The sequence below is a fragment of the Rhinolophus hipposideros genome, assembly GCF_964194185.1.
Source record: "Rhinolophus hipposideros genome assembly, chromosome: 7".
NCBI lineage: Eukaryota > Metazoa > Chordata > Mammalia > Chiroptera > Rhinolophidae > Rhinolophus > Rhinolophus hipposideros.
In genome coordinates this window covers 6,723,405-6,795,493 of record NC_138053.1, presented here as the reverse complement: position 1 = coordinate 6,795,493, position 72,089 = coordinate 6,723,405, and the positions used below count along the sequence as shown (strand labels likewise).

Here is a 72,089-nt window from a genome sequence, read left to right as displayed (position 1 = left end):
TTGGGTTCAATAGGCACCTCATTTCAAGCAACCATGAGTGGTAATTCGATTATCTAAGATGTCTCTTTATGCCAGGGAATACCAGAATCCCATCTACATTGGCAAGGTGCTCAGTACTTAGTTCAAGGTCAAAGACATAACCAAATAAATCTCATAGTCCCACCTATGAAGTTCTATTTCTCTTGCCAGCTGCCTTCTAACTTCTGACAACAGGAAACAATAAGGGGACCTCAGAAGATGGCCGAAGGGGAGAAAGGACTTCCTTTAACTTTTCCAGGGATTGTCTGTATTTCTCAAGCAGCAGCAGACATTTGACTTCTAACTGAAACTGCTTGCAGCATACATATCTCAGGCTGCCCACAGTTCTCTGCGCACAAGTCACAGCCCCGCCCCTTTCCTCAGTCGTCTGGGCACTACCCAAGGGCACCCTCAGGGTTCTGAACACCAACTGCATGGAGATACAACTTAGAGCTCCTAGGTCCTAGTAAATTATAAATTTTCGTTTCTGCTATCCCGACTGGTCCCTGATTGATGTAGTACTGGGTAAATTAATGAATAAAAGAATTCATAATTGACTTACAATATCGAGGACTCCCAGCTGTCACCTTACTCTCAGAATAAGCACCTAAATTATTTATTCAATAATTAAATCATTCAACATTTACTCTCTATGTTAACTTCTTGCCCACTCCATCAAACCAGTCCATCAACCTCTTTCTGCTTCCACTTCTTAGCCCTATAAATTTAAATGAGACTCAGACTCCACAACCCTCTGGTTGAACAAGAAATCCAATAGATTTGGAGTTTTATTAAATTTTTGCAGTAAAGAAAGGAAAAAAGTGCCCAAAATCCTTTCCTGGCTTAACAAATGAACCTCAATGATGTATATCTTTCAGAAAGTATATACATCAGATTAAACATCATTACAAGGGCAACAAATTATTAGATAACCAGAGTGCAGACTTTTTGGGATTATTGGTTTCAGTTCACAGAATATAGTAAAAACGCTGAAGTCTGGGTGTCTTAGAAGACTCACTTGTGTCTAGAAGAGGATTACACATTTGCACTCTCACATCAGACAGGGTACACAACTGATACTTTTGTGAACTTTCTCCAGTTACTGCTTTGTCAGAAATAGCTTTCTGATACTCAGTGATGTCCACATTTCCGCAGCTGTAGGACAAGGGCATATATTTTATACTTTTCTTTCTAAGCCTTTTATTAACATTTTCAAGCCTACTCCCTAGAATTCCATTAGTTGGAACTGAAAAAAACAGAGTTACCTAACGAGCCTAAAACAGAAAACATGGGGCACGCCTGGTGGCTCAGGCGGTGGAGCTCTACGCTCCTAACGCTGAGGGCTGCCGGTTCGATTCCCACATAGGCCAGTGTCAGATGGCTCAGTTGGTTGGAGCGCGTGCTCTCAACCACAAGGTTGCCAGTTTGACTCCCACAAGGGATGGTGGGCTGCGTGCACCCCCTGCAACTATCGGCAGCAACTGGACCTGGAGCTGAGCTACGCCCTCCACAACTAAGATTGAAAGGACAAGTTGACTTGGAAAAGTCCCAGAAGTACACACTGTTCCCCAATAAATTCCTGTTTCCCTTCCCCAATAAAATCTTTTAAAACAAACAAACAAACAAAAACCCAGAAAATATAGAAAGGGAACCACCAAGACAATTTTTAGATAAAATTTACACACAGTAAAGTGCATAACTCGAGTGCACAATTTGAAGAACTGTGGGTGTGTATACACCTACGTGACCACACCAATTAAGATATAGAACATTTCTAAATCCCCATAAAGTTCCCTTGGTGCTCTTACCATAAATTCCCACCACCACCACCTCACAGGCAACCATTGTTATGATTTCTATCATGCTCCAACACATTTTCCAGTTCTTAAACTTCAAATAAATGGACTCATACAGCATGTTCTCTTTTATGTCTGGCTTCTTTTGTTCAACCTAATTCTTTCCAGGTGTGTCCATGTTGTTGAGTATGGTTGTATTTTATTATTTTTATTGCTCATTTGTATTCCATTGTATGAATATACTACACTACAATTTGTTTACACATTCTTCTGTTAATGAACATTTTAGTTGTTCCTGGGTTTTGACTATTACACATTCATACACAAATCATTGAAAGAACATATGTTTTCATTTCTATTGAATAAATACCCAGGAGGGGAATTGCTGGGCCATCTGGTAAGTGTTTGCTTAACTTTATAAGAAACTGCCAAAATGGTTGTACCATTGTTCATTTCCACCAGCAATGTCTGAGAATTCTAGTTTTCTGCATCCTCAACAGCAGTAGGTGTCATCAGTCTTTAATTTTAGCCATTGGCATTTCATTGTGAACTTAATATGCATTTCTCTAGTGACCAATTATTTTGAGCAACTTCTCATTTGCTTATTTTCCTCTCATATATTTTATTTGGTAAAGTATCCATTAAGACATTTGCTATTTCTTATTAGGTTTGCTCTTCATATTACTGAGTTGTAAGAATCCTTCATATATTTTGGGTACAAGTCCTATATCAGATGTGTTGTACAAATATTTTTTTCCCCAGTTTGTGACTTACTTTTCATTTTCTGAGCTATATCTTTTGAAGACCAAAAGTTGTTAATTTTAATGAAGTCCAATTTATTAGTTTTCTTCTTTTACAGTTTGTGCTTTTTGTGTATTAAGAAATATTTGCTTAGCCTAAGGGTCAAAAAGGTTTTTTCTGTTTTCTTCTAGCACACATAGTTTGAGCTTTTAGGTTTAGGCCTGTGATCCTGTGACATTTTGACTTAGCTTTTTATTAGGATGTGAGTTTAGTGACCAGGTTCATTTTTTGGCGTTTGTATAACTACCTGTTGCAGCACTATTTCTTTTTATTATTGTTGTCTTCTTCTCCCCCACCCCCACCCCCACCCCACACTCTGATTCAAGCTGTTGTTCTCAGTCTAGTGTGGAGGACGTAGCTTCCTGACCCATGGTGGTATTTTGAGCCTTGAGCTCCACCCAGCTGAGGCAGCTGGTCGCTGGCCATTGGTTGGCTGGTCTTGGCAGCTCTCACTGGCAGCCCAGCTTGAGGTTGAGCCATTGTTCACAATCTTAGCTGTAGAGAGTGCAGCTCACTGGCCCGTGTGGGAATCAAACTGGCGACCTCGGTGTTAGGAGCACGGCGCTCCAACCACCTGAGCCACCAGGCTGCCCTGTTGTTGTTATTATTGTTGTTATTGTTTAATTGAGATATAACTGACATATAACGTTGTATTAGCTTTAGGTGCACAACGTAATGATTTGATATATGTATACATTGTGAAATTATTAACACAATAAGTTTAGGTAACACCATTTGTTGGAAAAACTATCCTCTTCCTGTTTCTTATAGTTTGAAGCTATGTTATTAAGTGCGTACACATTTCGGATTGCTGTGTTCTTGATGAACTGACCCTTTTATCATCATGAAATGTTCATCTTTATCTTTGATAATAATGTAACCATTCCACCTTTCTTATGGCTAGTGGTTGCATGGTATATCTTTGTCATCCTTTTCAACTTATCTGTGTCTTTATATTTAAATTCCATCTCTTGAAAACAGCATATGATTTAGTCCTGTTTTGTTGTTCATTCTCACTCTATCTTTAATAATGTTTTGTCCACTTACATTTAATAAATTATTAATGTTGCAATTATTGCTTTTATTTTCTAATCGCCTATCTTCTTGTTCCTGTGTTTACTTTTTCTGCCTTCTTTTGGATTGAGTTCTTTGTTTCTGAGAATTTTATTTTATCTCCATCTTTGGCTTTTTATTAATAGTTATACCTCTTTGTAAGTTTTATTGATTGCTCTAGATATTACAAAACTAACCCTTAACTCAGTTTACCTTGCATTAATGTTTACCACTTCACACATAATATAAGAAAGTCACAAAAATGTAATTTTATTTACCTTTCTCCATCCTTTGTGCTATTATTGTAATGTTTTATTTTTAGAAATGCTATAAACCTCACAATGTGTTGTTAGTATTCTTTGCTTTAAACTACCAATTTTCTTAAGTAAATTAAGAAAAAACAGTCTTTATTTTCACCTACTTAGTTACAATTTGTGGTGTTCTTCATTTCTTCCTTTAGCTATGAATTTCCATCTGGTATCATTTCCCTGCTGAATGACAAATATCCTATTATAATTTTACAGTGCATGTCTGCTAGAGACAATTTTTCTCTACTTTTGTTTGTTGAAAAAGTATTTTACTTTCACTTTTGAAGGTCATTTTCACTGGGTATAGAATTCTAGGCTGACAGATTATATTTTCAGCCTTTACACATGTCTTTCTATTGTCTTCTGGCTTTGAGAATTTCTGATTAGGTTTTAGCCATTATTCTTATTGTTCCCTCGTATGTTGAATTTTTTACTCTGTCTCCTTTTAAAATTTTCTCTTTTTCATTTACCCCCCTTTGTCCCGGGGCAGGCCGCAGCAGCTCACGCCAACCTCTGGCTGTTCGTGGCAGCCCAGCGAGAGAGAGAGAGAGAGAGAGAGAGAGAGAGAGAGAGAGAGAGAGAGAGAGAGAGAGAGAGACATTGTTCACAATCCTAGCTGTAGGGGGTGCAGTTTACTGACCCATGTGGGGATTGAAGCGGTGACCTTGGTGTTGAGAGCTCAGTGCTCCAATCAACCACCTGAGCCACTGGGCCAGCCCTAAAATTTTCTCTTTACCTTGGGCTTTCAGAAGCTTGTCTCTGGTTTGCTTAAGTGTGATTTTCTTTGTATTTAACCAGTTCATGGGCTTCATGAAGTTTTTTGAATTTATGGATTAATGCGTTTCATCAAAGCTGGAAAAATTTGGTTTCACTGCCAGCATGGCCTAGTAAGCACCTAACAAACCTGACCTTCTCAGAGATAACAACTGTAAATACTAGACAATATTTGTAAATGTCATGAAAGCAGTGAAGTGTGAGCAAAGCAGGTAGATCCTGAAAGGGGGTTGAAAATTAGAATAAGGGACTGGCACAGTGTGAGTGTCCCATTTTTATAGCTTTTAGCTTAAGGTCAAGACACAGACAGTGTCATATAGTAAGTGCTCTGTCCAAACTAAAATTAATATTTCTGGCTTGAAGAACTAGAGAACAGTATTTAGGACAACCACGACTGATGGAAAATAAAGGGGAATCATGAAAAGAGAGCCAGGTGAGCCCCTGATTCTGGCACAAATCTGCCCAAGTCTCTTGCTGACTCCTACAATATGTATTCAAGGGCATATTCATGGCAGCTAAAAGAACTGAACTGAGATTTGAGCTGCTGCCCAAAAGACAGAGTTTGAGTTTAGGTCCACAAAATCAATTGCCTGCTTAAAAAAGAAAAAAAAAAGGTCAACATAGAGTTATATAAAGGAATCTAAAATCTCTCCAACATAATATTCACGAGATCTAGGATAAAATCCAAAATCCTCAATGTACAACAAACAGGAAAATGTGACCAATCATCTCAAGAGAAAAGAAAGTCATCCAAGGCCAATCCTAAAATGATCCAAATGTTGAAATTAACACTGTAGTATTTTATTTTTTATTTTATTTTTTTTTTAGTATTTTATTTTAGAGTATCTATTATAATTATGCCAATGGAGTGAAGGAAAATATTTTCACAGTGAATTAAAAGATAGAAAATCTTGGCAGAGAAATAGAAACTGAAAAAAGAAATGGAGGGGCGGACGGGTGGCTCAGTTGGTTAGAGCGCAAGCTCTGGGCAACAGGGCTGCCGGTTCGATTCCACATGGGCCAGCGAGCTGCGCCCTCCCCAACTAGAATGAAGTCAACATGAGCTGCCACTTGGCTCCCGGGTGCCCAGATGGCTCAGTTGGTTGGAGCGCGTCCTCTCAACCACAAGGTTGCTGGTTCGACTCCTCGACTCCCACAAGGGATGGTGCTGAGCTACGCCCTCCACAACTAAGATTGAAAGGACAACAACTTGACTTGGAAAAGTCCTGGAAGTACACACTGTTCCCCAATAAAGTCCTGTTCCCCTTCCCCAATAAAAATCTTTTTAAACAAAAAACAAATGGAAATTCTAGAACTCTGTTCTAGAATTTTTTGTTTTGTCTTCTCTTGAGTATGGGTCACTTTTCTCTTCTTCTCTGAATGCATTTCTCAAACTTTTTGATTTGTTTTGGATATTATGTATAACAGAAAAGTGGGGACTAACATATACATGTTTGTTTTGTTCACATTTTTTTCAAAGGAAGCAACCGCTTTCCTCCATCAGGAGGTTAGGGTGGAGGAATGATCATTGCAATTCCACCAAGAATATATTTGACCTAGGGATGATCTGCAGCTCTAATTAGATTGAGTTCACCTCTGGTTTCAGATGAGGTTAAGAAGATCGCTCTGGGCTAAACCCAAACTCTAACGTCCAGTGCCATCTTAGACTAGCTGATCTTAGATCGTCAGGATTTCAACTCAGGAGTTGTAGTTTAGCCTTGATTAGTTTTGTTTCACTTTTGTATTGATTCTGGTAGTGTCCTAGAATCTAAGCACCAGGAGACTGTGCAAACCCTCTGCTTTGTAGCCTCAACTCCATCACCACATACTCAGCAAAATTCCCAGAGGAAATGGGGACTGTAGGATTGTCAGGTTGCTCAAACATTTGTTTTTAAGAAAATAGAATCATTAGAACATAACACCTTTTTAAGAACAAGTTTACCTTACATATATTGTACAAGCCAATGTTTTTTTCAAATATAAATATTTACACATGTTTTGTTTAGTTGAAATGTTATTTTGGTTGTAAAACCAATCTCCTGTTTCAAAAAAAAAACAAAACACCAAGTACTTAATGTATTTGAACTGCTTTTACAAATGGACTAACAAGTCTTAAGTTAGTCATGTGTATAATATTTTATACACATATTTTTTATTAAAATACAGTTCACATGCCATAAAGTTCATCTTTTTAGAGGCAATCCAATGGTTTCTAATATATTTACAAGGTTGTGCACCCATCACCACTATCTAATTACAGAACATTTTCATCACCCCTAAAAGAAACTCCATACACACTGGGAGACACTCCTCATTCCTCCCTCTCCACAGCCTCTGAAAAACCACGAATTTAATCCCTGTCTCTATGGAGTTTCCTATTCTGGACATTCCACATAATTGGAATCATGCAATATGTAGCCTTTTGTGCCTGGCTTCTTTAACTGAGTATAATGTTTTCAAGGTTCACCCACGTTGTAGCATGTGTCAGTACTTCACTCCTTTTGTGGCTGAATAATATTCCATTGTAGATATATACATATACATTTTGTTTAAGCATTCATGAATAATGGGCATTTGGATTGTTTCCACCTTTTGGCTATTATGAATAATACTGCTATGAACATTTGTTACCAGTTTTTGTTTGAACATGTTTCCAATTCTCTTGGGTATATACCTTAGAGTGGAATTGCTAGGTCACATGGTGATTTTATGTTTAACTTTTTGAGGAACTGCCAACTGTTTTCCAAAGTGGCTGAGCCATTTTAAATACCCATCAGCAACGTATGAGGCACTTAATTTCTTCATATCTTCATAAATACTTGTCATTGTCCATCTTTTTTATTATAATCTTAGTTAGTGTGAAGTGCTATCTTATTATAGTTTTAATTTGCATTTCTTTAATGGCTAATGATGTTGAACATCTTTTCATGTGTTTATTGGCCATCTGTATATTTTCTCTGGAGAAACATATATTCAGAACCTTTGCTCATTTTTTAATTGGGCTATTGGTCTTTTATTGTTGAGTTGTAAGTTATTTATATTTTCTATATATTAAATCCTTGTCAGATATATGATTTGTAAGTATTTCCTTCCATTCTGAAAGTTGTCTTTTTACTTTCTTGATGATTTCCTTTGAAGCACAAGTTTTTAATTCTGATGAAGTTCAATTTGTCCATTATTTTTCCTTTGCTGCTTATGCTTTAGGTGTCATCTAAGAAGTTGTTGCCTCATCCAAGGACAGAAAGATTTACACCCATACTTTCTTTAGAGTTTTATAGTTTCAGCTCTTACACTTAAGTCTATGATTCATGTTGAGGTAATTTTTATATATGACATGAGATGCGAACCCAGCTTCATTCCGGTTGTCCCAGCACCATTTGTTAAAGACGATTTTTTCCCCATTGAATGATTTTGGCATCCTTGTCAAAAATCAATTGACCATAATGTATGATTTCTGAACTTTTCGTTCAATTCTAATAATTAATATGTTTATCTTTATGCCTGTACAGTCTTCATTACTGTAGCCTTGAGGCAACCTTTGAAATAGGAAAGTGTGAGCCCTTCAAGTTTGTTATTCTTTTTGAAGATTGTTTTGACTGTTCTGGGTCCCTTGAATTTCCATGAATTTTAGAAGCTGCTTGTTCATTTCCAGGGATAGAGGGGGCAATGCCAATGCCAGCTGGGCTTTGCATCTGAAGGTCAATTGAGGAGTATTGGAGTACTGACATCTTAACAGTACTGAGTCTTGCAATCCATGACCATGACTTTCCATTTATTTAGGTCTTCTTTAATTTCTTTCAATAACGTTTTGTTGTTTTCAGTGTATAAATCTTGTACTTCTTTTCTTAAATGTATTCCTAAGTAGTTTATTCTTTTAATGCAATTGTGTTCTTAATTTCTTTCTGGATTGTTTATGAATACAAATACAATTGATTTTTGTATATTAATCTTGTATCCTGGCTGAATTCTTATTAGCTCTACTAATTTTTTGTGGATTTCTTGGGATTTTCTGTATACAAGATTATGCCATCTGCAAATAGAGATAGTTGTACTTTTCTGTTCCAGTCTGGATACCTTTATCTGCTTTTCTTCCCTGTTTGGCCTGCCTAGCGCCTCCCATACAATGATGAATAGAGGGGTAAGAGCAGACACCCTTGTCTTGTTTCTGATCTTTCGGTGTGATGTTAGGTTGTGGGGTTTTCCCATCATGTTGAGGAAGTTCCCTTCTATTCCTAGTTCATTAAGTGTTTTTATCCTGAAAAGGTGCTGAATTTTGTCAAATGTTTTTTCTGCATCTAGTGAAATAATCATGTGTGTTTTGTAGACAATATTTTAAGTAGAAAAAACACTACTTTTCAGATAGTTTAGTATACCAGTTCTGTGGTTTACATGCATATATTAACTTGCTCTTTTATAGGAAACCTGACAAGTTGGTCACTTACATTAAGCATTATAAAATACAGGCAAAAACTAATTGCCTTTTGGCAAAGTACTCTGTATGCAACAACTGCCAATATCAGAAATACTATTTGGTGGTTGTAATCATATGTCCTGAAATAAGAAACAAAATTCACTTACTGTATTGTTTTTCAGATGGCACCTGGCCTTCAATAATCAGAAATAAGGGTTTCCCATTAATAAAAACCACTGCAGTGTATTTTGTGGTTAAGTCAATTGTTTTTCTCTTTGTGGCACCATGTTTTTAAAGGTATTAAGTACTGGAATTTATGCTGGAGTTGATTTATAAGTCAAATAATGCACAAATTTCCTTTTAGAAAGAATGTTTTGTGGTCACAATTACTTCGAACCATAATTACATTCCAATAATCTGACATATCTTGCTTTAGCAATTATAGAAGTGTGATTTTGGACACATGGCAATTTTATAAGTTAGGCAAATGTAAAATGCTAAAAGATGTGAACTTTTCCTCTGTTTAAGTTTAGAGTGCTGCAAAATGTCGGTAATAGTTTTCAGTTAACATAATAAGCCTATAATACAGCATTCTAAATCATAAAGACTAGGAAATACAAATCTAAAAAAGGTAATTACTTTGCCAAATGGCAAAATTTTGGCAAATCAATACAGTACTTTGTAATAAAATAAAACTATGTTGTATTTGTTGGAATCATATATCATTTTAATGATAATTTCCACTGTAAAAAAAATACCATGTAAGTGCAAAATCAAATTACTAAGTTTTTCCCCAGAGTTTATAGCAGAGCTAGTTGTTTTATACAAATTAATATGGCTTTGAAAATTATATAATTTCCTTCTTTTAGAGTGCTTGCCTTCTTGTAAACTGGAGTTAACAGAGCAGAATGATCATGTGTACATAAAATGCTCCCTGTTTCCTTCTGAGGTTGGCTCCAAACCACTCATGAAAAGCTTTAAACTTCTACTTTAAGAAGCTCAAACATGCCAGTAACAAATTAATTTTTCAAATGTTTGTAAGGCTTCCATAGATAGGGGAACCCTCAATAATAATCACATAAATCGTTACATATATAGTACTTTCTCTGTGTGTGAGCCAAAATGCCCTATTCCAATCCAAATACCATTAGTTTATTTTTCTTGTTTTGCTGTACTGGCTGGCACCACCTCTACAGTATTGAACAGAAGTGGTAATAAGTGGGCAAGCTTTTTTTCCCCTAATTTTAGAAGCATGCTTTCAATATTTCTCTTTTGAAAATTATATTTGTTATAGGTTTTCAGTAAATACTCTGTATCAAGTTAACGTAGTTCCCTTCTATTAATTAATTGCCAAGCATTCATTGCATGCATAGATTTTGAAAAGTATGGAACATTTCCTTTCCATCTATTGAGATGCTCATATGGTTTTCACTTTTAAAACTGATACAGTGATGGGTTACACTGATTTTTCTAATGTTAAAAATCTTGCATTCTTCGAACAAATCCAATTTTGCTATAATGTATTAATTTTTGTATATACTGTTAGATTCTATTGGCTAAGTTTTTTAAATGATACTTACACCCATAATTCAGAGGAAGATGGTCCTCTAATTTTCCATTCTTCTGTTGTTCTTGCCTGGTTTTGGCATTAAGTTTATACGAACCTCATAGAATTTGTGAATCCTGTTCCTTTTGTATTGTTTTTCTAGAGTATGTATTACACTCTTTCAATCCCTTGAAGGTTTAGAAATGGAAGCCATCTGTAAAGCTGTTGTGAATGTTCTCATCTTAGGAAGATTTAAAATACTATTCAACTTCCTTGATGATTTTCTATGTCATCTTGAATGAGCTTTGATAACTTGCATTTTTCTAGGAAACTCACCATTTGGCCGAAGATTTTAAATTATTGTCAGAAAATGATGGATAGTTTAAATCTCTTCTCTATCCTCTTTAAAAATGTTATTTGTGCCTCTTTTTTTTCTTCTTAGTAATTTTGCCACTGATTTCTTTTTTGTAGGTCTTTTTTTTATTTTTTGGGTGGTTCATTAATTTCTACTCTTATTTTGGTTGTTTCCTCCTGTTTTCTTTGCATTCACTCCATTTTTCCTTTACTAAATTTCTGAGTTTAATTAGCTCACTGTTTCTTATTTTAAATATACCTTGTTTTTAAATACATGTATTTGTGGCCATACTTTTTTTAAAACACTCCTATCACCACATTCTATGATGTGTATTTAGTGTTTGTATTAGTTTCCTGAGGCTGCAGTAACAAATTACCACAAGCTTGGTGGCTTAAACAATAGAAACGTATTATCTCAGTTTTGGAAGTCCGGAATCAGTATCCCTGGGCCCAAATCAGGACGTCTACAGGGCCACGCCCCTTCCAGATGCCCTAGGGAGAAATCACTCCTCGCCTCTTCCAACTTCTGCTGGTCGCCAGCATTCTTTGGCTTGTGGCTGCATCACTGACCACTTTGCTGCCTGGTCTCACTGCCTTCTCTTCTGTCTCTCTCTGCCTCTCTCCTATAAGGATAAATATGATTGCATTTAGGGTTCACCTGGATAATCCAAGATAATCTCTCCAAGTCAAGATCCTTAACTTAATCACACCTGCAGAGATCTGTTTCCATATGAGATAACATATCCAGATTCCAGGGATAAAGACCGATATCTTCAAGGGCCATTTTTCAGCCTACCCTGGTGTTTCGTCCGAAGTCTTTTCCAGTGTCCATGACAATTTCTTCTAATGTAGAAACGTGTTTTAAAAGGTCCAAAGGTAAAGGAATATTTTGGTTATCTTTTTGTTAATGATTACTAATTTTATTATGTGTAAACAAAGAATGTGCTATGTATCATACTGTTTTCTTTCAATATCAATTGAGATTTGCTTTGTGGTGTAGAATGTGGTAAATTTTTGTAAGTATTTTATGCATGCTTGAAAAGAATACATATCCTCTAATTTTGAGGTATGGTTTATGCCCAGGTAGCTATACATTCTAAAAGGAAAACTTTATCTGCACACATTGCTGACATCAAATGTGTGGGGTTTTCACACCAAGCAACTCCCCAATTCTCTGTAGACACCACCTGAGTGTCCTGCAATTTCATTCAATTCTGACACTAACTTTTTAGAGGGGGAGTAAGGGTAAAGGCTCAGTCCCCCAAGACTGCCCCACTTCAGAGGCCAACGCAAGGAGTAGGCCTCAGGTTACTCACACTTCTGACTTGGCTACAAATAGGGGGTCCCCACAATCCCCTCCTCAAGTTTGATAATTTGCTATAATGGCTCATAGAACTCAGGGAAGCACTTTCCTTACCATTACTGTTTATTATAAAGGATATTATAAAGGATACAAGTGAATGGCCAGATGAAGAGGTACAAAGGGCAAGGTCTGGAAAGGTCCTGAGCTCAGGTGCTTCTGTCCCCATGGATTGGGATATGCCACCTTCCAGCATGTGGTTGTGTTCTTGTTCACAACCTGAAAGCTCTCTGAACCCCAAACCTGTAAATTTAGGCATTTTATTTATTTAGAGGCTTCATTAAGTCGGCATGATTGATTAAATCATTGGCCATTGGGGATTAACTCAATCTCCAGGTCCTCTCCCCACCCCAGAGGTCAGGGGGTGGGGCTAAAAGTACCAACCCTCTACCGAGTGGTTCTCTGGGGGGGAACCAGCCCCCATACCTTGAGAGTCATCTAATTAGCATAAATTTCAGTATGGATGAAAGAGGCTTATAAATAACAAAGACACTCCTCTTAACCCGGACATTAGGGAAATTCTAAGGGCTTTCGGAGCTTTCTGTCAGGAACTGGGGACCAAGACTAAATATATATTTCTCATTATATCACAGTATCACAATTCATTACACCAACTTTTTAATTTTTGTTCTCCAAATCTTCCATAAGTTTGTCAGTTGCTGTCTGCTTGGCCTAGCTACCAGTTACTGAGAAGTATGTTAATCACACCCCTCATGGTGTGAGTTGTCCTTCATAATACAGGAAATGTTTGCATTGTCTATTTTGAGGCCTCTATTATTTCCATACTCGTTTAGAATTATTTTATCTGCTTGGTTATGTATCATTTCATAACGACTCTCTTTATTCCTACTAATGCATGCTTTTGCCCTACAGTATATTTTGTCTGGTATTAATAAAGCTATTTCAGCTCTTTTAGTTGTCTTTGCCTAGTAACACTTTTCTCATCCTTTTAACTCTTCCTGTGTCCTTATATTTTAGGTGAATCTGTTTTAATGGTATACTCGTATACTTGAATTGCTTTGACTTTAATTATAGAACTTGACAATATCTGCCTTGTGCTTGATGAATTAAGCCATTTACATGGTTTATGATTACTGTTGTATTTTAATTTACTTATACCATCCTATCTGGACTTTCTATTTTCTGTGCTCTTTCTTTTATTCTTTTTTTCACCAATCCTGCCTTTTAATAATTGATAACGTATATGCTTACTCCCATAATTTTTGTTATCGCACAGTATTTCTTATCTTTTGGTGGTGGCCATTCAACCTCTAACTGCATACTTGTCTTACCAAAGTGTAAAATTAACCTTCCTACTCCTCTCTAAGGACATTGGATCTTTAATTCCAATCACTTTCTTCCGATCTTAACCTATTGACATCCACTATTTTAGTTTCACTCCCAACATTTGTCTTTGTTTTCTCTGAGCAGATTTGGATTTGACTTGTTCAATTTACTCACAAATGTACCCATGTCTTTGTGTCCCATTGCTTCTTCTCTTGCCACTGTCAAGATTTTCTCATTGCCTTCGTCTTTTAACAACTGGACTATAATATGTCTGAGTGTGGATCTCTTTGATTTATCCTACTTGGAGTTCATCCACCTTCTTGGATGGGTAAATAAATGTTTTTCATCAAATTTTAGCAGTTTTCGACTATTTTTTATTTTTTTTCTTCCCCTTTTCTTTTCTCCTCTCCTTGTGAATAGGGCCAGCTTCATGGCATGTAGTTGGTGCAATCATACAGGGCCCCACTCTCTAGAGGGGGTGCCCCATGCTTGGTGTTTAATGCTCTTCAGTCACTGTCTTGAAATTCTTAATAATTATATTTTTGAATTTGCCGTATAAGTGAAGTCCAGTGGAATAATGGAGCATGCACCAGGCGCTTGGAGACTCAGCTCACATGTAGTCCAGCCTCCCACCACCTCCCAGCCTCCCCAGGATGAGTTCTCAGCCACCCACACCCCATTCCCCACCCAGTGACTGCCACCCTCAGCCCCCAATAAGGACTTCGACATGGTGTGGCACATGTCCCACACAATGAGCTGTAGGGCCAGGCCCCAGGCGCCTGCAAGGGCCTGCACTCATTCCACAAGTAGCCCCATGCCTGTGAGTGCACATTAAATACAAACAAACAAACAAACACCCATGAAAGGGCACAGAGAGATTGCGTAATAAAAGAAAAGGCCTCATATGTAATGTCTGGGACCCCACATTACATAGCCAGCCCTGCTTTTAGGACATATATGTTGATTTACACATATGGCTTGAAGCTCTGCCAATTTTTCTTTATTCTTTCGAATGGTTAGACTGGATAATCTGTATTGACCTGTCTTCAAGTTTGCAGATGCTTTCTTCTATCAGCTCAAACCTATTGTTGAGTACACCTAACGAATTTCTGATTTCAGTTATTGTACTTTTCAACTCCAGAATTTCTATTTGGTTCTTTTTAAATAATTTTCATCTCTTTATTGATGCTCTCTATTTGGTACTTGTCATACTTTAATTCTTGAAACATGTATTCCTTTAGTTCTGTAAACATATTTATAATAGCTGATTTAAAGTCTAACTACTAAGCCCAGCATCTGGGCTGTTTCAGCCAATTTCTAAGTTACCCCCTTATCCTGTGTTGGGCTATGCTTGCCTGTTTCCTTCCCTGTCAGGTAGACCGGTGTGTGTGTCAGCCTAGCTGTGCTATCCAGAGCAAGCTACTTTACCTCTCTGGGCTTCATTTCCCCTAAATGGGAGCTAGAAACTCCTTATTTGGGAGGATTAAATGAGAGCTACTTGATAATTTTGTTGTTGAAATTTGGACATTTTAGATAATATACCGTAATTCTGGATTCTGATCTCCTAGAGATGGCAGTTACAGATTTTGTCATTGTTGTTTGCTGGTTGGCTGGTTGGTTTGTTTAGTGACTTGCCTGGACTGATTCTTTACAGTTTGTCTTCCCTGCAGTGTGCAGCCACCAAAGTTTCTGTTCAGTTTTGTTTGTGGGTTTTTTTGTGTGTTTTTTTAACTCTTGCTTTTATTTTTAAGCCTGGCTTCCTAGGTCTCACCCCTGAATCAGCATAGCTCTGTGGCCAGCCAATTGTTGGTCAGTTTTCCTTAAATACCTTAAGCCTGTGCCTTCCGCCTTTGCCAAGAGGGTCTTTGTATGTACTGGGTACACAAGGTTAAGGAAGGTTACAGTTGGACTTCACTTTCTGCTTCACAAGGCCTTGTGGCCAGCCAGAGACACGGGGTTGGGATGCTCTCCTGCATACATATGCAGCCCTTAATATGTGCACTCTTTGAAATCCCCAAAAATATGTTTGAGCTTTCTCAAAGCCCCCTATGGCTATCTTGTGCCCAACATTTCTTTTTTTTTTTTTAATTTTGACTGATCTCTTGCTTGTCCCAGACAGCATTATAGCCTTAGGCGATTGTGACATCTGTCTTTCCCAATTGTTTGCCACCAATTGATATTATTTTCAACATGACCTCTCACCATGAGATTTTTTTGCAGAGCTCCAAATCAGGCCAGCCTCTCCAGCAGCAGTGAGACTGCCAGTTTTCATGGCTACCATGTCGTTTCGAGGGGAGGTAAGGGAAATGGGAGCAGTCCGGAGATAAAATGCCACAGATCCCTCTGTTATTACCAAGGTTCAGAAGTTTTTCTTGAATAAATGCCCTTCAATTTGTTGTATGCTTTTAGTTAACTTCCAGAGTACCGAAATGGTTATATTTGATAATTTTGCCAGTTTCTTCATTGCTTTTTTGAGGACAGCATTTGCCAAGGTCTTCCCTCTATCGCTTCACCTTTTCATTTCTCACTACTTTTTATAATGCTCTAAGTAGAAGTTTCTTCTTTATGAAGCAAATCCATTAGTAACTCTTTTAGAAAGAATCTGTGAGATAAATCTTTTTTTAAACCTTTTTTCTTATGGGCCCATTTAAAATTATGTTTAGGATTCAAAGTGTTTCTTCATTCTTAAAAATTATGACTCAACAATTCTGGAAAATTCTTAGTCATTATATCTTCAAATATCTCTACCTCATTTTTTCCATACTCTTTCTGGAAACTCTATTGTCGGTATCTAACTCTATTGATTCTATTGTTAGTGTCTTCTAACTTCTTTTTCATATTTTTTTGTAATTTCAGCTCTCTGCGCATCTTCAAATCTCTCTTCCAGTTCACTAATCCTCTCTTCTACTGTGTTCAATCAGCTGTTAAATCCACCCATTGAGGGGTTTATTGTGATCTTTGTTTCAGCTACTATTCATTTTTAGAAACTCTATTTGATTCATTGTTAAATCCTGGGAGTTTTATAGTGTTTGTTTTCTTAAGGTTTAGGTTTCTTATTTTATGTCTTTCATAATTTTCAACATACTAAATTTTACATTCTCTTTCATGTTGTTGTTGTATAATCCCAACATCTAGGGGCTCTGATTGTCCTAACTTGTACTTTGAGTTTCACGTGTGGAAAGGGCTTCAGTATTTAACTGTAAATCATCATTTGTTTTGTCTTTCATTTTATTTAGAAAATTCCTTACAGCTTGGGGGCATACCTTCAGGGCTGCCCAACACCCCATCCTCACTTTTTTTTTTCTTCCTCAGGAGTATCTTTATTTCTGTTCATTTCTTGTCTTGCAAGTTACTGAACCATTCTTATGGAGTGATCTGGAATCCCTCACATGTGAAGCCATACTAAAGGGGCTTTGAATTCTCAGGCTGAGGCAGACAAGCTCATCACCTCCTTGGGTAGATACATTATCTCTAGTCTAGCCTTTCACTGAGAGTGTGGCTTTTTAAGGGTCAAGCTGTACAGGGCCCTTGGGTATAATTTCCATTATAGGTGGTGGGTTCAGGCTGCCATATATATATATATATATATATAAAGTGTCTGTCTGTACACACACACACACACACACACACACGCACACGGGCGTCCTGTATTATCCTGTGGGGTTTTTTTCTGGCAACCCTAGCGCAGGGCTTCATCTCCTGTCACTCCTGGTTACTGACCCTCATTGACACCTAAGGGAAGACACATTATCAACTCACTGGCTGTCATCTACAATGTTTAATCTCCTATTTCTTTCTGGACTCCTGAGATTTCCCTTTCTTTCATGGGAGCTCAGCTGTGCATTTAGAATAAAATTTTTAAATTTTATCACACATTTCAAAGAGTTTTAATAGGAGAGTTTTTTGGTTATCTTAGCCTGCCAAATCAGAAACATATGGGAAGGTTTTTCAGAGCATGTTTCAAAGCCCCTCTTCCCCTGCCAAAATTCTGATACAGTGCCCTAGGGAGTGTGCAAAATCTGGGTGGAGCTGGGGCCAGAAATGGGATGAAGGTGGGAATCATTCTTGTGTAATTTGAAAAACGCATAACCCACTTTCCTAGTGTTAGATTCAATTCCTGGTGTTTTAGACTTTTGTACCCCAGTGCCTAATGCAGTTTCATGGCTCATAAAAGATACTGGGTAAATATATGCTGAATGAATAAATGAATGTATGGATAATTATTGGCAGACACTTTGTGATCAGAGTAAAATAACTAGAATGTCCATTGTGCAGGTCTGATGTGTGATCAAACGACAGTACCTGACCCAGCCCGGCTCATAGTAACTACTCAATAAAAGTCTATTTTCTCTTTCCCTAAAACAAGGAAGAGGGGTTCACCACCGTCCTGTGGGTTTGGCAGGCTCAGGTCAGACTAATTCCAGGGAGTAGACAACCTGGGAAGCGTGTGGGTTGGCCTAGATTCCATTCTGTGGATTTGGACCCACCAGTGCTTGATGAATGGGCCAGTGAGCATGGAGGACAGGCCCTAGGCGTTGTCAGGTCTGTATTAGGCACCACCTATTCCTCTGCGTGCGGTGTGGCACAGGAACACCTTGAGTGAGTCAGCACCATGAGGGCTTCTTCAGCTCCTAAAGCGTCAGCTTTTCTACTGCATCCCCTGCCCACTCCTCTATTCTGTCTTCAGCACTTTCCTCGCTCCAACTCCTCCAGCACAGCTGCTTATCCCACGGGCTCCAGCTCATCCCCTCTCCAGCCTGTGGCAGGAGGGTCCAAGGGCTCTACAGACTTTGTGCCCAGACACGAACTTCTCTCCCCCCACACTCTGCCCTCCTGTGATTCCATCTCCAGAGTATCACCCTCGTTTCCACCCTCCCCTTTCCAAACCTGCTCAATCACCAAGTCTCCGGGATGGTAACTCTGCAATCAGACCTCGCGCCTGACATCAGCCACCAGCTCGGCCTCCTGGATTACTGCGCCTCCTAATTCATCTCCAGCCTCTAGCCCAGGGATAGTGGGCCCTGAGCCCAATCAGAGCCTCACACCTGTTTTGTCTGCCCGCAACAGTGGTTTACTTCACTTTTGTTTTTAAATGGGCCAACACTATGAAGTAGAAGATTTCACATATTTAAAAAAAGAATTCTGGCTGAATTTGAGAAATTTGCTGGGCCTACATACATTTCACTTCCTTGGAGGGAATATCAGCTCTCCCCAAATGGCAGCTGTTTCCTTCAGAGGGGACTCACCTCCCCAATGAACACAGACCCCAAACAGTCCCCCTTGCCCCTAAAGGCACTTGAGATTAAGGCTCCTCTCTCTCCAGTCCATCGTCATCTTCACTGCTCCCAACTAACGTTCCAAAATTGACCCTGCCAATCAGCAGCTTGTCTAAGTCCCTGCAGAGGAAATCAGCCTCCTTAACCTGGCATTCAAGGCCCCTCCCCATTCCACCCATGCTGCCTCTCCGGCCTTATCCCCATCCTTCTGCTCCCTGAAGCGCCACAGCGTACTGCTTCCCAGGTCTTCTCACATTTCCCAACTGCAGCCCACTTTCCCACATCTTTCTGCATATAAATTGGGCTTTTGGGCCTCCTTAGTTTACATAAGAATGATTGTACAGGGCTACATACACAAGTGTGTACACCTGTAGAGAATTTTTATAAGTTTATTTGACCAAACGGACAACCTATGCCGGGAAGCAAGATCTCTAGTGCTCTGGACAATAAGTTTTGCAGTTTCTTTCATGCACCTGAAATTAAGGAGGGAACGTAAGGAAGATTAGATGAAGCAGGGGAGAAAGTGACGTAGTGATTGGATTACAGGATAGTTCAGGTAATGTGCTCTCTAAGGGTGGTTACTTCTGAAAAGAGACACTTCAAAGGTGTATTTACCTGGATGAACAGAAATAGTGGACAGGGCTTTGCTTAAAGTGAAGACAAGCCTTTTACTAAAGAAGTTATGCCTGGGGTGTGACTACCCACCATGATCTGCCCAGTTAGGAATTTATATTCAGGTCACCCTGTGAGGTAACTTTCCATAGAACTCCTTTCCTCATCCACACTAAATATAAAACACTGACCATTGAGCTGTCTTTGAGGAGAGATTGTTCCCGAACTTTTTACTATACATTCCAAACATTAAGAAAAGTTGAAATGATTGGTTAATGAGTCCCTTATGACCCCCACCTATATTCTACAATGGTTACCATTTGCCTGTGTGTATAGGGTGGATGGGTTGGTTGGTTGGTTTTGTTGAAACATTTGAAATTAATTTGCAAACATCATAACTCTCATGCGGTGTGACAGGCAGGGTCTCTGGTCCCGCTCCCCACGTAAGAACACAGGATATGGTGAGGCCAAAAAGGAACACCCACGGAGCCAAAGGTAGGGGAGTCATACCACTATGGTCTCACTGGAAGCTGGATTCACACGACGTGCGACCTGCTGTCCGCTTTTCTGCCAACTGACTGATTCCCCTCTCTAACTGCAATCCGCCCTGCTAACTGCAATCTGCACTTGCAGGCTCAGCCACCATCTCCTTGCTAGCCCCCATTTCCTGCTAGCGTAGCCACAGCAGTTATATTAGTGGCCAGTGGCTCACTGGTTACAGCTGACGGCCAACCAGCCACAGCTGATGGCCATCCAGTCACAGTTGATGGCCATCTGCTACCTGAGCCAGCACCTTTCCACGTGAGGCCGGGAGCCTGGAAACTGCACTCCTGGCTCTGTCCTCACAATAACCTTTCACTTCCTGAATACACTGAATGCCTCAGCGTGCATATCCTAAAAATACATTTCTCTTCAAAAACACAATAACATTATCAGGCTCAAGACCATTAACAATGAACAATAATTCCGAGTATTACCTAATACCTAGTCCACAGTCAGTTTCCCCAGTTGTCTCAGCAAAGTATTTTATAGCTGCCTTGTCAGTCAGGATCCAGCCACGGCTAAAGGACCACGCTGCCTGTCCTGTCTTTAGTCTCTGTTACGCTCAAACATTGCCGCCACTCATCCTCTGCCCTTTTTTAAGCAACCAGGACAACTGTCTCCTACGAAGTGCCACCTTCTGGATTTGTCACATTTCCTTGAGGTGTTGTTTAACTCGTTCGTCTATCCCGTGTTTCCTGTAACTGGGAAGAGAAGTTACATGTAAGCGCCCGACTGGGCTCACATTAAACATTCTGACAAGAATATCTCATGGGTGGTACGGTGTACATAGGGGAAAGGAGTTTGATTTACTCTCTGCGTTTAGGCTGATATTTGGAACGAACTGGCGGAGATGACAGGGGAAAAGGAAAAGCTGTGTATAGAGACCAGAGCTGCTGAATGTGCCCTGGGCTTCCCCGTGAGGTGGTGAGCTCCTTGGCACCGGGGGTGCTCCAACAGGGGCTGGAGGACCTCTTGCTTTGGTCAGGGCACCACACGCCCCTACCCGCTCCAGCTGGATACTTCAAGGAGTGGTTTTGGTTGTCACAATGACTGCAACTGTTGATAGCCAATGGACGCTCATGGCACTGCAACAGGTGGGACCATCCCATAAAAACAACTCTCACCCAAGATGCTACTGAGAACTTCTGGGTGAGAGGCTTCGTTAGAAAATAGCTTTCAACCTTCTTTCAGCAATGGAAATATTTGTCAAATAGCTTCACGGTCCGAGAATACAGAATAGAATCACAACGCCTATAGCCAGGATGGCCCCCTGTGGCTCCTCTCCAGAACCCTGAGGCACCAAAGAACACGCAAGAAAACCACTGAGCTCGGCGGCCTGAGATCCAGGCGCTTCTCCAATTCTCTGCCTCTATCACAGGAGCAGGACATCCATTCCAGCCACCATCACTCAGGTTCTGGGTACCTGCGGGCAAATGCTGACCCTCTCAGGCTCAGCTGAGGGAAAGCAGCGCTCACCTGCTCTTCCAAGGGCTTCAGGAAGCTCGGCCCAACCAGTGTCTGGCTCACGGCCGGGGCTCCATAATGTTCTCTAAAGCCAAATCCAAATTTCATTTTTCTCTTGAATTAGAAACACATTCACATGGTAGAAAATTCAAAAGGTGTGAACCATTTATACTGCAGCTGTCCCGAGCAGATGGAGGTATATGCCCTCCCCAAGCACACATTGTTTTTAACAGGCACAAATGCCTCTCTGTTCCTTGCTTCTTTCCACCTCATAGATCACTTCATTCCAGTACATGAAAAGGTTTCTTATTTCTTTTTTGGTAACCTTCTTTATTAAGTATAATACACATACATAAAAGTGCACGTGAGGGAAAATCTCGATGAATTCTCACAAGGTGAATGCACCATGTGACCAGCACGCAGAGGAGACACAAGATTCCAGCCAGCATCGTGTTACCCCCAAAAGTAACCACTATCCTGACTCCTAACACTGGACTTTAGTTTTGCCTGCTTTTTGCTTTTTTATTATACACATGGACTCAGAACACATTCTCTTTTGTGTCTGGCTTCTTTTACTCAACACTGTGTCTGTGAAATTCACCTACATTGTGTATCATTGTAGCTGATTCATTCTCACCTTTGTGAGCTACGCTAGTGAAGGAATACATAACCATTTATTTATCCATCCTACTGTTGATGGGCATCTGGAAGGTTCCAAGGTTTAGTTCTAATAGTGCTACCGTGAACATTCTAGTATATGACTTTTAATAAATAAAACTCTGTTAGGTATTCCTGATAAATACTCGTAGGTACCTCTCAGTGGATGTCTCATTCCTCTTTAGGGCTGCACAGTCTACCTCTCTGTGGGAGAACCATCATTTATGGATAAATTTCTTCCAATGTTTTTGCTGAAATACTCTTGCACATATGTCATTTCCCACAAGTATGAGTACATCTGTATCTTAAATACTGAAAGCGGAATTGTTGTGTTTCATGGTTCTGTATAAGATTTGTTCCATTACTAAAATAAAATTTCAAACTACTCTTCTAACTCTTTCTTCCAGTGTTTCTCAGTACCGGCACTCTTAGCATTTTAGGCAACCTTTACTGTGTAAAATGGTCCAAAGAATTGGATTCATTAAATGTCAATTGCACTCCATAGTCACTGAATTAAAAAAACAAGTCCCCACTCATTTCCCATGTTGAGAAGAGCAGTACTTCTCCTATTGGGGGCTATGGTTATTACCAAAGCAAGAATTGCCTCATCAGTGTTCCCAATTCATATTACACCTCTTCTGGCATATCTCCAGTGACGGGGATCTCACTGCCTCTCAAGGCAGCCCTTCCATTTTCAGATAGCGCTGATCACTGGCCAGTCTCTCCTCCTCCTGTATCTTTCAGCTATGATCCAAATTCACTTCTTCCAACATGTGGATGGTAAATCTAACCCTTCTGCAGGCTCAGCTTTCTCTTCAGCTTTCTCTTCTTAGGTCTTCCTCATTTTACATACAGAACATAGTTTCCAGGCCTTTCAACATACTGGGAAGGAGCAGCATTTTATTTCTCTAACTCTAAACCTGTACTGTTTAGAGCTGATAGGCTGCCCTCATCAGTCAGGAGCATTTACTTTACTTGATTTAGCCTTTATTACTTGAATTCTTGTGGTTGCTAGTGATAGAAACCAACTCAAACTGGCTTAAGAAAAAGCAAAACAAAACTCCAATCCAGTGGCTTACATAGCAGTCCCAGCTCATCAACTCCAGCAAAGGAGGATTTGCCTCCCTGCAAATGTGCATCAGTCCAGGGAATTGACCTGCTGGGTCATGTGCACACTGCTTGGGACCAATCACAGTACCCCTGGGAAGATGGGCACTGACTGCCAAAGCCTGGGTCCTTTGTCCTCATGTGCGGGTGGCAGATGGGTGAATGCCTGAGAAACAGCAATGCTGGCAGGCTAAACATCAGTAGATGTCTATTACATTGCCTTAAAGATGGACGGCATTTGCTTTTGGGGAACCAGAGCTCACTGCATCTCAGAATAACTTTATGGATGACTACAAATTCCACATCAGTATGATTTTAAAGCCAAGTCTCACTTATCCTAAAGTAATGCTACTCACCTTTTCAAAAACCTATGTATTCGGCAAACACGTGTTGCACGCCCACTTGCCAGCATTTCTATAGAAGGGGAGGATAGAAATGAACACCTTGTGGCCCTCGGACTGGAAGACCCACAGCACAGGGGGGAGGCAGACGTGCCTATAGACAGTGTTGTGGAATCAGTGCTGCGAGAGGCTCCCCAGGGGACGTGGCACTTGTAATAAGCATAGAGAAGGAGTAGGCATTTTCCTGGTGGCCACATGGGAGCAGTGAGGACAGAGAAGGAGAGGGGCACTCTGGGAAGTGGGAACAGCGTGTGCAAAGGCATGAATGTGAGCAAGGACTTGGAGTGTCTCTGAACCACTAGGAGGCCAGCAGCATAGGAGGACATGGTGGGGGAGTGGCTGGGGTGGGTCTGATCGAGTAGGCAGGACCAGAAGGTGACTTCCAATCCAACGTGGTGATACCTGTAGTCCCCAAGTCACCAAGTTCCCTGGCTTTTAAAATACAAATGGCCATCATTCCAGCACCTATTCCCCAGCTCAGTGTCTTCCCCACTAAATGTTTCTGGGGTCCCTCGTGAGTGGTGCCATCTCAACATTGTCGTCCCTTGTCACCACTTACCTGACTTGCTGCTTCAGATAATCTTGTCATGCTCATTTTGTTCAAGCTTTCTGATCTACTTCACCCTCAAAATATGGACCTTCCCTCTATATCCAAGGCTTGAGCTATCAGAGCAGAATTCCAGTGTAGAAAAGAAAAACTTACAGTGGGTATGGGTACCAGGCTCCTTCAGTCCAGCAGGATCTCCTTCCGGTGTGGACCCCCACCCCTCAAAGCCTTTTAACCTCTCCCTTCTCTTTGGTCCCAGATCTCAGAAAAAAAAAATTTAGAATAAGAAGAGTTTGGAGAAACTCCCAACGGTGCAGCTTTTGCACGAGTTTGCCCAACTTTGTGTGTACTACCCTGTAGAGCACATTTTGGAAACCTCTGAGGCAGTCGAAACAGGAACAAAAGCAAATCTGCAAGTGCCTGGATATATAAACCATCTCATCTTGAAAGTGATTACCAGATCCTTACTGATGAACAGTGGAGGGGGTTCCCTGCAGGGCTTTCTCCATTCTGTTTTCCATGTGCTGCCATAAGGACTAAAGGAGAGTATCAGAGCGTAATTCCCTAGCCTGGGGACCAGCACACAGTGGGTGCCCAAAAGTTCGCTGGACTTGAATATAAATCTTACTTCATCAGATAATCACAAAAATATTCTTTGAAAAGAGAAGTCAGCACTTGCTTTCAAAGCGGACGTTTCCAGTTGTGTTCCTACAGAACTGCCTGCCTCCATCTCCCAACTCTCCCACTTGCAGCCCCCAGCCCTGGCTTCCCATGGATGCAGGTCTCCATGATCGAATTCACAAAACTTGCATTTCTACTGGTTCTACTGGTACTCCAGAGGAGGTATGAAAATCCCAGCCTGAACCATGTGGACTGTCCACAAGTAAGAAACATCCAAACCTGTAGAGAATTTTTATGAGTTTATTTGAGCCAAACTGACAACATTGACCGAAAGGAATATCAAATAGGGCATCCAGGGGTCTTCCAGGGTCTTCCAAATGCCTTCCAGGGGTCTGGAAAAGAGGATTACTCTGGCACTTCAAAGGTGTGTTAACCTAGATGCACAGAAACAATGGACAGGGCTTTGCTTAGAATCCTTTTACTACAGAAGTTACAGGCCTGGGGTGTGACTACCTCCAGGACCTGCCCAGTTAGGAGTTACGATCAAGTCACCCTGTAAGCGAGGTTATTTTCGCTTACCTTTATCACCGCGTCCCCTCCCCGTCCATAGCACTGACGTGTCCTTTGTCCAGGACCACACCAGGAGCAATGGCTGATGCTTGTGCACAGGCCCTGCCCAGGAAGAAATTCCAGCTCCCACCCTTGGTGCCCTCAGGAAGCTGGTGGGGGAGTCTCACAGGAGCACCATCACCCATTCTCCCGCCAGGGGTTTACAAGCTCCTTCACACTCCCTCTTAGTCCCCCAGACCCGTCCTCAGGTGGCCTCTGTCTGCCCAAGCATCAAACTCCCCCTCAGCACTCAGCCTGCAGAGGGAACACGCTTACCCCTGCCCTGCAGGCACTCACTGTCCGGCAGCTCAAAAGAAATCCATATGGCCCCTTGACGAATACCCTTGGGAAGGACAACTGGGTGGCCTGGAACCCAGGGGTTGGGGGACACAAACTTCACCATGTACTCATGAATTTTAAATCTTGCACATTGTACATATAAAGCTTCATTTTCAAATTTTGTATGTGTGTACCCGTACACATATATACATATACACATGTATCAGAATAGAATACGTATGTTAGCGTGTTTTGAGAGTATAGAAGTTGCACTTTCTAGGGAAGGTGATATTTGAGATGGGTTTTGAAAGAGAATTAAAATGTGCCCATTGGGAAAGAGGGTAGAGGGTAATAGAGAGAACCTGCTGGGCAGGGGAACAGCACGGGCAAAGGCCTACAGGCCTGGGAAAGCAGGATGTGTTTGGGGACTCATGAGATGTGTGAGGTTGTAACTGAGGTACACGGGGGAGCTGGCGCTCCTGCAGGGGCACCCCTGCTGGAGGGGAGGCTCTCTAGGAAGAGTGTGAGGGTCAGGGAAGGGCTGAGCACAGACTAGGGGATGAGGACAAGGAAGAAAGCAAAGCTTTCAAGGGCCAAAGTGGCTACCTGGGGTCCTGACTCTCACTGAGGTGTCCCTGAGCCTTCACAACTCTGCCATGCCCCACACAGATGAGCAGCTGGCGCCTAATACAGACTCGACAGACCTCCAAGGGCCTGTCCTCCGGGCTCACTGGCCCATCCATTAAGCACAGCATGGAATCGAGGCCAACTCACAGGCTTCCCCCTTGACCTCCATCAAGTTCCTCAGAAACCTGGACCAAGGCTGGAATGCAGGTTGTCTGCTCCCTGGAATTAGTCTAACCTGAGTCTGCTGAAGTTGCGGGGCCATGGTCAGTTCCTCCTTCCACTCTAAGGCAGTACTGTCCAATATGCGAGCCACCTGCCACAGGTGGCTATTTAAATTTCAATGTCAAGTAATTAAAATGAAACAAAATTTAAAAATCAGTGCCACAGCCTCGTTAGCTACCTTTCAGGCATTCAATAGTTACATGGATACCTCCTCGGGTATTTCTGACTTTGCAAACTTTTTCTAAAATATAAATAACCTAAAATTTTTCTCATCACATACTCTTTAAAATGGCCAATAAAACAGAACAGAAATTATTTCAAATGTACAGCTGAGGTCACACAAAAGAAAGAGAAACAAGATGCCAGAAACAAGAGGGGACTGAGCCCCACAGATGACAGCTCATGGGGTGAGGATGGGGTCAGCAACTGGGGCTTGGGCTTAAAGCCCATGGGGACAGGAGACAACCTTGGGGTGCACCTAAGGTCACAGTGGACCTGACATCTCTGCATAAAGCTGGACCCTTGAAAAGCCACACTCTCAGCAAAAGGGCAAACTTGAGAAAATGTGCCCCTCAACAAGCAAGTGACAAGTTTGTCTGTTTCAGCCTGAGAATTGAAAACTCTCAGCCCAGCATTGTATGGTTTGCGATGCCAATTTACTGAACAGGGACAGTCCAGAAACTCCTCAGCCGATACAAGGACATAAAAACAAGGCACAGTCCAGTGATACTCCAGGGGCGTGAGCAAAAGGGGAAAAGCCCTAAAGCCATGCTCCCAGGACCCAGGCTGCAAAAGAGTCTATCGGAGGTAAAAAGTAATTAAGAATCAGCCACCCTAAGGATGAGCTCACAGTATGAAATTTCAAGATCCCTGGGGGCATAATCCACTAGGATTGAAACCTGGAAGACGTAAGAAACAGAGGATCTCCAGAATATACAACAATCTGAAAGAGAACATAAAATGAGTCCTAAAAATGATTATAAAGCATGTTTTGCCTTTGGAGGGAAGGAGTGACTGGGAGTGGACATTAGCAAGGCTTCTGCGGAGACCAGAAGGTTTTGTGTCCTCACCCCGCTGCTGGTTACAAGGGGTTGTTCTGTTTTTGAAAATTTTGATATACACCAGTAATTTGTACACTTTTCCAGATGTGTGTTGTCATTTAATAAAATGATTTAACAAATAATTAAAGGGAAATATTAGGGATCAGAACTCTAAAGAATAAGACTTCATGGGGGCAGGTTTATAGAAGAAGAACCAAATAGAACTTTTGAAAATGAAAAACACACTCAATGAAACAAATTTTTAAAACGGAAATGAGTTGCATAACAGGTAAAATGTACGTGAAATGAAAATTAGTGAACTAGGAGACATATCTGAGGAACACACTATCTATGCCCAGAATGAACAAAAAGCTAAAATGATGGAAAATATAGAAGTTAGAAGACATAGAAGAGAGAATAACAAAATTTGACATGGGTCTAACAGGATTCTTTAAGAAGCAAAAAATGGGGGTAAGGCAATATTTAAAGAAATGACAATTAATAAGTTTCCAGAAAGAACAAACGACACAAGAAGCACAAACCCTTCCATGCTTAGAAACAGTAAGTCTACATTTAGAACCATCATAGTGAAAGTGCGGAACAAAGGCAAAAGGAAAAAATGTATAAAGCTAAAGGAAACAGAGGAAAAAATGCTGATTATCTGACAATAAGACTGACAACAGACATGAACCATAGCAACAGCAGAAGACAAAAAAGATAATGGAATAACACCATCAAATTCTATGGGAAAATAATTGTCAACCGTAAACATGTAGGCTCAGCTAAATCACCCTTCAATAATGAAAGTGAAATTCATTTTTCAAAAAAAGACTCGGAGAATTTACCACTCATAAATTCTTTCTAAAAGAATTACAGGGCCGGCCCAGTGGCTCAGGTGGTTGGAGCTCCATGCTCCTAACTCCGAAGGCTGCGGTTCGATTCCCACATGGGCCAGCGGGCTCTCAACCACAAGGTCGCCTGTTCAATTCCTCGACTCCTGCAAGGGATGGTGGGCAGCGCCCCTGAAACTAAGATTGAAAGGACAACGACTTGACTTGGAAAAAGTCCTGGAAGTACACACTGTTCCCCAATAAAGTCCTGTTCCCCTTCCCGACTAAAATTTAAAAAAAAAAAATTGTAGAGGATGTGCTCCAGGAAGAACTAGACTTTAGAATGAAGGGGTAGGCTGCAAGATGGGATGACAGCAAACATAAGAATGCATGCAGATAAATCTAAATAAGCATGGACTTTGTAAAAGCCTAACTTTAGTGTTGAAAACAAAATACTGGAAATTAGCAACTTGTAAAATGTTGTATTTGTTTTTCAGGTCTGCCCTAACAAATGGGTGGCCTAAAACAACAGAAATTTATTCTCTCACAGTCCTGGAGGCCAGAAATCAAAGTGTTAGCAAGGTTGCTTCTCTCAGGAGGGTCTGGGGGAGAATCTCTCCTGGCTTCTGGTATCCATTACACTTCTTGGTGTTACTTGGCTTCTAGCTGTATCACTCCAATTTTTGCCTCCATCTTTACATATCTTTTGGGGGGCTTCTAGTCCACCTACTACAGATGGCAAGAGAGTAATTAAAGAGTTCTAGGGTCCTTGTTTTGTCTGGGATTAATTTCAGACTTTTTAAATCAAATATGCATGCTGGAAATTGAATGACTTCTAAATTCTAAAATATTTGAAGTAGAATTATAAGAAAAGTTGAGGGGAGGAATAAACATTTTTTTAAATTTATTGGAGTGACAATTGTTGGTAAAATTACATAGATTTCAGGTGTACAATTCTGTATTACATCATCTATAAATCCCATTGTATGTTCACCACCTAGAGTCAGTTCTCCTTCCATCACCATATATTTGATCCCCCTTACCCTCATCTCCCACCCCCCACCCTCCCTACCCTCTGGTAACCACTAAACTATTGTCTGTGTCTATGGGTTTTTTTTTCTCATTTGTTTGTCTTGTTCTTTTGTTGTTTTTGGTTTATGTACCACATATCAGTGAAATCATGTGGTTCTCTGCTTTTTCTGTCTGACTTATTTCGCTTAGCATAATAATCTCAAGATCCATCCATGTTGTCACAAAAGTTCCTATATCATCTTTCCTTACCGCTGAATAGTATTCCATTGTGTATATATACCACAACTTCTTTATCCATTCATCTATCGAAGGACACTTTGGTTGTTTCCATGTCTTGGCCACCGTAAATAAAGCTACAATGAACATTGGAGCACACATGTCTTTATGTATAAATGTTTTCAGATTTTTTGGGTAGATACCCAGGAGAGGGATTGCTGGGTTATATGGTAATTCTATTCGTAATTTTTTGAGGAAACTCCACACTTCCTTCCATAATGGCTGCACCAGTCTGCATTCCCACCAACAGTGTATGGGGGTTCCTTTTTCTCCACAGCCTCTCCAACACTTGTTACTATTTGTCTTGTTGATGATAGCCATTCTAACTGGGGTGAGGTGGTATCTCATTGTGGTTTTTATTTACATGTCTCTGATGATTAGTGATGTTGAGCATTTTTTCATATGTCTATTTGCCATTTGTATGTCCTCTTTGGAGAAATGTCTCTTCAGGTCCTCTGCCCATTTTTCAATTGGGTTGTTTGGTTTTTTGTTATTGAGTTTCATGAGTTCCTTGTATATTTTGGATATTAGCCCCTTATTGGAGGCACTATTTGCAAAACTCTTCTCACATTCAGTTGGTTGCCTCTTTATTTTGTTGATGGTTTCTTTTGCTGTGCAGAAGCTTTTAAGTTTCATAGTCCCACTTGTTTATTTTAGCTTTTACTTCCCTTGGCTTTGGAGTCAAATTCATAAAATGCTCTTTGAACCCAAAGTCCATAAGTTTAGTACCTAGGTTTTCTTCTATGCAGTTTATTGTGTCAGGTCTTATGCTTAAGTCTTTGATCCATTTTGAATTAATTTTGGTACATGGTGACAGATAACAGTCCAGTTTCATTCTTTGGCACGTGGCTATCCAATTCTCCCAGCACCATTTATTGAAGAGGCTGTCTTTCCTCCATTGTATATTTTTAGCTTCTTTGTCAAAAATTATCTGTCCATATACATGTGGTTTTATTTCTGGGTTCTCAATTTTATTCCATTGGTCTATGTGTCTGTTTTTCTGCCAATACCATACTGTTTTGATTATTGTAGCCCTGCAGTACAAGCTAAAGTCAGGGAGTGTGATACCTCCAGTATTGTTCTTTTTTCTTAAGATTGCTTTGGCTATTCGGGGTCTTTTTTGGTTCCAAACAAATCTAATGATTTTTTTGTTCTATTTCCTTAAAAAATGCCATTGGGATTTTGACGGGGATTGCAATGTATACTGCTTTGGGTAATATGGTCATTTTAACTATGTTGATTCTTCCAATCCATGAGCACGGAATGTCTTTCCATTTCTTTGTGTCTTCTTCAATTTCTTTCAAAAATGTCTTACAGTTTTCAGCATATAGGTCCTTCACGTCCTTGGTTAAGTTTATTCCTAGGTACTTTATTCTTTTTGCTGCAACTGCAAAAGGAATTTTTTGTATTTCTTTTTCTGAGATTTCATTGTTAGTATATAGGAATGCAATGGACTTTTGTACATTGATTTTGTAGCCAGCAACTTTACTGTATTCGTTGATTGTTTCTAATAGCTTTTTGGTGGAGTCTTTAGGGTTTTCTATATATAGAAATCTATAATATATATAATAATTCTATATATATATAATCTATATCATGTTAAATTATCAAAGAGTGATAATTTAACTTCTTCATTCCCAATTTGGATGCCTTTTATTTCTTTCTCTTGCCTGATTGCTCTGGCAAGGACTTCCAACACTATGTTGAAAAGCAGAGGTGATAGGGGACAGCCCTGTCGTGTTCCTGAACGTAGAGCAAAGGGCTTCAGTTTTTCACCATTAATTATGAAATCAGCTGAGGGCTTGTCATATATGGCCTTTATTATGTTAAGGTATTTTCCTTCTATACCTATTTTATTAAGTGTTTTAATCATAAATGGATGTTGTGTCTTGTCAAATGCTTTTTCTGCATCAATTGATATAATCATATGATTTTTGTCCTTTATTTTGTTTATGTGATGTATCACATTGATGGATTTGCGGATGTTGAACCATCCTTGTGCCCCAGCAATGAACCCCACTTGGTCGTGATGAACAATCTTTTTAACGTATTGTTGTATTCGATTTGCTAGAATTTTGTTTAGGATTTTTGCATCTGTATTCATCAGAGATAGTGGTCTGTAGTTTTCTTTTTTTGTGTTGTCCTTACCAGATTTTGGTATCAGGGTAATGCTGGCCTCATAAAATGAGTTAGGGAGTACTGTCTCTTCTTCAATTTTTTTGAAGAGTTTGAGCAGGATTGGTATTAGATCCTCTTTGAAGGTTTGGTAGAATTCACTAGTGAAGCCATCTGGTCCCAGACTTTTGCTTTTGGGAAGGTTTTGGATGACTGATTCAATTTCGTTACTGGTGTTCGGTCTGTTTAGATTTTCCAGTTCTTCATGATTCAGCCTTGGAAGGCTATATGTTTCTAAGAACTTGTCCATTTCTTCTAGGTTATTGAATTTGGTGGCATATAGTCCTTCACAGTATTCTTGGATGATCCTTTGTATTTCTGTGGTGTCCGTGATAACTTCCCCTTTTTCATTTCTGATTTCGTTAATTAGTGTCTTCTCTCTTTTTATCTTAGTGAGTCTAGCCCAGGGTTTGTTGATTTTGTTAATCTTTTCAAAGAACCAGCTCTTTGTCACATTAATTTTTTTCTATTGTCTTTTTGTTCTCTATTTCATTTAGTTCTGCCCTGATTTTTGTTATTTCCTTTCTTCTGCTGACCTTGGGTTTCACTTGTTCTTCTTTTTCTAGTTCTTTAAGGTGTAACATGAGGTTATTTATTTGGGATTTTTTCTTGTTTCTTGAGATAGGCCTGTAATGATATAAAACTGCTTTCACTGCATCCTAAAAATTTTGGTAGGATGTATTTTCATTGTCATTTGTTTCTATGTATCTTTTGATCTCTCCTCTAATTTCTTCTTTGACCCAGTCGTTCTTTAAAAGTATGTTGTTTAATCTCCATGTGTTTGTGTTTTTTCCTGCTTTCTTTTTGCAGTTGATATCCAATTTCAAAGCCTTGTGATCAGAGAATATGCTTGGTATGATTTCAATCTTCTTAAATTTGCTGAGGCTGATTTTGTGTCCCAATATATGGTCTATCCTTGAGAATGGTCCATGTACACTAGAAAAGAATGTATAGTCTGATGTTTTAGGATGAAGTGCTCTATATATGTCAATTATGTCCATTTCATCTAATGTGTCATTTAGGGCTGCGATTTCGTTATTTATCTTCTGTTTGGGTGATCTATCCATAGCTGTCAATGATGTATTTAAGTCCCCTAGTATAATTGTGTTTTGGTCAATTTCTCCCTTTAGTTCTGTTAGTACTTGCTTGATATATTTTGGTGCTCCCTGATTGGGGGCATAAATATTGATGACTGTTATGTCTTCTTGTTGTATAGTCCCCTTTACCATTATAAAATGTCCATCTTTGTCTCTTGTTATCTTTTTCACCCTGAAGTCTGTTTCATCTGATATCACTATGGCTACACCTGATTTTCTCTGGGTACCATTTCCTTGGAGTGTCAATTTCCACCCTTTCACTTTGAGTCTATGCTTATCCTTGTAGCTGAGATGTGTCTCTTGGAGACAGCATATGGTTGGGTTTAGTTTTTTGATCCAATCTGCTACTCTGTACCTTTTTATTGGTGAGTTCAGTCCATTTACATTTAGGGTGATTATTGATATGTGAGGATTTCCTGTCATTCTATCTTTAGTTTTCTGGTAAGGCTGTGTCTCCATTGTTTTTTTGCCTTTTGTTGTTGTCTATTATTTCTGTGTGGTGGTATTCTATGATGTTTCCTTCTGTTTCGTCTTTTATTACAGTATATATTACAGTTCTGGAATTTTTTTGAGTGGTTACCCTTAAGTTTATGTAAAAGAAAGTTTTATATTTAGAGTATTCCATTATCTTCAGCACGCTTACTTTCTCCATTCCCATATTCCGGTTCAGGCCTTTACTCTACCCATTTTTATGTTTTGGTTGCCACAAATTGTCCCCGTTGATGGTGGGTCAAATAGCCTCTTTTAGTATTTCTTGTAGTGCAGGTCGTGTATTAGAAAATTTCCTCAGCTTCTGTATGTCTGGAAAGGTCTTTATTCCTCCTTCATATCTAAAGGATATCTTTGCTGGATATATTATTCTTGATTCATAATTTCTCTCTTTCAGTAGTGTGAATTTTTGGTTCCACTCCCTCCTAGCTTATAGAGTTTCTGCTGAAAAATCTGATGATAATCTAATGGGCTTTCCTTTGTAGGTTGCCGTCTTCTTTTCCCTGGCTGCCTTGAGGATTCTTTCTTTGTTGTTGATTTTAGACAGCTTCAATACAATGTGCCTTGGAGAAGTCCTGTTGGGATTGAGGTAATTAGGTGTTCTATTTGCTTCTGGGATTCGAGGATCCAGTTTTGTCCACAAGTTTGGGAAGTTCTCATCAACAATTTGTTTGAATATATTCTCTGTTCCCTTCTTTCTTTCTTCTCCTCCTGGTATGCCCATTATTCTTATATTGCTCTTTCTGATGGAGTCAGAAAGTTCTTATAGAGTTCTTTTGTTCCTTTTAAGTCTCAAGTCTCTTACTTCTTCCATCTGTGTAATTTCCAGGTTTCTATCTTCGATGTCACTGATTCTTTCCTCCATCTGGTCAACTCTACTACCTAAGCTGGTTATTTCATTCTTAATTTCTTCTATTGAGTTCTTAATCTCCAGAAATTCTATTTGGTTCTTTTTTAAAATTTCAATCTCTTTTGTAAAATGCTCATGTTGTTCTTTGATTGTGTTTCTGAGTTCGTTAAACTGCCTTTCTGTGTTTTCTTGCATCTCGTTGAGTTTTTTCAGAACTGCAATCTTGAATTCTCTGTCATTTAAGTCACATATTTCCATATCTTCAAGTTCCTTTTCTGGAGACTTTTCACTTTCTTTCTGAGCTGTCTTGTTGCCTTGGTTATTCATGGCAATTACTGATTTATTATTTCTCTTTGTAGACATCTACAGGAGTGGCTTCTGCAACAGGTTGATAGGAAGAGGTCTTTCTTTTGTTTTCCAGTACTTGTTGGTAGAATGTTTTATTTTCTCTCCGACTTCAGCCTTTTTTTTCCTCTCTCACATGGTAGTGCTTTGTTTTCTCTGCACTATTCCAGATTCTCACACAATGGGGGGATTCCCTGGGAGACGGGCTTCTCCTCTGTTAATAGTTCGCCTGGGTCACAGAGCGCAGTGTCCGTGTGGGTATGTGGAGAGCTTTTGAAGTTCCAAAGCTCTTCCTGCAGCAGTTTCAGAGCCCATATGTTTCAGCAGTTCTGTTTACTCCTGCAGGGATCCGCCCAGGTAGGTGGGGCCAGGGTGAGTTGTGAGAGGTGGCCCAGAGCAATGGCGGCAACCACCACCACAGCCAGTCCTGCTTCCACAGCTCCCTCCCCTTTGCTGGAACTAGTTGGGCTGCGAATCTGTGTCTGTGGTCCAGTTCTCAGAACAGCAAATATTCTGTTCTTTTGATCTGACACTGCTACTGTTCCGCTTCTAGCACCGGGCAGGTGGGGGTGGGCGAACTCTGGGAGGGTAGGGAGTGAGCAGCTAGTCTCAGTGCCTAAGGCTTCCGTTCTCTGCTCGGCAGTGAGGGCTTAAACTACTGTTTTCAGCCTTTTCCCTCAATCTTTTCTCCGAGGTCTCTGCCGTGAGCGTTGGGTTCAGCCATGTTATATGCTGTCCCCTCAGCCCTGTGGGCCATAAGCGGAGCCCTAGCAGTCCAAGTTCTTCCCTCTTCCGCAGCTGCGGTAGTTCCAGGATGCAGCAAGCTCGGAGCATTGAGCTAGGTCTGCGTGGTGCGCCCACGCGGCTCTGTCTCTGCACTTCTCCCTTCCCTCCTCCCCCACTCATGCGATTCACCCACCTTTAGGTGAATTCAGTAGTGGTCCTCTTCGTCTTGCCTGTTTACTGTGCAGGGAGTCCTTTGTGGAGTTATTGTTGTTCGATTAGTTGTAAATTCCAGGGGAGCTTTACAGAGGCTCACCTCACACCGCCATTTTGAGGACGTATCCAGGAATAAACATTTTGATCAATTTAATAGAAAATAGAATCAAGAAAGGCAACTCACAAAAAGGGAAAGTATATAGAAAGCATAAAATAGCAGACAGAATATCCTAAATATATGAGTAATTACAATAAATGAAAATGGACTAACTTGCCAATGAAGGGTAGACATAATCTGATCATATGCTATTAATAATATTTAACTATATTCTATTTATAAGAGGCTCTAAAAATATTTAGAAAGGCTAAATGTAAATTAAAGGGAGGAAAAAAATACTAGATAACAGAAAGCTGTTGTACATGTGTGTCCCATACATTAGTATACACATATTTCAATAGACTTTAAGGAAAAAACAAAACAAAAAACAAAACACTAGTAGGAATAAAGAGCCTCACTACATAATGTTTAAAGGATCAGTTGACCAAGAAGACAAGATAATTTAAACCTATATGCATATAACAACAGTCTACAAATATACAATGCAAAAATTACAGTATTACAAAGATAGATTGACAAATCCATAATCACAGTGGGAGATTTTAAATATGCCTCTCCCACTAGTTGAGAGCTAAATGAAGCAGACAAAAAAAATCAGTGTGAAAGAAGATTTAAACTACCTTCATAAAACTCCGTATTCAACAATTAGAGAATACAAATGAAATATTTTCAAAAATTGACCATCTGATAAGTTAGATACAAGCCTTAATAAATATCAAAAAATTAATATCATAATACCATGTTCTTTGACTACAATAAATAGAGAAAGCAACCAGAAAAAAAACATAAGCAAGTCTCTACACAGTTGAAACTAAAAATACAGAATATTTACTGGTCAAAGAAATGAAAATATAACAAAACGTAGGATGTGGCCATTGGAATACTTAGGGGAAAATTTTATAACTTTAAATGCATACATTAGAAATAAAGACCGAAAGTCAGTGAACTAGGCAATCAACTCAGAGAGTTAGAGGGGGAAAAAAATCCCAAAGAAAGAACAAAGGAAAATAGAGCAAAAAGAAATAAGAGAGAAGGTCCACAAACTCTAAAGTGATTCTTTTTAAAACCTAATAAATCCTCTGGGGAGAGAGGAAGAGGGAGAGGGAGAAGGAGAGGGAGAGGGTGAGGGAGAGGGAGAAGGAGAGGGACTGGGAGGGAGAGGAAGTGGGAGAGAGAGAGAGAGGGAGAGAGAGAGAGAACTATTGCAAAGAAAAAGGGTCATATTATAGAGATTGTACTATGAACCACTTTATGACATAAAGTTAAAGGTCTTAGATGGAGTAATTTATCTTAAAAATATAATTTACCACAATGTATTCAAGAAGAAATAGAAAACCCAAATAAACTTACAAGTATAACTATTTTTTAAATAGGTAGTTTAAATATCCAACCACCAATTGGTCCTAGTGGGGGAATGGATAAATTACGATTTATTCATATAATGGAATACCATACAGCTGTTAAAAAGAATGAACTAGTTCTACAAATATCAACATGAATAAATCGGAGAAAAATAATTCGGAATGGAAACATGTACAGTCTGATACCATTATATAAAATGGAAAATATAAACATGATAGTAGCATCAATTCTTCAGAGATGAAAGGGGTTGAATGTAAGAACAGGGAGTGGTAAGGAGGCCAGGAGGTCTCAAGGCCCAGCATGGCCTGGGGGTATCGAGACTCAGTTCCAGTGCCTGGTGCCATGAAGAAATGAAGGCCCCGAGTCACCAAATCTTCCCAGTGTGGGAAGACAAACAAGAAATCAAGATATTTATGTGAATTATGTTCCAATTCTTTGAAAGACTAAAGTGGGGGAGGGCAGTGTCTGTTCTGCAGGGGGGTCAAATTTGGTCTGTGTGCCCCACCCATTTCTGACTTTTGCCCCAACCACAGGAAGTCGGGTATAGGTTTGAGCAGAAGCTCTGGGGAGGACAGGCTGGCTCGGCCATGCCGGAAGCAGCCCAGATTTTGCCCAGTGAACAACTCCACCCTTCTGACTGAGGGCCTCATGGTGCCAGACTATCCACCACACAGGTTCCACGGCCAGGGTCCTCTGAGCCAAGGGACCCCTGGCTAAGGCCCTGAACATCCCTTCCGCTTCTCTCCACTCCATTCCGCTCTTGCGACACAGAGCCTTGGGAAGCCAGACCTCAGGTGGCCAGAGGGGACCCCCAAAAGGCCAATATCCTCTCTGTTCTGAAGGAGACAACTGTGCAGTGGGGAAGGCAGAGAATGTAAATGACTGGCTGCCACATCCGCCTGACTGTGAGATCACAATGCTAGTGAGGGGGGCGGGGGGGCGTTATACCTGGGAGAGGCAGGGAAATGGTCACATAGTAGTAACAACAACGAATTATATGTGGAAATCTATATAACTTTATTGCCATGTCTGGCATTGTGCTAAGAGCACCATGGACTGATCTCATTTAATCCTGACAACCTCATGAGGTAGAACATGCCAATGTGGACAGTAGTGGTACACTGGTATTTATTTTGCAAAATTTATAAAAAGTGTTTAGAATGTATGAACCAAAGTCAATGAAACGAAATATTTACTGTATTGCAAATACAAACATTTTAACATGTCAAGTATAAACTTACATTAATTGTTACCAGATTAAAAGGATAAAAATAAAGCAGTATTGAAAAGTAATAATCTGAAAACTACCTCAAAATGAAGAACATTGTCATGAAAAATTAAAATGTTTTTCTTTTACGAAGAGTTATCTAAAAAAAATAGAGTATATGAAATCAGACAGATATCACAAGAAAACCAGTATCTCTTATGATTATAGATGCAAAAATCCTCAATAACATACTAGCAAATCAAATCCAGCAGTGTATGAAAAGGATTCCGGGGGCGGCCGGTTGGCTCAGTTGGTTAGAGCGCGGTGCTCTTAACAATAAGGTTGTTATTCGATTCCCACATGGGCCACTGTGAGCTGTGCCCTCCACAACTGGATTGAAACAACTACTTGACTTGGAGCTGATGGGTCCTGGAAAAACACACTTTAAAAATTAAAAAAAAAAAAAAAAAAAAGGATTCTACACTATGACCAAGTAGGATTTATACTACGAATACAAGGTTGGTTTAACATCCTTGTTAAAATCAATTAATGTACCACATCAATAGAATAAAAAACAAAACTTCAAAGAAAAACACACAAAAAGCATTTGACAAAATTCAACTCTCTTTCATGATAAGTCACTCAAAAACCTAGTTAATAGAAGAGGACTACCTTAACGGGATAAAGGGTATCTATGAAAAACCCACAGCTAACATCATACTTAATAGTGAAGGACTGAATGTTTTCCTCCTAAGATCAGGAACAATGCAAGGATATTTGCTCTTACCACTTCTGTTCGACACTATAATTTTTCCCAGGGCAATTATGCAAGAAAATGAAGTAAAATGAATCTAAATTGGAAAGGAAGAAGTAAAATTATCTCTATTTGCAGATGACATGATCTTGTACAAAGAAAACACTAAGGAATCCACTTAACAGCTATTAGAACTAATAAATGAGTTCAGCAAGATTGTAGTTACAAGATCAATACAAGAAAGCCAATTGTATTTTTACACATTAACAATGACCAAACTGAAAAAGAAATTAAGAAAACAATTCCATTTTACAATAACATCCAGAAAATTCCTTAGAAATAAATTTAACAAAAGAAATGCAAAACTTATACTCTGAAAACTACAAAACATTGGTAAAAGAAATTAAAGATAACCTAAATAAATTTAAATAAATATCTCACATTCACAGATTAGAAAACTTAAAATTGTTAAGCTGACTATAGTTCCAAAATCGATCTACAGATTAAATGTGATGCCTATTAAAATCCCAGATGATTTCTCTCAAGAAATTGACAAGCTGATCCTAAAATTCATATGGAAATTCAAGGTGCCCCAAATAGTAAACCAATCTTGAAAAAAAGGACAAAATTGGAGGACTCACACTTTCTGATTTCAAAGCTTACTGCAAAGCAACAATAATCAACAACAATAATCAGCAACAATAATCAAGCTAGCATAAAGCTAGACTTAAAAGTATAGACCCATGCAATAGAACTGAGTTCAGAAATAAACTCTCACATTATTGATTTTTCAACAAGAGTGCCAACACAATTAGATGGTAAAATAATAGTCTTCAACAAATGGTGCTGGAACAACTGGATATCCACTTGTGAATGAATGAAGTTGGAGCCTTATGTCACACCACATACAAAAATTAACTCAAAATGGATCAAAGGCCTAAATATAATAACTGAAACTGTAAAACTCTTAGAAGAAAACATAGACATAAGTCTTTGTGAACTTGGACTAGACAATGGTTCCTTAGATATGACATTTAAAGCATAAGCAACTAAAAAATATATAAAACTGGACATCATCAAAATTTAAAAATTTTATGTTTCAAGTGACACCAGGAAGAAAATGAAAAACCTCAGAATGGGAGAAAAATTTTACCAATCATATATCTGCAAAGGGTCTTGTATCTAGAATACATAAAGAACTCTTACAACTCAATAATAATAAGACAACTAACCCAATTTAAAAATGGGCAAATGATCTGAATACACATTTCTCCAAATAAGATATATAAACCGTCAATAAGCACATGAAAAGATATTCACAGCCATCAGGGAAATGCAAATCAAAACCACAATGAGATACCACTTCATATCTATAAGATAGCTATAATCAAAAAGACACATAATAAGTGGTGGGGAGACACTGGAACGCTCACACACCACCTCGGAAAACAGTCTGGAAGTTCCTCAAATAGTTAATCATACAGTTACCATATGATCCAGCATTTCACTTCTAGGTATACACCCAAGAGAAGGGAAAAGACGTGTCCACACAAAAACCTGTGCATGAATGTGCATAGAAGCATTATTTACAATGGCCTAAAATAGAAGTAGCATTATTTATAATGGCCCAAAATGGAAACAACCCAAATGTTCATCAACTGATGAATGGATAAATAAAATGCGGTACATTAGTACCTCGGTTTTCGAACGTCTCCATTGACGAACATTTCGGTTTACGAACACCGTAAACCCAGAAGTAAATGCTTCGGTTTTTGAACATGCCTCAGAAGTCGAACATGGCATGCATCTTCCGCTGAGTTCAAGATCCTGATGCCTAGTTGTCGGCTGTTTTCGAAAGTTTCAGAATTCGAACGGTCTTTCGGAGTGGATTATATTTGAAAACCGAGGTACAGCTGTATATCCGTACAATGGAATTTTATTTGGCAATAAAAAAGGAATAAAGTACTGATACATGCTACAGCATGGATGAACCTTGGAAATATTATGCTAAGTAAAAGAAGCAAGTCACAAAGGTCTATGTATTGTATGATTCCATTTACATGGAATGTCCAGACCAGGCAAATCTACGAGGTGTGATCAAACAATACAGTGAATGTTTAAATTTTTTTTAAAAATTATTACAGTAAGACACATTGCCACTAATCCCCCTCAAAATACTCCCCCTCACTTCGAATACACGTATCCCATCATTCTTGACACTTTCTGAGCAGTTCTGGAAGTCCTTTTTCCTGAATGTCTTTAGTTGCGCTGTCGTGGCTGCCTCAATGTCCTGAATCATTTTGACTTTGGGGAAAAGCCAGAAGTCACACGGTGCCAGATCCGATGAATAAGGTAGATGAGGACACACCATAATGTATTTGACAGAAATTGCTGTATCAGAAGCGATGTGTGACATGGAGCCTTTCTGTTATAATCACAAAATACAGTGAATGCTGCTGCCGGGTGCCATTCAATGGGAAGGCAAGGATCTTCAATAAGGGAAGCGGCACGTCAAACCTTAGTTACAGTGTGTGACAAGTTTCAACTTCTTCAGTACAGTCAGTTGGGTGTGAGCTACGGTTGAGAGAAGGTGTGTTTTAAAGTGTGCCATAAATCATCTTCCTTCATGACAACACTCCATGTCACACGTCCCTTCTGGTACAGCAATTTCTGTCAAATAAAAACATTACAGCATGTCCTCATCCACCTTACTCACCGGATCTGGCACTGTGCAACTTCTGGATCTTCCCCAAAGTCAAAATGATTCAGGATATCGTGGCAGCCACGGCAGCGCACTAAAGATACTCACGAAAGGACTTCCAGAACTGCTTCAGAAAGTGGCAAGAAAGATGGAATAAGTGTGTTCAAAGCGAAGGGGAGTATTTTGAGGGGAATTAATGGCAATGTATCTTTACTGTAATTTTTTTTTTTATTTAAACATTCACCACATTGTTTGATCACACCTCGTATAAAGGCAGAAAAGTAGATTAGTTAGTCTGTAGCTCTGGTGTGTGTTTGGGGGGAGGGTCAGGGAATTAAGACTAGGGAACAGGGTTTCTTTTGGGTAATGAAAAATGTTCTAAAATTGTGTTAAGGTTTGTACAACTCTGTGGATATACCACAAACCATCGAACTATACAATTTAAATGGGTGAATTGTATGGTATGTGAATTATATCTCAATAAAACTGTTAAATATATTACCAATAAAGCACATGAATGGTATCATTATTGAGTCACAGGGCTTTTTCTAACCAAAGAACTCCAGAGGCTGCAGAAATTCTTTACAATGCTACCAAAGTTGAGGGATGGGAGTAAATGAATGATGAAGAAAGGGTTTTCATCTGACTCCAAATATTTTCACTGGTTCCAGTTTTCGGAGAAGCGCCACTATTTAGTTACTGAGGACCTCTATGAAGCAGGCCCTGCCATAGGTGCTGTAGCTCCATCAGCAAGCAGCAAGCAAAACAAACTCCCTGCTCTCAGGGAAGACAGGTATTAAATAAGAAAACAATAAATGAGAAGTCAGGTGAGACAAGTGATGGAAAAAAGAACCACAGGGCAGAAAAGAGAAAATTAGGAACTATGGTTATTTCAAACAGAGCAGTTAGGGAAGGCTCCTTTGAGCAGAGACAGAAAGGAAGCAAAGTGTGTGCCATTTGAGTGTCATGGGACAGTAGAAACAGAGGCTTGAAATAGGAAGGTGATTGGAGTGTTAGAGAAACGAGCCAAGAAGCCAGGGTGACCGGGCAGATGAAAGATGGGAGAGAAGGGAGGGCCGGCTGGGAGCACACCACACAGGGCTTTTAGGCCATAGCAAGGGCTTTGGCTCCTACTCAGGAAGATGGGAGGGTCTGAGAAGAGCAATGACATGCCTTGATTTGGGTTAGAAGAAACTCTACAACTACCGTGTGGAAAACAGACCAAAGGGGCGGAGTAGAAGCATACTTCTTCAAACAGTTCCACTTCTTACTTGATACATTTGAGATCTTTTAGAAGTTTTTTGAGTTATTTGTGCAAAATGTGCAAAATCTGCACATTTTTAGGGCTATAGTTTTGGTTAGGAAGAAAACATATTTAGTACTTTTTTCCTTTATTTTCATCAAAATGGAGATTCCATGTGTCAATTTCAATTTTTTTTTCCACATTCATATTCACTTGTTTGGAAAGTCTTTAACCTAGAGTAACACTCATGCTTGTAACAGAAGCTTTGCCAGCAGCTCAATAGGGATAATTACAAAGATTCACACAGGAGATTTGTACAGTATCAATGCGTCTCCTCATGTAAACTGAATATCTGAGTCATTGATTTTAATTTCAACATAAAAATGAATTCAGCTTTTAGATAGGTTAACAGTATTATACCAACAAAACAACAGTTCAGAACTTTAAAAAATAGCATGAATACTGAAAGCTGGTGTCACAATGACTATTATTCCTTTTTTATAGACAAAGAACTGACACATTAAACAATTTGCTTGAGGTCACACAACTAGTAGAAAGTGGCTTGGCCAGGATTTACACAGGCGGTTTGAAATGCAATCCACAGGTTCACCATTACACGTAAGGCTTTTCAGAGAAAGTAGTACTCAGTGGGGCCTTCAAGGAGGGTTGCCTTTCCCCCACCCCCAGGGCTCAAGGGAGCTGGTAAAGGCTTGGATATCCACTCTGGGGAAGGAGATAGGCAACAAATTAGGATCAAAGCTCATGAGAATAACCTCAGGAGAGGCTGGACATCTATCTTTGCCATGGAGGCAGTCAGCTTGTTTATGGAACTTTCTAGGGTTGGCCTCAATCCTCTGGATCCTGGGTGGGAGGTGGGCTGTGTGCTGGAAACCAACGCGAGGAAAAAGGGCCTATGGTCTAGGAGTATGGCCCAAGAGACGGGGCCTCGGTGCTAGCTGGGTAGAAACAGGATGAAACCAGGAGGGAGGTGCTGACCAAAGGATTGGCTCGTGCCGGGAGAGCCTCAGCCACAGGCCTTTCTCCGAGTCGTCCCTCCTTTTACTTCATTAATTATAAATTATCCCCTTCTCATGTAGAGCTCTGTGGGAGATGACAGAGGGAACCCTCTCAACATGGTTCCTGACCTCCAGGATCTCACCTTGAGGTGGCTTTGGACCGGGAGACTTTGGAATAAAAAATGTAATGCCATTCAGTAATAAATATTAAAGTCTCAATAAAACTGGAAGAAAGAGTAATTAAGGTTTTCATTCAGTCAAATGCATTTAAGTGCACTTTAACAGTAATGGAGTTATGGGAAAGAGATGTGGAAGGAGGTCTGGGTTGAAACCATGCAAGGCGAGAAGAAACCATTGATTCTCCTGTGAGCCATGTGCTAAATTCAAGGCGGTGTGACCTGGGACAAGTCACTTCCTCTCTCTGGGGGTTTCCATAGCTGTAGCTTATATTGGAGATTTGGAAATTACATATGCAAAACACCTATAATGTTGCCAGACACATAGTAAATAGGCGCTCAGTATAGATTATTGTGGAACAGGCATTTTACAAACATTTAATTTAAGGTAATATTTACAACACTGAGAAGGCAGGTGATATCCTCCCCTTACACAGATAAAATTGAGACATAAAGAGGTTCAGTAACTTGCTTGAGGTCACACAGCTCGTAAGAGGCGGGACCCAGGCCACTTAGGGTCTGTCTATCTGACAGTAAAGCGGTCTTATGATATGGAAAGAGACGGGAAAATTACAAAATGAGTTAACAGCTGCTCTGACAATCCCAGTCCTGGGATAAAATAGCAGAAGATGTTTAAATAGAAAAGCACCGTTATACTTTTATACGTACTGGGTATACTTCTTTTATATCTACGTACTGGACATACACACAAGAACTCTATCAAGTTCTTTTCAGTTGTGCCTAGACGCATGAGGGTGTGGAGTACCCCATGTTAGCACAGCCTTAATCACAAACCTAATTCGTTCTCATTGCGTTTCCATTCATCGTTGTCGCTAGATGGAACTCACGTCAGGATGGAATTCTTTTCCAGTGCAGTGACTTCTGCAAAAGCGAGGTGCGCTCATCTTCCGCTTGTTCAACCACCACCCCCTCTCTCACGCCGACCCCCCTCTCCCACCGCGGTACCCAGGAGGCGAGCAGGCCCCGAAGGCGACCCACGGCCGCACGCCCGTCTCCTCGCCCGCTCACAGCCGGACCCCAACCTCCCCCCTTCCGCGCCGTCGCCCCGCGCCTTCCCAGCGAGTTCCCGGCTCGGGGGTGTCCAGCCTGGAGGAGGTGCCCTTTCTTTGGTGGTAGCCGGCGACCCCTTGGCCGGGAAGACAGTGTCGGAGTGGGGTCCCGCGGAGCAGGACTCCGGGTTTCCCGCCAGATCTGGAGGCGAAAAGGCAAAAGCGCAGCGGGACCGGCGCAGGGGCCGAGGCCAGCGGGACAGCGGCCGTCAGAGCAGGAGGAGGGAGCCGCCGGAGATTCCCACGGACCGGCCAGGCTCGCGCCCCCGGGCGGGGCAGGCGCAGGAGGCGGCAGCGGGAGGAGCCGCGGGGCCAGCACACAATGGGCGGGGGCGCGAGGCCAGCGCCCGGCCACACGCGCCGCGGCCCCACGCGGGCCTCCGAGCGCGCCGCGCCCAGGAGCGGAGCAGGCCGGGCGCGGCGCGGCGTACGTGCGCGCGCGCGCGCGTGCGTGCGATTTGCGATCAGGCGGCGCTGCGGACAGCCCCGGCGGCGGGGCGGGGGAGTTATATTGCGGGGTCCTTTCTCGCTCACCCTGGTTCCTCTCGCAGCGGAGACGGCAAATGGCGGACTTCGATACCTACGACGAACGGGCCTACAGCAGCTTCGGCGGCGGCAGAGGGTGAGGCCGGCGTGCGCGGGCCCCGTCCGGGCGCGGGGCACGGGCGGAGGCGGGGGCCCCGGGGCGGCGGCCTTCCCGCGCACAGCCGGGCCGGCGGGAGGTAGAAGCCGGGCTGGGCCGGGGGAGGCCTTGGAGAGGCGCGTAGGGCTGGGGCCTGGAAATGGCGCGCTCGGGGAGGGGGCGGCGGCGGTTAGACTGCCGGGGGCTTGCTCCGGGGCGGATGCCTGCCTCCTCGCCCCGCTCGGCCGCAGGCCGGGGCCGCGGCGTCACTGGGCGCTGCGGAGGGCGAGCCCCGGCCTCCAGCGCCGTCGCCCAGCCCGGCGGAGCCGGCGCGGCCCGTCCGTCTCCGTCCCGGGCCCGGCCTCGGCTCCCGCCCGCGCGCTGCGGGCGCCCCGAGCCCCGAGCCCGACCGCCAGCCGCCTGGGTCCTTACGTGCGGGACGGGGACTTGGCGGCCGGAGCCCGGGCATGGGCCGCTTCACGCGGGGAGGGACGAGCCGCCTGAACAAGCACACCGCGGCCTTTTCTTCTCTTCTGGGTCGCGGCGTCTGCGTGACAGGTGCCGCGTGCTCGCCGGCGGGACGTGTTCTCTCTCCCTAGTGTCTCTCTCTGGGCGGTAGCCTTTAGCCGCCTTCCGATTCGGCTCCGATACAGACCGCGCGACATGGAGGCGCCTTGCTTAAAAGAAAAAAACCCTTGACTGGTAAATAAAAAGCTTATGGTGTTTAACTCCAGGGACCCGCACTGGATTATTATTATTATTATTTTTTTTTTTTTAATGCAAGTGACTTCCTACAGAATTTAGAAGATAGACTGTGAACATCTTATTTGTCAAGAACAACACACTTGGCCTTTGTGTGCTTTTACAGAAAGGATTACTTTCCCAGGATAACACCACAATAGTACCTACTGAGGTGTCCGGTCTCCTGGGTGTCAATCCCAAAAGTATCTTTGTTTAGTGAAGAATGATCTTTTTAATGCCTTGGTTTGGGAATGGCCCCAACAAAGGCTTTTTTTTTTGGTGCGGGAGTGTACCCAGTACCATTCGTGGAAGCGGAGCCAGCCACCTGTTATTACAAAGAATATTTTATTTGCTAATAAAAAAAGAAATAGATGTTGGATGACATGTAAAATTACTGCCTTTGGGATAGGTTTCTAGACATCAAATTTGTACTTAAGTCATCTTGAAATTTAATAACTAGGATCCCCCCCACCACCACCACGCAACTTCCATTTAGAAGTACCCAGGAAAACTACTCTTAGAGTAGTTCAATTTAAGGCAGACCCCAGGAGTTTTAGTTGCTTTGGGACTACAATAAGTCATATACTGAGCCTGGGGGTTATTTTCTTCTGCTGCTGCTTTTTCACAAATTTGCCCGCTCTTCTGGTGACTTGAGGTGCTCAAGTTGGACTTAGTGGACGCCGCATTTGACAGGTGGAGTGCTGTGAGCAATAGAAAGTGATCAAAAGTAAAATTCTCTTAAGGTGCTATTCATTTCAATATCAGAGACAATTGAAAATGTTAGCAGGTTGCCCAGATGTCCTCCAAAGACTGATATGAGAGAACAGTAGCTAGCATTCTACATCTCCTAAGCTTCCTAATAAAAAAACATTTTTAAAGTCTCTTTACTGTTAAGCACTTTCTACATCTGACCTCTTGGAATTTTCCATTTGACTTCATATTTATGTAAAAGCACACAGGATATATTGCTCAGATTCTTACAAGTACTTTGAAACATCTTTTGGTGAATTTGTTTGTTCATGTCAGTCTAGAGTGGGCCTGAAAACTTCACAGAGGTCCAGACTTGTGGAGTAGTCTGTGCCAAAGCTTTCCTATTCCAGACTCAGTGTTATTTTAATTTTATAAGACCAGAAGTTACCAGTTATTGGAATCTCTGAAATTCAGCAAGATGGTAGGATAGTTGACCAGATATTCTTCAGTGAAGATAATTTCAATTGTTATTTGAAGTGTTCACACCAACAGGTGTCTCCCTGCTGTTTGCTTATGTCCAGATATAATTAGTTCACGCATTATAGAAGATCACACCCCCAATGGAAATTTCAGTCTTGTATTGTTTCTTTTGGTACTTTTGTAAGGCACCTTACCTCTAGTCTAAAACTCCTTAGCTTGATAAGATTCCACAATCTAAACCGCTTTGGTCACACGTGAAAAGAATAGCAGGTTTGAAATATACGGTCATAATCTAAAACTTAATCTAAAAACTTAGTTTTTATAATTATACATTCCCCATAAGTTTATTTCATAGTCATATGTAATAACCAGTGCAGTTGTCAGGAAGCAATATTGGGCAACAGCTTTATTTTTCCAGCCTATAGAGGCATAACCCCAGCAACCAAAGAGAACCAGGTACTGCATTGTTGCTCAAAAAGCAAGTAAAAACAAAATTCCATATTATCAAAGAGTTCATTGTACCAGATTTTGAATGTATTTTGTGTTTGCAATTTGCTAAATTATCATTCTGAAGTTCTAGTTTTTCATTTGCCATTGGCAAAAAAGTGTAGAGTAATACTGATTTTACTTTTCTAAGTGCAGTAAAGCCTTTTGAGTGTTTAACCTAAAACCTTCAATTGTGAGGATTAGGTTGGAACTTGGAGTTAGCAAGAATAGAGGTTGCTGAAGTGGAACCTGCCAGAAATTGATTAAACCAAACTTAAGCATTCTTTATCAGGTTCCAGTTAGGGGGATAAGAATTCTAAACTTTGAGTCTTATAGAAATTTAGCTTGGCGTATCTGGCTAAATTTCTAAGCATATTTTAACTTAAAACAGGAAGGAAAGCACTGTATAAAAATGGTAGCTGTTTTCAGTGATGACGGGATCAGTAAACGTATTGAAAAGCTCATTCTAAAGTCCTGTTTACCTACCAAATGGCAAGTTTGGGTTTATTGTCATACTTCTCTCCACTCCCCAGTCTCCCAGTGCTTGATTCCAAATCATTATCCTCTATGAGAAGTGTCACCACAAATACCTGGAGGTCTCTGGGAGACAGTGCAGGCAAAAGCCCCAGCTTTAGAACAGGCAGACCATAGCTTGAGTGTCAGTCCTCTCAGCCATGTATTAGCTGTGTGATCTGGAACAAGCTCCTTTACCTCTCTGAGCCTCATTTTCCCCACATGTAAGCTGAAAAGAATTGGTAGCTCTTGATTTGTAATTTTTCAGTTCTTAAAATATTTCCCTTGGGATTAGTAAAGTGGGAAAAGTTCTGTTGAGTGAGTTTTTACTTAATTGGCTATATTTCTAAAGTCAAGTAAGAAATCTGTCATCTAGGGTGCTGTGTTACAAATCAATACTAAGTAATTTATTCTTGTATGTTATTGGTTTGTTACAGAATTTATGCTTGGAATGTTTAGTATAAATGCCTCTGAGATTTCTAAAAACTTGCTTTGTATGTTTTTTACATTTATATTTCTATTTGAAATTAACCTTAGTGATCTAGGAAGACGATACAAATTCAAAAAATCTTTCCAGGAGCTTGGAACATAAAAAGCAGAATGCTTGGGGGGTGTTGTTAGTCCAAGATTAAATTCCATCTTCCAGTTTTCCAGCTTTCCTCTCGAAACAGAAGTGAGAATTGGGCAAGAGAGCATGCCCGGCCTCTGCTTTTTCATCAAAGTCATCTTTTTAAATTGAATGTCATATATTTTTTGAAGTTTTCCCCATGTTATGATTCCTGAAATGTACCTGCTTGATGGGGCTCTGGATGTGCTCTAATGTGTTGATACTCCATTGAATACATGGCACCTCCACCTAAGCGTTGTACTCCAGTATCAGGTAGATGGAGAGTCTGATCTCCCTTGTTCTGCACACATTTCTCTATAGTTAAAGTAATCAGTTGAATTTTTTAATGTCTGGCTTAATACAAGACAATTTGTTTCTCATATGTGTTTCTGTATTCACTCTCAGAAGTTTTGGTTGACATAGGTTTATGAACAAAATCCAACCTTACACAGGTAAGTAGTTGGAAAAGGGAGGAGTATTTCAATAGCCTTTTCAGTTAGTTGTACATATTCTTATTTACAACTATACAAAAACTCAACAAGTGGTAGTTTCCATAAAGGTTAGTTGCAATGTAGAATCTGAAACTTTTATCAATAGACTTCATACTGTTACATTAAAATCCTCCAATCTGTCTTACATTTTGAGTGACGTGAGTGATACACGTCGATCATTTGGAAAATACCAGTTGACTGAGTTATGCAAGATTTCCAGATGTTCTCACGTTCGTTACGCAGTATCAGAAGTCATGTTTATTACCATCACCATCCGAGTTCAGCTGAAAATTTTCAGGATTGGGAGGCTGTCAAGCGTATATTGATAAAGACAAGGTTTTTTTAATTCTATTTTTTGCTTAAAAGCCTGCGTTTTATCATTTGCAACAGATACTTTTAGTTGTTTTCCTCAAAGTGACAGGCTCACTTAATTTTCAAGAAAAATGTCTGCCTAATACACAAGACTGAGTAACCATAATTTGTCAATTCTTTCAGGTAAAAATGGCGTTCCATGAAAAGAATAGCTAGTTCAGCTTGTCACTCACTTGCATGAGTGCTTTTCCTAGAGATGACCATGGTACAAGCAGCAGTCTCCATTTCGTAACATGGAATACTAAAACGGGGGTCACGATTTAATAAAAATAATTTTTACTGCTTTACCAGGGACGTTCTTCGTTGGAGTTTGGTTTTTTGTTTTTGTTTTCTATTTAATACTGCTTCTATTTAAGTGCTTGGTAAAGAGTAATAGTTTAGTTCGGTGCCCCCTCTTGATTTGTGCTAAGGCTGCATGCAAGATCTGTGTAGGTCGGATGAAAAGAGCAGAATTAACAGGGATACAGCAGCTGGTAAGCCTAAGGTGCTGTTAAGTGACCGAAAGGTGTCTGGAACCAAAGCAAGTGCATTCTAGCGCTCTTTAGAGACTGAAGATGTAAAGAATTGCTGCATGAGCTAATTTTCTGTTAATGGAAGAACTTCAGTGTGGTCTAGGTTGGGCTGGAATTTACCAGTTGCTCATGTTATCTAACACTTAAAAATTAATCTGAATATTTTCATTCTCACACATAAACAGTAGAGACTAGTATATCGAACCCTCGTGTAGCCATTAACCCAGTGTGTGTGTGTGTGTGTGTGTGTGTGTGTGTATAACAAAATTTACCATTTAAGTGTATAGTTCAGTGGCACTAATGTTCACAATGATTACAATTCAGTAATCACAGTACTGTGTAATCGTCACCACTATCTATTTCCAGAACTGTTCATCATCCCAAATAAACTCTACCCATTAAGCTACTCCATTAATTTCCCAGTTATAACTTCATAAACATTTTTGCTAGTCCTGTTTCATCTATCTTGCCCATTGTGGGGAAGGGATAGAGTATTTTAAAACCAATCCCAGCCATCCTAACATTCTATCTTAAAATACTTGCAATACTTGATTTATGTATTTCTAATTGGTAAGGGTTTTTTTAACCACCAGTTTTTCTGTTACGCAGTCCGTGTTCATGTTTTCCCAGTTGTCTCAAAGATTACTTCATGTAGTTGGCTTGTTTGAATCTGCAAAAAATATTTGGTTATAGAAAACTTAAAACATAAAAGCAGAGTCTAGGATAATAATCCACCCCATGTATCCATTTGCCCAGTTTTTTAAAAAGTGACCACTTTTATTTCATCCATACCTCCTTGCTTCACTCTCCTTCCACACACTTATGGATTATTTTAAAGCAAATCATAGTATCATTTCATTTCATCTAGGAGTACTTCACTATGAGTTTCAGAGGTAAAAACTTAAAAAAATATAACCACAATATCATCACATATGAAAACGTAATGTTACAATAACCCAGTAAATACTTAATTTCTCTAATTAGCTCATATAGTATTTTGATGTGCAGCTGATCTGTTTGAATCAGGACCAGATAGGGTGTACACATTGCATTTGGTCGTTCTGCCTACTAAATCTTTTTAATTGATAGGTTCCTCTCTTTTTCTTGGCTGTTTCTTTGTAAATGGGGGGTATGTGTAGCTTTTCTCCATGACTTTTTTTTTTTTTTAGTTTCAAGTGTACAAAACAATGTAACAGACATTTCACCCCTCACAAAGTAGATAACCCACCTCCCCCAATCTATTGCCCCTCTGACATTGTATATAGCTGTTACAGTTCTACTGACTGTTCCCTATGCTGCACGCCATATCCCGTGACTATATATATATAGGCATTATATTCCAACTATATAAAATTATAGTTGACACACAATATTATTCAGCTTCAAGTGTACAGCACAGTGGTCAGGCATCTGCACTATCCCCATGTACTTTTAATACATTTAATTCTTGTAACTATGTGTGAGGTAGCTGTAAATTGAAATAAATTCGATAGTGGGAAACAATTATTGATATTAAGTATTCTTTTTAATACATATGTGTTTTGTACACGTAATTTAGATTTTTGCTTTTTCAAATGTTAAATGAAGAAAAGGCTATAACTGAAGGCCTTTTGAGTTTGAACCCTAGATTTTAAATGGTGGTCTATGGTATTTTGTAGGTACCTAAATTGAAAATTGTAAAGTAAAGTGTATAATTGCAAGTTATTTGTGGATCATATAAAATCCAACATTGAATGAAAATGAAGTTTCATTTAAAATTAATTAGAGCTGGTAATCTGTAGAATGTCAGATCTCAAATAATAAGCATTCTAATTTAGAAAAAAGAACTCTTGGCTTATAAAGTTCAAAACTAATCCATAGAAATAGTTTACGCCATAGCTGTAAGACAAATGTGTTTTGTAGCAGTGTTCTCTGAGGACTGATAGAGTTGAGGTTTAAGATTTTGTTTCCTCTGGAAAATCTGGAACTTTTTGATTGAGTAATCTTTTTCACCCATATGAAGTTATTTAATTAACAACCCACTTATTTGCTTTTATTAATGTGTGGGAATCCAAAATTTTAGTACATTATGATAAATGCCTTTTTCCTAATGAGGAAAATTCCCTAAAAGACTGTAAACTAGAAGTCCCCCTTGTGTTCATTATTCGTCTAAAAATAAGGCTTTCAAACTACCTGTTGTGTCCTTTTGGTAGATGATGAAATCCTGACAAGCATTTTTAAAGATGAAGTAGAACAGAGAATAGTGTACATTTTACTATGAGTTAGTGCTCTTGGGCAAGCTTTTTATTTGTATGGGTAATATGCAGGCAGGTATGTATGTACGCATATATTAAGTCATGGTGTAAAACGTACTTCTTGCTGTTGGTCACAGCCCAAAATTTTTGGAAAAACACTTAAGTACCTAAGTGGGGATGTCATCTGTATACATGGAACTTTGTGTTGTATTTCATTTTTTCCCAAATATTGGTGAGAGAAGTTATTTGCAGTGCTCAAGTAGTTGCTAGGCCTATGACTTCATTCCTCCCACCCCTGGTAAGTCTACCAGATATTGGAATAGTTCTGGAGCTATAGCAATGTACAAGACTGAGTTCCTGCCTGAGAACTACTTTGCATTTTCTTGCAAGGCCTTTACAAACGTGATTGAATTAAGAAGCTCTCATTCACGGCAGAAAAGAGCTTCTTAAAAATAGGGCTTATTGAAGAGTTTCCCATAGGCATTACCCCGCACCCAGTGTTGACCAGAAACTTTCAGAGGCTTCCATGCACATATCCTGTAGTAAATGACAGTTATCAAGATGAAGGGATTTAATTTTGAATGCTGATTGAAGGCCTTGGAAATGCATATACTTTAGAGGGAGATCTTCTTGGAAAGAAGTGCTTTTAATCCAGGTTGCATTGGGCTCATTTTTAAACACATAAGCTACAACTACTAAAATGTGCTGTGGCATCTCGGAGGGGCTCCTGGAACTTTAGTTAACAATGTATCAATATTGGTTCACTGATTTATAGCTAGTGTATCTTACTATTGTAAGATAATAGGTAGTGTGAAATGGTGTAAATGAAATAATGTTTGGCTTTTGAGAACTTAACCTTTTTTGATTACTGTCTAGAAAATAAATAGGTTACACATTTTGACCATTACTTTTTTCTTTTCTCTTTTTTCAAAGTATGCTCAGTGGATTTGGGCTTTGTTGCACACTTGTATTTACTCTTATAAAGGCAGTCTTACTGTGATTTTATGGAGGATCTAACGTAGTGCCACATGCCACGGTATGTGCTAATAAAGTGTTTCTGGATGGCACATGTGAGACCAGCGTTGTTGATCAGCTAATGAAATGATCTGTTATTACCTACTAGAAACAATAGAAGAACACCTAATGTTCCAAATACCAAAGAGAGGTTAGCTGTAGTCTTGGTATCTTGGCGTTGGTCTTGAAGTTTTAAGAGTGACAGCAACAGTGCTTATATTGTGGATAGTTTCTAATGCACCTAGGAATCTATAAAATTCCGTCCCAGAAATAATTTACCATGTGTCCTTCATTTTTCTTTTTTTTCTTTCCCCTTCTTCCACCTCCCCCGCCCACACTCCCATTCAAGCTGTGGTTTCTCAGTCCAGTTGTGTAGGACACAGCTCCCTGGCCCACGCTGCTATTATGAGCCTTGTGGGTCCGTGTGTCACACACATACACACAGACTCCCGCTGAGGCAGTGGGTCTCCAGTCATTGGTCAGCCGCTCACAGCAACTAACGCTGGCCGCCGGCCACTCACAGCAGGACACAGTAAACCACTGGCAGCGCACAGCAGCCCAGCTCCAGGGAGAGCCGTTGTTCACAATCTTAGCTGTAGAGGGCGCAGCTCACTGGCCCATGTGGGAATCCAACCGGTGACCTCAGCATGGTGCTCCAACCACAGCCACTGCATCGGCTCTCATTTTTCATTAACTGTTACACTTTAGAAATAAGTCTTGAGCATGTAATTTTCTCTTTATCTACTTACTAAATCTAATCCCAACTCTAATAATGTCTGCTCTTTCTTTTATGTGCAGTACTTACTCTTCCTCTGGTCTCTCACTCCTACATATCTTTGCTTACTCACATATGATCATCTTACAAGTTCAGTGTTCTCCCTGTTTGCTATCTGGAAAGTGGAGTCCAAGTTCCTGTTGCACCACTCTGCAGAGGTTTGCTCTCCTTGCTATCTTCCTGAATTTTCTGCAATCCTTTGCTTGGGATGGGATTTCTCCTTTCTAGCTGCATGAACAAACCCCACACCCCACCCTCAATTGAATTATCAGCTCCTTAAGGGCAGGAACTGAATCTTAGTTCTGTATTGCACTCTATACCTTATGGACATTCAGATATTTAGTTGAGCTAAATGAAGAAAAGTGATTTGCCCGTAAAGGACTTTGTATTTGGAGTTGAAAGTTAGATTTCCTAATTCTTAGGATATTACGGATTATTTGAAACTGTCATATGGGATCTGACAATTAAGTTTGCGAATGCTCCACCGTGAGCTTACACTGGCAGCACTGTACAAACAGCTCCGTAAGGTTTCATAACCACGGCATACCAGTGTCTCATAGCTGTGTTCGTGTTGATGTGTGGCAGTGTCTTGTTGAGTGGCGTTCATTCTTGTGTGTTTTGTGTGCCGTTGCAAGAATGTCTTGAGCTTGAATTACAGCAATGAACGTATTAAATTTCTTGTTTAACTTGGCAAGAGTGAAATCAGGGACATGTTAGTCCAAGTTTATGGGGATAATGCCATGAAGAAAACAGCAGTGTACAAATGGATTAAACGTTTTTCTGAGGGGAGAGGATATGTCACTGATGAAGTAATGAGCAGAACTGACAAAAACATTGCAAAAATTCGTCGAATTGTGCACTGAAATTGTCGGCTGACTGTGAGAAGCATAGCCAACAAGTAAACATCGATAAACAGGAAAATCTTAACTGAAAATCGTGGCATGAGAAAGGTGTGTGCAAAAATAGTCCCGAAGGAGCTCACCCATGAACAAAAGCAGAGAGTTAGTTTGCCAAGACCGGTTGGAGAGGCAAGACGATGTTTTGGGCTGTGTTATCATTGGTGATGAAACGTGGATGTACCAACACGAGCCTGAAACAAAGCGTCAAAGTGCACAGTGGAAGTCAGCCAATTTTCCATGACCAAAAATGTTCCGTCAGTCCAAATCAAGAGTCAAAAAATGTTGCTAATAATATTTTTTGATATCAAGGAACTATTCATTACGAATTTGTACCAACTGGACAGTTAACCACGTTTACTATTTAGAAGTGCTGAAAAGTGATCTGCGTGAAAAAATTAGACGAAAACAACCTGAACTTTTGGCCAACAAGTCTTGCATCACGACAACGCACCAGCTCACACGGCACTGTCTGTGAGGGAGTTTTCAGCCAGTAAACACATAACTGTATTGGAACACCCTCCCTACTCACCCGACCTGGCCCCCAGTGACTTCTCTCTTTACTTGAAGATAAAGGAAATATTGAAAGGCAGACGTTTTGATGATATTCAGGACCTCAAGTGTAATATGACGACAGCTCTGATGGCCGTTCCAGAAAAAGAGTTTCAAAATTGCTTTGAAGGGTGGACTAGGTGCTGGCGTCAGTGCATAGATTCCCAAGGGGAGCACTTCCAAGGTGACCTTAGTGACATTCAGCAATGACGTGTGTAGCACTTTTCTAAGTTGAGTTCGTGAACTTAATTGTCAGACTTCGTACATTGTTTTTAAAATCAATGGACTGTCCCCATGGGACAGTAAGGAGCTGTAATGAGCAGAGAGGATCGCTGCTTAGTAGCAGGGATGGTATAGACTGGGTGATTATAGCACAGACCTTCGAGTATGTATTCTGAATGGGGAAGGGGCCTGCCCCCACCCGCCGCTTATATCACTTGCTTCCTGTTTTATAACCACTGCCGGGGTCCTCCTGCTTGTGCGGGAACCGTGTAGTCTTGAGCGTGTTCGGCCTTCCCTAACACTGTAGAATTGTTACTAAACTTTTTATTACTCAGTATTTATGAAGTGTTTTTATGGTCAATTTTAAACATCTTTATAAAGATTAGAAATATTTATAAAATGACAAGGAAACTTTGAGGTATGAGGTGATTTGGAAGAGGTCCTACACCGAGCTAAGGTATCGGAACAGTCTTCTCTGTTTTCGGAAGTGCTTCCCTGTGCACAGCTTACTTATTTAGGTAACAGTTCTCTCTAAACTGAAACTAGTGTCAACGGTATCAGGGATTTTAGCTCAAAGAATTTTCTGGCATTTGATCCTTTTTATTTGGTTGATAATAGAAGGTATATTTTATTGTACGCACATGCACTCTCTGGGCTTGATCTCTCACGTTGATGGCACACTGTAGAAGCTTCATAGATGTTCAAGTGGATACATTTCAATCTGCTTCCGTGGCCCTGGTCCCACTGCCCTGTAGTGTGTTCAGTGACCTGCTCAATGAAAAGCATCTAAGTCCTTTAGAACTGACCCCATCAGATAGGGTGGTGTTTAGGACGGCTTCAGTAATTCTCAATGAGGTCGAGAGTATTGAGCCACTGGTGGTTTTGTGAGGCTAGGGGAAAATGAGCCAGTTGAGGGCTTAGTTAGCCGTTTCCACATCTCTAGCTCTTAAAATACTGCTTGCCTGAGAGGGGATTCTTCTACCTTCCCAAGCCCGAGCTGGCCTTTTATCCCGTGGCACTGTCATCTCCGCGCTCACCTAGGGCGCAGCGTCCCTACCCAGGCTCCCCTGGCCCCTGTACTCAGAGGCCCTCTGACCCCCATCTTCTCAGTCCTACATTGAGCGCCCTCCATAGGTTCTCGGGTAAACATCTAATGTGCTCTGTCAGCAAGCTTTCCTACCTCCATTTTCCTAATTCACCAAACATCTGGGAAATTTACCATCTCTTCATCTTTCCCTTTAGCTTAAATTTTTAAAAAAATCATTATAGCCTTTTGCTTTTTTACATATGCAGCAGGTCCTCAGCGTGGTTTCAGTGTGACATTAATGAGATGCCGTAGGAACTTAACTCTTGTTTCTGTTAATTAGCCTACGGTGAAATTGGTTTCATTATGTCATTTTACTTAAAGTCGCAGAACCTATCGATGTTAATTTGAGAATGTACTGTGTATGTACGTACATTCACTCGTGTGCACATGTAGTACACGGGTCTTCTGTGTGCTTCTCAGTTGTGAGCTGCTTGAGGGCCAGGACTGCTTTCCATCAGATACATGATTATACTGGGCCTTATATATTCAGTATCCAGTTCCAAAGAGGGTCTTACTAAAGATAATTTAGGCTTGGTGGTTATAGAGATGATAACAGGGTTGTGCACGAGCCATAGTGCTGAAATGCTAAATAACGGGGAGGGGGGGACGGGGGTGCGATTCATTCACAGACATTCTTCTTGGAACAGAACGTGGAATGGTACCTAATACTTCCTATTGGGTAGTAGCAGAATTTTGAATTATTAAATTTTAAAAATTTAGGCATCTAAGAATTATATCATGGCTTGGGCTTTAGAAAAATATCTTAAAAGACTGATATTTATTACCAGGTATTTACCTGGAATTTCTCTCAAGGCACATGTGGAATTTTTCATATTTCTAGCAATATACAGAAATCAAGTTGCTTTCCAAGCCTAATTAAATTAGTATTTCCCCTGAATAAAGGACGACTTTGAGCCGATCTTTGATTATTGTGAGGAAACTCATTTGTTTTAAATATCTCTTTGAAAAGAAACAATACCTCCCTTTTTACTTTTTTCCTCCTGTATTCTGCAAACATTTTATTTTGAAAATTTTTCAAATCGCCATAAAGTTGAAAAAATGATATGCTGGATTCTGATAGATTATTTGTAAGTTTCACATTTTATACACACACACACACACACACACACATGCTCACAACATCCTTTATGCCAAACTCTTTAGAAATAAATGGTGGCTTCCCCCCCAACAGAAAATGACCAAATTTAATACATATATATGTATGCGTAAATGTTGGCTGTCTTGACCCTTCACTCCTAAATACTTTCAAGTTTCTCTCGAGGAAAAGGGCATTCTACTAACTGCAGTACCAATTATCACTTCAAAGAAATTTAACATTGATACCATATCTATAATTCAATATTCAAATTTTTCCATCTGCTTTTTCTTTTATAGCTGTTCGTTCCAGAATCCAAGATCACACATAGCATTGGTTGTCATATTTCATTAGTCTCCCTGCCTTTTTTGTCTTGCATAACTTTGACAGATTTGAAGAATCCATGCCAATAAAAAAGGCATATAATGTAAGCTTGTCCCATTATTAGCAATTACCTGGTTATGGTGGTGACTGCCACATTTTTCCATTTGAGAAGGAACTCCCCCTCCCCCCTTGAGATTAGGCATCTGTGGAGGATAATTCGAGATCATGTAAATATCTTGCTCCCCCGAAACCACATTATCAGTGGTTTGTGCCTCCATTGATGAGCCTGGCCTGAATTGGTTACTACTGCGTTGTTGGTTGCAGAGTAGTGATTTTCTAATTACGTGATTCCTTTTGAATTTATTAGCTGACATTCTTATTGATGTAAAGAAGAGCTCCCCTTCCCATTCATTCCTTAATTCATTTTAATAGACTACTTTTTAGAGCAGTTGTAGGTTGGTGGCAAAGTTGAACAGAAATTAGAGTTCCTGTATACCCCCGCCCTCACATGCAGCCTCCCCTGCTTGCACAGGAGTGGTCAGTACATTTGTTACAGTGCATGAACCTGTACTCTGATAAGTCGGTAACACCAAAGTCCAGTTGCATTAGGGCGCACTCTTGGTGCTGTACATTCTGTAGGTTTGGACAAATGTGTAATGGCCCCGCTCATTTTTTTTCTAAGGTTTCTGACTTACGGCTATAATCCAAATGACAGAATATAATTTCTTATAATTTATTTATGATAACAAAAATTTGGGGGAAACTTTACTCATTGTTATCCATGTAATGCACTACTTCTTAGATCAAAGGAGAAACACTATATAATCATCTTGAGAGATGCTAAAAAAGCTCTTGTTAAACTTCAACAACCATTCCTAGTAAACATTTTTAGCAAGCCAGGAATAAAAGAAAAGCCCTTCATTTTTAAAGGACCTCCCACTCTTTTTTTAATCGTCGTAGATGAAACATTTTTAATCTCAGGTTGTAGGCGGCTGTGATAATGGTACTTGTTACTTTGTATATACACTGTCAGGCAGTGTAGGATCACCTTATAGTTTTTGTTTCTCAGTAACTCAAGATTTTTGTTAGTATTAACTCAATTTCACAAGTAAATAAAGCTTAGAGAAGGTGGGGAGCTCCTCAAAGACATATGGCTGGTAAGTGGCAGGGCTGGGATTTTAACTGCTACCTCCACATGGTGATGGGGTAGAATCAAGGTCCTGCCTTTGCCACTTTTAACTCTGTCACCAAGGATAGGTAACCCACTCTTGTTCCATCTGAGGAAATGGTATTGAGGTGTACATGGATTAGTAATACGCACCATATGTCTGAGGACGCAGGGAAGTAATACATGGGAGTGGAGAGTAGTACATATAGTAATTGCTGTACAAAATCTAAAATTTGTAGTCGAGTGTGGTTATTCAGTAGCAAGAAACAATTGTATTGTGAGTGCATTAAAACTTCAGGAGCTTCAGTAATCCCTCCTAAATACAATGCAGTGAGACTGGACAGTCCGTTTATGTATTGGTATTGGGTGTGAAGGAGGGCATTTGCTTAGGTTTTAGGATATAAACATTTTGCAGATGCTGATTCTAAGTGAATACGAGAGAGCCATAGGAGGAGATATAATTTCCAGACGATGTTATTGTGTGTTAGAGTGGAGCATTTCACCTGAAGGGTGTGGCTGAGTGGGGGACATTTTCATTGTCCCTGATCTGGGACAGGAACGTGTGGGCAAACTTGAATCCTGTCTGTTTCCCCTCCTAGGTCCCGTGGCACTGCTGGTGGCCATGGTTCCCGTGGCCAGAAGGAGCTGCCCACAGAGCCCCCCTACACAGCATATGTAGGAAATCTACCTTTTAATACAGTTCAGGGCGACATAGATGCTATCTTTAAGGATCTCAGCATAAGGAGTGTACGGCTAGTCAGAGACAAAGACACAGACAAATTTAAAGGTGAGTTTGGGGGGAATTCTTATTGTACATTATTATGGGGGGAGGGGTCTAAACCTAAATGTGTTAGTGAACCAGAGGGCTCTAATTATGAAAGTGTTTTAAATGTTTGCCTGGTTCAAGGAGCTGATACAAATATAGCACTTTAACCCATAGGCCTTCATTTCTACTTGGGGAAAATGTTTTACACATAACCAAGTTTGTAGAAATATGGGGCATATCCCCGAGTAAATCTGTTGTTTGTTTGACCTAGACAGCAGTCTTGTCTGCTAGTAAAGGAGTTAGCTGGGAGAGACGTGAACAGATAAAACGATGGACTTCTCAGGTGCCTTTCTCCTTAGCCAACTCGTACGGTTTTCTTGGTAGTTTTCCTGTAATTTAGTTAGTTGTTATAAAATCCAAAAGATAATGTAAATAAGTGTTGTCACTATACACTTGTGACTTCAGAGCATGTGTTTGGGAGAGGGCTGGCTCAAATTTCAGATAAAGTTAGTGTCTGTAGATTAGTATCTTAAGGGCACTTGAGCAAAGAAGGAATAAGAATGAAGAATCAAATGACATTATCGTCTAGCTTTCAAGGTTGCCGGAAGGGAAATGTGCCCAGTAGTTAAGTGCATGAGGCGAGGTACATGGGCGTTTGCTTTACATTATTTATCCAGAAGTACATCCACGAAAAGTGGAGTGACTGGTGACTTACAGTGGGGAAGCCTACAAGAAGCCGAGGTGTTGCTCATCTTGGTTCTGTGTGTAGGCCATGTTTCTATGTTTTTGAAAGTGTTTTGACTTTAGAACCTGAAGCCTTGTTATAGTATGTGATCAAATAATGAAAGCAATATACCCTGTTTCCACAAAACTAAGATCTAGCTGGACAATCAGCTCTAATGCGTCCTTTGGAGCAAAAATTAATATAAGACCGGGTCTTAATGTTATATAATATAATATAATACCGGGTTATATTTTATATATATGTGTGTGTGTGTGTGTATATATATATATATATATATATATATATATATATATATATATATATATATATATATATATATAAAATACATTGTATATCTTTTGCTCCAAAAGACACATCAGGACTGGTTGTCCGGCTAGGTCTTCTTTTCGGGGAAACACGCATCAGTTGAGCTTGTGAAAGCAAGTCTCACCCAGTTTGCCTGGTAATAGGCATTAGGAATTCAAACTTAAGGTAAAAATGTGTGGGTGAAGCCAGCCTCTGGGTAAGTCTATGGCAGCAAGGTTTACATTTTGTTGCCTAGAGGATCCTCTTCCATTTCAGCAGCTCTGGGTGTGAAATGTGTGACTGGGCTGCTGTGGCCTCTGGGAACTTGGGTTTTTCTCCGTTTCTCTGAACATCGAATCTACTAGAGGGGGTGGGAGCAGGGGGGTGGACACTGCCCAGCCAAGCGGCAGTACGTCCTCACGGAGCAAGTGGTGAACAGGGCAGGTGTGGCCCCAGGCCTCACAGCACTGCTGTGCTAACGCTCTAGTGGGTGTTAGAGGTGCTCATCACACAGGAGGAGGGCGTGCTGGCGGGTGGGCGGGTAGGGGGCTCAGTGGGCACAGTAGGGCAGGGGCAGTACTTAACCCACATGTGACTCCAGGTGGCAAGGAAGGGACACAGGCAAGAGTGCTGCAAGTAGAGGGACAGGCTTATTCGGAGGTTTTTATACCAACTACCCGAGTAGTAAAAGCACCCTCAACCTCCTCCTTCAAAGCATGTTTGATATTGAATTTGAAATCTGTCTTAAAACCCCAATTAGGTTATATTAAAGTCATTCAGAAATCAGAAGCAACAGCTCTGCGGTGAGTAATCCAAGAAAGGCTTTCATGTTATGGTTGAAACAAGAAGAAAGCTTTATAAAAACACAGCTGCTATTTCACTGCCGGTTTGATGAGCACTTTCTGAGGGAATGTAACTGAGAAGGCATACCGGTCAGGTTGTGCTTACTGCAAAGTAAAACATGCCTTGTCAGGCTCTGCTAGTCTGTAGTCATCCCCATGCAACACAAGTCGTAGTTCTGATGTCGGGAAGTGGTACAAAGAGGGACCCCACCATGTCTTGACCTCACAATTCCTCGAGGAAATGGAGTTTGTTTTCTCTTGCAGGCTTCTGCTATGTAGAATTTGATGAGGTGGATTCCCTTAAGGAAGCCTTGACATATGATGGTGCAGTAAGTATCTTCAGGTTTTCTGTCATGTTAGCAGTTGAGACTTTTTCTTGCTAATACTTAACACTGTTTTCCCCTTGTCGTTAGCTGTTGGGTGATCGGTCACTTCGTGTGGACATTGCAGAAGGCAGAAAACAAGATAAAGGTGGCTTTGGATTCAGGAAAGGTGGACCAGATGACAGAGGTGATTGGTTCTTCTAAAACTGAACACAAACTTGCTGTATGCCCACTGGTTGCAACCTTGGAAGGTTACTAATAGAGCTCCATGCCGTAGGTCTGGTAGGTCTGTGAGAGCTTGTAAAAACACGTGAAGTCTTAGAAAGAGTGGACGGTGCTTCTGCAAGCCTGGGTGTTTTTTGTTTTTTGTTACTGGTTTTTCCCCCCCTGTTGGCAGCAAAGAAATCTTTAATTTCATTGATGTTCCCATCACCTGAGTTGTGTATCGTCCCAATGAATTTTTCCATGTTTGTGCAGCAGGGTAACGATCCGACCTCAACTTTATCTTTTTTGTGTGTCCTCAGGAATGGGTGGCCCTCGAGAATCTAGAGGTGGCTGGGAGTCCCGGGATGACTTCAATTCCGGTATCAGTATTTACAGTCTCACACTTAACCCTGCCCACGGCCTGGCTGCTGGTGTACGTTTCTGGGTGTAGCCGGCCTGGCCCAACTACTCTTGTAGTTCCTTTCACAAAAGAAGCTTTCCTGAAAGGTACCCAGGCACGTGATGAGCTTGTGTTAGGACCTAAATGTGTGGTGTAGGGCTTGCCAGGTTCCACACTGTGGGAGAGTCAGCCTGATCCACCTTATTTTGTTACCTTTGCATAGCCCGCTGTTCATTCCCACGGTGCTTTATCTCCTGCTGCAGCCTTTCTCCGTGTAGCCCAAGGAAACCCCTTGGTGCCTCTTGTGTGTCTGGCACAAATAGAAGTGCTGTTATTTCTAGAAATAGTATGGAGGGTCTAGAAACCTACAGAAAGCCTTATATTTGTGGTTCCTGGTGGCTCCCTGTTAGATGGTAAAGAGTCCTGGTACCTGTTTTCCTTTCTTGGAGGGCGTGGAACTCATATCCTTTAATGGGAGGCACGGTCCCCTTTGCCGTCCTTTTTCTTGCTTGACCAAGGCAGACCAGTAGGTGCCTGCTTGGCTCAACTCAAGAGGTCATTTTGCATGCGAGGCCTCTGCTTTAGAAGCTGTCCTAAACATTTCTTCATCTCTTTATTTTTTTTAATTATAAAAATAATTGATGTATGTCGTAAAAATGTAGAAAATTAAAAGTAAGTCTGCTTCCTATAAACTTGAGGTTATCTCTCTCTGCACTCTCTACTATATAAGATGAGAACACACCCACCCACCCACCCTAGCACCCTCCCCCCATCGAAACAAAACTTAGCATAAAGTAATGGGTAAGTATGGGGAAACTAATGCAAGGTGTCTTGTGAGTCTTAAGATTTTCTAAATGTATTTCCAGAACTGCTTTAGCCAAATAGATGACTGTGTATCTATTGAATAATTTAAGTTTTAAAAGTCCTTTAGCCAATCAGAAATGAGCTTATTCATAAAAGTACAGTATAATCCAGTAAACCTGTAATTTTATGTATAAGCTAGTCTCTGATTGAAACATGCAACAAAGGTCTTCTCAAAGCCAATCCAGGTGCAGCAGTTAGTGGCTCGATGAGTGGTGGTTTTTGACCTGACCTGCCAGCTGTGCATTCCTGGTACCATGGAATGCACAGTGACCTCGTAGCTCTGGAACTGTGCAAGTTAAGTCACGAATGCCTTTCTACTGTTGGCTTGGTTGGGCTTTTACTCTGAAGCAGAGACATACAGTGAACATAGCCAGAGAGACTGCTGTGCCACCATCAGTCTTGGTGAAAGGCACACGTGGCGGAGTCATGCCTATGTACATGATTTGTAAAAGTAGGTCTTTCACTCTTTAAAAGAATGATGCTGTTTCTTTCATGTGCCTGCTCATTGTAAAAGAAAAATATCAAGCATTACCCAAAAATACAAAGAAAACAAACAAAAATGTAGAAAGTGCCACCACCAGAAATAGCCAGTGTGTTAAACTACACTTTGTAAAGAAAACTCAGGACAGTCCCATGAATAGTGTGCCTCCTAGAAATCTGTCATCAAACTTAATTAAAAGGTATTTGTCAGCCTTGCCTTTCCCTCCTCATCTTCCCACTGCTCGTATCGTCAGATACTTTGAAATGAAGCTGTCACTGATATTAATGTACACTAGTTTTTCCCTCTGCTGCACTGTCTCATCCACCTGGACAAAGGACCAGTGTGTTTATCTGCCTTGTCAGTGCGGGTGTGAGCTGATTTGCTTTATGCTAAACACTGGTAGCAAAAATTACTTGACCTCTTTAAGGGAAAGTAACTGTACTTCCATGATCACGTGGAAAGGTACACGTCACGGTTTAGATTAGTTTGGCGGAAAGTGTCAGGTTAAACAGCTTTGTGAAGAACCTTATACTTGATGATATGCGTCCCAATGTGTTTTCCCCCAAAGCAGTGCTCTTTGGTCTAAATGTTTTTAGTGTTTTCATTCCTTGTTTTGTTAAAATTGATATTGTTCAACTCCGTCTCTGAACCGGGTTTCAGATAACTTGCTCTTTTTCCAAAATCCTTGCCATCCTTACAGAACAGGCAAAGCACCACCATTGCAGATAGTGGATTCTCCTGTAAGCAGTGGTTAGGTTCGTAGAATCACCGCGAACGCCGAGTTAAATACTGAACCACTGCTCCCAAGGACAATAACAAGGTCGGGTTCCTGCGAACCTCTGACCACAGGATTTTGTCAGCTGATCAACATGTAAACTTGTTTGATGTGTGTTTCTGTTTAAAGAGACCTTACTTAATAAATGCCGTTGATTCATTAGCACGGAACTCAGAGCCGGCAGTGCTGCAACTCCCTGAATGACGCTTATCTAACGCGTCTTCTCCCTAAGATCCATCACAACCTTGTACTTCGGAACACTAGACAATTCTGTTTAGAGGCCGTTTTCACCAGAAATCCCCAACAAAAAGTACAAGAGCAAAATCCTTGCACTAAATGGATTGTGAAAAGGATCTGTTTACAGTATAAGCTGAAACAGGAAGGCCGAGTGTTGCCTTGTTATACCTAAGAACATGAGTGTCAGGTGACTCAAATCTTTCCCTGCTCTGTACATGTCTGAATGATGGCACAGCGCCGCTAGTATTGATTTCGGGGTTCTGAGTAAATTTTAGCAAGTAGATGAATTTGCAGATACTAAATCTCTGAATAATGGGGATCAACTATATAGAAGATTCCTCAGGCTTAGGCTTCTCAGAGATATGTGCCCATAAAGTTTTGAGCCATGGCACCATCCTTGGAGGGAGTAAAGTAGTCACCTCTGGGAGCTTAAATAGAGCGGGCAAGCTCATTTGTTTAATAACAATCTTCCGAAATTTTTACTGAAAATTAACTCTATTTCAATATTGTTACAAGGTTAATTAACTTACACCCCCATAACTGAAAGACTTGGACTTAACTACAAAACTGAAAGCCTAAGGGTCTTACAGTCTATTGAGAAAATGCTCTTTTTCTACACACTGATGAGAATTGTAGTCTCTTAACATTTTTAAATGAGGTGCACTTTACTTCTGTTGGTAATTGTTTTAGCAGATATACGAATGAATGGGGAAAACCCCTTTGCAGCCAGTGGAGGTGAGGCCCAGATCGGGTGTGAGCTGCTCTCCTCTCTTCAGCTTGCCCCCGTTAGGGAGCGGGCCTTACTCCGATAACTGCTTTGTTTACCACACAGGTGCTTTGCTTTTAGAATGACCCACACTGAAACGCAGCAGGAACAGGAAAATGGGGAGTGTCACCCAGAGGTGACTTCGTATTTTTATTTTGTCTTTGTATCTAGTTTTTTTCTTGTGATTTTGCATTCTGAATTGTAACTTCAATATTTCAGGTTTATCTTTTTAATAACTGTATAGATTTTATATTAGAAAACAGAATAAAATGTGTTTTGAGGATTTTCGTATTGTTAGAATATAGCCTCATATGGTGTCTTTCCATTTATACTGTAAGCTAAGAATTTCAACAGCTTATTTTGTTTTTCTCTCCTAAGATTCTTTTTTATGTAAAAATTCTGTTAGCATTGAAATTACCCAGCAGATTCACATTTGGACTCATTTTCAATGCTGTATTTTGGAAAAACTTCAGATGCTGGACAAACTAAAGAATTTAAATTTTAAAGTCAATTCACACAAGCTATATAATAAGTTTTGAAACAGTAGTCTAAAAAGTAATTCAATGTCATCTTCCTTCTTCAGGCTTCAGGGATGACTTCTTAGGAGGCAGGGGAGGGAGTCGCCCCGGTGACCGGCGAACAGGCCCCCCAATGGGGAGTCGTTTCAGAGATGGCCCTCCCCTTCGAGGGCCCAATATGGATTTCAGAGAACCAACAGAAGGTATGGCGACAACTTGTAAATGGAGGGCGCCTTCCCATGATATTTTGTCTGCACCCCACGGACATCTGCCTTTTTAGGCCACGCACAGTTACTGTAGTCCACCCTTAGTCTTAAATAATAAGTTTATTATTAAGTGGTAACCATATCTAGGGATGGTATAGTTCTACAGGGCTGTTCGTTTTTAGAAAATGGGCTGGACTATAGAGATCAGCATCTGTTTGGTCGTTTTGCTGGATGGAGGGAGGGATCCATTCTTTACAAATCATGTTTTTCCCCACCAGAGGAAAGAGCACAGAGACCACGGCTCCAGCTTAAGCCTCGAACAGTTGCAACACCCCTCAACCAAGTAGCCAATCCCAACTCTGCTATCTTCGGAGGAGCCCGGCCCAGAGAGGAAGTGGTTCAGAAGGAGCAGGAATGAGCCTGCAGCTGGGAGGGAGTGGGGCATGGGGGGAGTTAGAGCGAGACCGCAGCCTGGCTAGCCGGCCGGCAGTCCTGCACTTACCATTCCTGCGCCTGACTTTTGTCCTCCTTTCTTACAAAGGACACAGAGCTTGTGAGTGCATGTCAGCCGTTAACAAGTGGTTTTTAGTACATTCTTGGCTTTGCTGTGTCTAGTGCCTGATTTGTGCTTTTTTTTCCCCCCCCCGCCACTTCCCCCACGTTCCTTCTGTCCTTTTTCCTTCTTGCTCCTTGTTTCCTTCCAGCACATGAGTTTCTAGAGGGACAAAGGCAGCCGTCAGGTGGGAGCTCTTTGGATGGAGGTGCTGCTTCATCTTTTTCCTTTGCCTTCTCTTTTCACTTCAGACACACTGGTCAGACTCCAGTCGTTCCTTTGATTTTTCTCAGTGCTTCTCTTCTAACCTGCATGTTGAGTTCTGTATTGCTGTGACTTCCATGTAAAAAACAGAAAAGTCACAAATTGGATAGCATCTTGTTTTTATTCAGCTGTGATCAACACACAGAATTTGTGTTACCTTGTTTTCAAAACAGGGATAAAACATCTGTTGATCCTTGCAAATTCCTTCCCATCCCTATTTATAGGTAGTCCTGTCTCTGTTACCCCCTCCCCAAATGGATTATTCAAGCAGAATAGGCTCAGATTTCAGACAGTACAAGCTAAAAGAGGACTGTGAACTGGTGGGGAGTTTGCATAAAGATCAGTTAAACGCAGTACTGTGTTTGCACATTTTACTGTTGCTTTTCAACACCATGTCCAAACTGTGTTCCTCCGTTCCCCGGCGGTATCAGAGGCTCCTCTATCTGGCTGGATGTAGTGAGCTGCCTGCTGCTGGCTTCTCTTCCGCTGGGCACAGGTGCTTTGGGTGGTGGTGGTGGTGGTCGAGCTTTGCTGGGCTAACTTGATAGTGTGGACATTGCTTTATCCAAATTCCTGTCGTCTCTTCCTTGTTGATCTGTTCCCTGGTATAAGTAACAATGAAATACTGTGCTTCCCACTATCCCTTAATTTTATAATGAAAATGGGCCTAGAATCTGGCACTTTATTGTATCACTTGATGAATTGAGAATTTTACTATGCAGAGCTGTCAAGAACCTTAAAATAACTGGTAGGGGCTATAAGTTGCTAGGTGTCATCTTTGGGGCAAAGTTTATTGTTCCCACGTACAGTGTTTAGCATTTACCCAGGGCTAGGGGCTAGGCAATAGCTTTTGAGCTTGAACATCTATGTGTGAACAAATTAAATTGTTTAGCACCCGAGTCCCAGTCTGTCCCATTGGGAGCATTCGGGGTCAGCCAGCAGCTAGAGACCCTCACCAGCATGACGGGGGCTGAGGGGTAGCCTGGCCTCCGCGGCGCGCTGTGCTTAGGTAGTAGTTCGTCACTAGCTGACATCCTTGGCTTCTCTTACTGTCTTTGTTACAAGGTCTCAGCAATTTACAGAACTCTCCCTTCTTTCCTTCCACCTGTCATCTTTGCTTCTGAAATAAGAACCATTTGTGTAACACCAATACTTAACTTAAGAAAGACATGCATTATGTGGTTGTAATCAAACCTGAATGCTTTCAGATGACCTCCTTACATCTTCAATGTGGAAAAGATTAAGAACAAAACAAATTCAGCTACACTGGGCAATCCGGTTGACTTTTAAATGTAAGAATGGAATTCCAAACACTTAACACATTCAGCTATATGACAGAAAGTAAATCTATGGATATGGTATTTTGTGAATGATCTTTTAAATAAAAGAAAACCTTACATAATATGTAATGCTTGTCTTTATTTTTGAGTTCATTTTAGCTACTTGTGAAATTGACAGTTTGAGATTGGGGGGCAGCATCCATATTTAGTAGAGTGTACTGTAATTTAAGTGAAAATCATCTTGCTTTTGGAAGTTACAGGATCAGCGAAATTAATATCTTAAAAGAGCTGGTGATGATTAGAAATAGGGTGCCAGTTTTCTCCCCTCTCCCGTTTCCTAAAAATGTGATTTTCTAACAAAGAAACCTTAACTAGGGTGTGGCTAGAGCTTTTGGTTGAGTAAGGAACTTTTTTCCCAATGTGCAAGAAATCAAGTATTTGCATAATGTGCACCTGCTTTCTTTTGACTGCTTCTTTTTGGAAGAAATTCTGGGTCCTCTTCCTGATAGTGATGGATGCTACTCCCTGGCAGATCGTATGCTTTGGGAGGCACTGCTATTCAGTTTGGTGGTTTTATGACTGGGTGAAGTGCAGAGGTCTGAGCTGTTTGGAGGCCTGGCTGAGGGGGAGGGTGGTACTAGAGGACCTAGCAACTTGAAGGTGAGATCCATGACTGCTGCTTGCTCTGGAGAAATAAGGTGGGAGGAGTGGGTACTGTTCCTACAGTGCTTAAGTGGCTATTTACTTCCTCTGCTCCCCAGGCGAGAGCACAGAAGAGACTTGGTGTTGTCTTTATGGGGGAGAATCCCTGAGACTGAAAACCCTCTGCCCTAAGTTGAGGAGTTAGGACTTGGTCTCCTGGAGGGATTTCTTCACACTGATGGCCAGAGGCTTAAAATCCGACTCTATGAGGCTTCTTTCCAAAAAGGTCCTTTTGGATGGCATCTGTGATGGGCCTGTGGAATGTTCAGGCTCTCAGAGGGTCAGGTGGGTTTCCCAGGAATTCAGAGATTTCTTAGAGTTGAAACTCCTGTGTAGCTGTCTCCTTGCCTCCCCTGCAGAGGTTGCTGTAACTTTGCAGTGGTTGCTTCTCACAAGCATCTGTCCCTTGGTGGGTAACATTTCTGTAATATTAAGTATCACAGAAAACATGTTAGTATCTGCATTCCATCCATAAGTAACTGAATTAAGAGAGTAGTCTTTCCCCAAATAAAGAGGGTCATTTTTATAAACTTTTGTATCAACTGTGTGGATGTTCCAGGTAGTGGATGCCTGATTTCTCTGCTATTTTTCAGCTGGCTTCAGAGAAATAAATTTTGATGAAGTCCCAGATGAGGCCCTTTTTATAAGGGACTTCGCTTTCTAAAAATGTTCTTACCTCGGAAGCCATTTATCAGAGGCCAGATTGTTTCTCCAGGTCATAGAAAAGGAAAAGTTTCCACAGCAGAATTCTAGAAGCCTGGGTTTCCCATCATGGCTCAATTGCCTTGTTTCTTCAGGGAGCAGAGGCAGAAAGGGGGAAGGGGTCAGGAGGTGGGCTTTGGGGTGGAGGAGAGAGGTGTTGGAATTGTTACATAGTATCCACTTTTAATTTGACCTGATTTCTGAGGAATAATCTGGTGTTCTCAGTGAAGGAGATTACTTGGTAGAGATTAAGTCTAGAACAAGAACTAATTCAACTCATCAGGCCACTCGGGTTTGAGACTTGGAATAGCATCCTGTGCGGAGTGATGAGACGGCGCTCTGCGGCCTCGGGATTCTTGTGCCTGTTTGTTTCTTAAACAGCCTTATAATCAGCTCTTCATGAGTTGTACTTTAAATACTCTCTTGTTGTCTTTCCTCAGTCCTTCTCTAATTCCAAATGGCTGCTGAGGCCATGCGCAGTCATTGCCCTGTGACACTGTGCCACTCTGGAATGTCAGCCATCTGACAGGGCTCGTGTCAGCCGTGGGGCTTCATCTAGTGGAGAAGGGGGCAGGCAGCCCGTTTCCAGCCATTCCTTGCTGTCTGTCCAATGGGACTTCTCACCAAAGCTCTTTCAGAGAAGTCAGGAGGGGAGACAGATGGGGTGTCACATCCTGGACTTTCTAAAGGACCTTTGCACAGGACAGCAGTCCATGGTGTGTTGCACAGGTGACTATTGTCCAGTCTGCCTTACCTTCCCCAGACTGGGTTTGCCAGGCGTCTGGGATGATGAATCTGCCCACCTATCCCAGCGGAGGGAGACTGTACAGAGGGCAGGTTCCTTGGCTCCTTGAGCTTAAAGGAGCGGCGGGCCTGGGCCTGGTCACGTGTATCCTTTTTT

At 40.9% G+C, this 72,089-nt stretch overlaps 1 protein-coding gene across 3 annotated transcripts; it reads left to right on the top strand.

Annotated features, from left to right (window-relative positions):
- The first annotated feature begins 43,292 nt into the window (after positions 1 to 43,292).
- On the top strand, positions 43,293 to 69,906 carry EIF4H (eukaryotic translation initiation factor 4H). Of its 3 annotated transcripts, XM_081054037.1 has the most exons (7): positions 45,721 to 46,015; positions 60,875 to 61,062; positions 63,178 to 63,242; positions 63,327 to 63,423; positions 63,761 to 63,820; positions 67,547 to 67,684; positions 67,966 to 69,906. In XM_081054037.1, exons 1-7 carry the CDS (start codon positions 45,957 to 45,959, stop codon positions 68,103 to 68,105), a joined length of 747 nt encoding a protein of 248 aa, XP_080910163.1. In that variant the 5' UTR covers positions 45,721 to 45,956; the 3' UTR covers positions 68,106 to 69,906. The 3 variants fall into 3 exon arrangements, with proteins under 3 accessions (XP_080910162.1, XP_080910163.1, XP_080910164.1); XM_081054038.1 differs by lacking the exon at positions 63,761 to 63,820; XM_081054036.1 differs by lacking the exons at positions 60,875 to 61,062; positions 63,178 to 63,242; positions 63,327 to 63,423; positions 63,761 to 63,820 and having other exon boundaries at positions 43,293 to 46,015.
- The last annotated feature ends 2,183 nt before the right edge of the window (positions 69,907 to 72,089 follow it).

Excerpts from the sequence above, each read along its gene's own strand:
- EIF4H (XM_081054036.1), top strand. The coding sequence starts at position 45,178 with ATGGAATTCTTTTCCAGTGCAGTGACTTCTGCAAAAGCGAGGTGCGCT. Across the intron at positions 46,016-67,546 it reads AGCTTCGGCGGCGGCAGAGG|GCTTCAGGGATGACTTCTTA; the intron begins GTGAGGCCGGCG and ends TTCCTTCTTCAG. Across the intron at positions 67,685-67,965 it reads TTTCAGAGAACCAACAGAAG|AGGAAAGAGCACAGAGACCA; the intron begins GTATGGCGACAA and ends TTTCCCCACCAG.